Source organism: Lipophrys pholis (genome assembly GCF_963383615.2).
Source record: "Lipophrys pholis genome assembly, chromosome: 17".
Lineage (NCBI taxonomy): Eukaryota > Metazoa > Chordata > Actinopteri > Blenniiformes > Blenniidae > Lipophrys > Lipophrys pholis.
In genome coordinates this window covers 22,467,348-22,539,436 of record NC_137643.1, presented here as the reverse complement: position 1 = coordinate 22,539,436, position 72,089 = coordinate 22,467,348, and the positions used below count along the sequence as shown (strand labels likewise).

At 42.0% G+C, this 72,089-nt stretch overlaps 1 protein-coding gene across 2 annotated transcripts; it reads right to left on the bottom strand.

The window, feature by feature from the left end:
- Window positions 1-24,557: 24,557 nt before the first annotated feature.
- Window positions 24,558-38,787, bottom strand: oprd1a (opioid receptor, delta 1a; the record flags this gene model as incomplete). 2 transcript variants are annotated; one of them, XM_080485644.1, is made up of 3 exons in its annotated part: window positions 24,558-25,077; window positions 26,554-26,922; window positions 38,537-38,787. In XM_080485644.1, 3 exons carry the CDS (start codon window positions 38,785-38,787, stop codon window positions 24,558-24,560), a joined length of 1,140 nt encoding a protein of 379 aa, XP_080341770.1. The 2 variants fall into 2 exon arrangements, with proteins under 2 accessions (XP_080341770.1, XP_080341769.1); XM_080485643.1 differs by having other exon boundaries at window positions 24,558-25,087; window positions 26,564-26,922.
- Between the last annotated feature and the right edge of the window lie 33,302 nt (window positions 38,788-72,089).

The window sequence follows — 72,089 nt, the reverse complement described above, 5'->3', positions numbered from 1 at the left end:
TAATGATCAGGCCACTAATGAGTCGGAGTATCTCATGTTAATTATTCATATCACGGGTATAATCATTAGACTCCAAATGAAAAGAAACTACCGAGCAGAGAGAGTCTCTCATATCGATGTCGCTTCACGCTGATGGATGGTTGGAGGTGTTTTCTAAAAGGGGTTGAAAAGATACACGACTAAGGAAAGAATAGAGCTTCTATCAGTGACAATTAGAGTCTGTGTCCTGATTAATATCCTTCTGCTTCATTACAGCAGAAAGATATTAGCGCATTAAGATATTAAGGCAGTGCTTGGACAAGTAAGTAATAAAAGGACGCCACCAACACTGGGGATGTACGTTTAATACATGAAACAAATATCGGGCTTTTCTGCAGCCTTCAAAAAAAAAAAAAAAAGGAAACCTTGTTTTCCGTATTTTGCTAAACGCACCTTTTTCCATTTTGTTTATGTTCGCTTGTGATCTGTTTTCTACTTTATACCACTGCTACGGCTAAAAGTCAGCTCGCTAAATCAACCCTATCATTATATTTCTGTAAAATGGGCTTTTGGCTGTGCGGTGGAGCGGTGGATTGCACTCCCGCCTCATGGCCGGAAGGTTCCCTGAGTGTGCATGTTCTCATGTGGGTTTTTCATAGCGAGTGTGTGCACAGACTGAAGTTATACAAAGCCTCTTGTGGGATGGTTTTGGCCCATTGGCCTTATGATCGACACCCCTGGCCTCGAGATTGGATAAGCAGACTTGGATTCAGGTTCAAATCCCACTGTGAGTCTCTGAGCAAGGCTCTACTACAGCATGTATAGTTAAAGTTAAGAATGAAATGGTTTGGAATATATAAAGTACACAATACTGAAGTTAATAGTTTATTCCCATAGTGCGAAAAAAAGGCATTTTTGTCACTCTTTCGTGCCCGTTGGTGTAAATGTGTTTGTGTGTAATAAGTGGTTGGAGGTTGCGGTGAGGTGGCAGGTGATCGTAACTAACGCCAAGCAGAGCAATACCACCGAATGACCTGTGGGGGCAGTGCTGTGCGGTATGGCGCATGTGTGACCAGGAAAAGGAACAAAACAGACAGCATAACTTGGAAGTCAACCGAAATAACAATCCCTTTGAGGAAAGACGAATGTATGTGTGATACAAGCAAATCTACGACGTTACTTCACCTGGACATCAAGATGAAGCGTCAGATGACTCGTGTGAACAATTTAGAAAGGACTTGACTCGCAAAGGTGAAAACATAGGGCAAAGAATTATCTCTCTCGACCAAATCCAAATACTACGAGGAACATTAATACGTATTTGAACCCGTTTCATCCATGTGTGGATTAGAAAAGTTGTCCCACATAAAACCAACTATGTACACCGCCCTCTACTGGATGTATTGATTAACAGCAACACCAACATAACAGCATAGTGAGTAAACTGGGTAAAATCACAAAAAACACATAATAAATCAGGTTGAAGATGACTGAAATATGTATTTATTGTATGTTGATATTGTGATATCATAATCATCAACATTTATTATCTTGGCCATCCTCTGTGTGATCTTTCAGTGAATTTCTATGGAATGCCTTCGACATAACAGTTGCTGTTATTGTCCTCAACAGACTTTAGGTCTCTTCTACAGTAGAAATGTGTAATTCGGTAGCTTTAAATGTATAATTCTAGCCAGTTGTGTTGGACAATAAGCATATGGGCCTCCAATGAAATGTAATCTTGCAGTAATACATCGTACAGAAACAGAAAATGACTCAAATCTTAGAAAAAAAAGGGTTTTTAAATAAGCTCCCTGTTCCTGACAACATAATGGAAAATATAAGACCTGACACAGTTCTGCTTTGTTGGTGTGAATTTCCCACCAGATTGTGGCCAACAACTACTACTGCAGATTCGATTGTGTTGAACACCCGTTGTTCCTCCGCTCGCTCCCCATTGTGTGATTGCCTTCCTCTCTCAACCAGCAACTCGAGTCGTTCGGTTCGGCTCACGCCAGAAAATTACACTGGAAACTAATAATGTAGTGAATCGACATCACAGGCGTGTGGTTGGTACACATACAGCGTTACTGCTCCTGCTGCTACCAATTATGCGCGGGGGGTACCCTGGGAGTGGTCGTCTTCTAGTTCATGTGTCTCTCCATGAGACGCTCTGTTCCTGGCTGCGATCAGTTCTCACACGCTGATTCACCTCAAAGCATCACGCTTCACCTTGCCTCCTCTCCGAGACCCCCATCCGGCAAACTTTAAACACTCGACATATTAAACTATGTTTCTTAATCATTTTTTATAAGACATTCGTGAATAAGTGATTAACTTGACCTTAAGACCATGTGTCTGTTGTCAGTTTGAGTATTTTATCGTTTTAGTGCCCGTACTCGCGCCGCTTCACAGAATTATGACAAAGTCGTCTTTAAGTTAATCATGCTTTTTTTTAATTGAAAAGGACATTTTGCCTGTCATCACATCACTTTCAACTTTCATTTTGGAGTTTTTCTTTAATTCACTTTTTTGCATATTTGAAGAGGTTTTATTTTTTTTTGACATAACTTTCAGGAACATCCAGATACCGGATGGGACAATGCCGCCTAAAGACTTCAATCCATCCCTTTATTGCAAATGATTGACACTGGCAATATGGAAAAAAGGAAGAAAGAAATCGGCAGATAGTAAGTTTTATTTATTTTTTTACCATTTGATGGATTAAAGTAGTTTGTGATTCATCATATTGTGACATAAAGTCTGTACACTTAATGGACTGAAACAGCAAGGTTTTACAGCTTCAACCAGTCTGGTGGTTTTTCAAAAATGCTTCTTCTCAGTCTCCATGGAGTCTCGAAGGGGGGGGGGGGGTTGGAGGGGGTAAACTAGCGTAAACTAAGAAAATGGCCACTTTTCTAAAATGCTGCCTCTGCGCATGTGCTCAGGATGTAAAGGTGTGGAAAATTGCTTGAGAAGTTAGTTCAGCTGGGAAATATTTGTTAAGCTCGGTTATGCTTTGTCACTGCATCGCAGAAACGATCAAATTCAAGACCACTAACATTGAATGTGATGTTTGGTAGGTCAACATTAGTAATACAGCAAATCTGTTAAACATATTACCAAATAATATCAAAACTTATTTCACTTTTTGAAGTCCACAGGTTCAAATGTGTGTCTTCAATCATCGTGCAGGGGGGCGTGGCCTCGATGGCGCCGCAGTTAAAGCTGTGTGTGCTTGTGATTGAGGAATGGATTAGATATTTAACTGTACTTGCATTCAGTTTTCTATTAAGGGCCGAACGTCATTGCAGAAAACAACAGCGCCAACTTGTGGCCTGGCATTTTAACGACATTGTTTTCAGCATTTGTTTTGACCCATAGCCAGGGTGAAGTTGGGAATCGAACCGTCGACCTTGGCATCGAAAGCGACAACTCGCTCTTCCAATTGAGCTGCTTCTGTCCCAGAAAAGGGCCATTTCTCCGAAAGCCTGGAAAATGACACCAAATGTTTATTTGTCTAGTTTAAGTCATTTCAAAAGAATTGCTTCATTAGTGTTCCATCTGTGTGAGTCTGAATGCTCATGTGTGCCAAACAAACACATTCATTAGATAAGCTGCTGATGTGTTGTCAGCCGATTAAATATCCCCTCAGTTATGTAAAAATCTAAAATGCCTATTTTCTTGACTTTCTCTCTGACTTGTGTCCCTGCTTCTGTCAAAAGTGTAATGGAAGGTTTAATTCGATCCTTTGTCTTCTTTAATGCTGCTTCAATTGCAGACTGGAATAATACGCATCAGATTGATGTATTCTAAAATCTAATTGAAGCAAAGTTGCCAAATTGTACACGTTAAAAATGATGCTCATTAAGATATAAACTCACACTGTCGCAATGAACAGGCTTGATTTCTTGCAAATTAGTAACTTACTAATGACTTAGATAGAAACCATCTGGGAGACTAAAACCTTCCCCGAACGTGCTGATGAGCAGCTTTTATAGTGAAATGCATATATAGTCTGTGCTTGTTGCAACTGTTATTGATTTAGGTTAATTACAGTTATAATGTCACTTCCAAAGAAGGCATGGCGGGAGAGGCAGGAAGCACACACTGGGTTTGTTAGCCTGTGTGCAGACGTCTCTTCATAACTCTTCGGCATGACAAAGAAACATCACCTCCCAGATGGTTCACGCAATCCAACCCATCGGCAGGTGTTTTTCTGATAACTCGGTCATGAAAGGCAATTGCTCCGAGCCGTACTTTTTCAGCTTTGTGTTGAAGGGCAGATAACGGCGTTCCTGGGACTTCATACTGCTCCTCCGTGCACAGTGGGCGGGGGGGGGGGGGGGGGGGGGGGGGGGGCATGCGGTGCTGTGACTGCTGAGCCATATCAGGGTTTGATGCATCGTGCTGTGGGACACTGTCTGCCATGCTGATGAGGTCCTGTGGGCAGACACACACTGCAATCCGTCTGCTGTCAGTTTTATTAACTGTGGCACGTCCAAAAGTAGTTTATTATTTTGTGTTATGAGCCGTTCTCCGAGGCTCCATGTTTTCATACAATCAATTCAATATTACTGGATGAATCTCATAAAGCATTTAAACGGGGGGGGGGGATATATCAGGCAGATAGTAAATATCTCCTCCTCAAAGCTGACATGTGACAAACTTTTTGAGTTGCTACCCTCAAGATAGTTAAGGCCCTGTATATTTCTTATATCTTATATCCAGTGGTGTAGTCCACGCGATACGCAGGTATACGCCGTATACCCACTAGAAAAGGTCCAGAATTTCCGTATACCCACTGAAAAATACACAAAGATACGTATCAGTATGGTTTTGTGACATAACTTTCACTCTCCCGTTCATAAATTTGCCTTTTCTGTGTTACGAATCGGCACTTTTGGATCATAGGGGCTTCGACAAGCGTGACGTCATCCGACGTAAGCACTTTAAGTGGGCTGGTGTGAACCGGTACGCAGTATCGGCACTTTTAAATTTTACCCCTCAGCGTACCGGGACTTTTCGTAATGTCCGGACTGTTAGCTGCTACTTTTTTCCCACTTTGAACCCAGCGGCTTAAACAAATGAGGCTCATTTATGGATTTTTACTGGTAAACCAGCTTCATGCCGACGATACATGGGCGATGCGTTCAGGTGCATCACGTAACTCTGCCCTCTGTGGCTGACCAATCGTCCTCAGAGGAAAATCTCCTCTCCTCACAATCACAATCAGCAAATACTTTATCAACAGAGATAAACCCTCAGGGTTTGTGCATTTTTCCAGGTTCCTCTGTGTCAGGTTTCAAGTGGATTCACTGCAGCATTTTTTCACCGTCACACTAAAATCACACCTAATTGAAATATTGCTGTCAAGGCAGATTTTTAAAAAATATATTATTGTTTTCAGTAAACTGCACCACATTCTTGTTCTACACGACCCCAGGTTCCTCGGTGTCAATTTTCAAATGGATTCACTGCAGCTTTTTTATTCACAATGACACACATTTAAATTACACCTAATACATGTACTGCAGTACAGACTGATTAAAAAAATCCCCACAGGGACAATAAAAGTATATATGAACTTATTCAGGATGGTGTAGCGACATCCACTCATCTCTCTCTCTATCTCTCTCATATTTTTTCCTTTTATTTTTTGGGGGGAATTATTATTAAAGGTCTGCCAATAATTAAATAAAGATGCAATTACTTACAACATGTACTTTTATTTATTTATTTTTTAATCTCACACTATTATAATAAAGCAGCCGGTGGATCCACACGCTGCACAAGGTGCTTTATTTTACACTGACCACCTGCCCTACAAAATGTCTGCTCACGCCACTGAATATTGAGACTGACAGCAGGTCACCAAGAGGAGTACCACCACTGATTTTTTTCCACTTAAAGCACTGCCCGATGTTGACGACTACGGAAGCAGTGAAGTTTTGGCGTGAACGAGACGATAACTTACAGGGATAGTCGGTGAGGAAGGAAATTGGAGAAATAATGAAAAGAAAACCAAGCCAGGTGACACTATATCAGTGTTTCAGTCATCCTGCTGCTCGCCCCGGTACTACTGCCGCTCCCCCCGGTACTACTGCCGCTCCCCCCGGTACTACTGCCGCTTTGGGACACTACAGCTGCAGCTGACGCTAGTTTAGCCTGATGACTGCGAAGACTCCACAGCAGCTTTAACCCATGAAAGGGAAACGTATTTGTCTTGCCTTGTCACTGGCTGTTCAGTGGTTAATTAAAGTCCAGCTGTTAAAGACTGTTGTACATCTTGTATTGCTTACAATACATTTACATTTCGATAATACATAACCAGTCTGTCATGATCTCAGTTATGTGTGGATGCATACTTTATGCATTAATGAGCGTGGTGGTTCTTGTTTGGGGCAGTTGTAGAGCAGCTGCTGCTCTGGGAGGGGTGCTGCGGGACAGATGTTGCTCCAGGACGGGGGTGTACGAGGCTGGGATTGGAAAAATCCGAGTAGACCCACCAGAATAAACTAGACTACACCGCTGCTTACATCTTATTTTATCCTATATATTTCACGATCATCTTGTAATCTCCATGTCATTCAGGACCACCAGGTTGACAACGGCTGTGTTTGGAGAAATTTGGAGTTTTACGAAGGCCGCATTGGGATCCGACCAGTGATGAGAGCTTCTCCACCGCTGAAGTGGAGCAAAGAAGGCAAAGCCGAGAACCAGAGAGGGTGTCAACCAAGACGCTTCATATCGCTACTGCCACTAGAGGTGCTGCAGAAGGGAGACGGTGTTTCAGGTGGAGTTGTACAGCACATGGGGATTTGGAGTGTTTTGTGCATGTGGCAGGAAGAAGTGGCACCGACACAATGCTATGTGTCAGGTTCACTGGTAATACGATATGAAATATATAATAGTGGTCTAGTGAGAAAACTGTTTCCTTACATAAATTCCTCAGTATTTTAATAGGCAATAGTGTGGACTAAAACAAACAACTTAGAATTGCTTTTCTTATTTACCTTCAACTGAAACCCACACTCGCTGTATTTAATTGTTTACCCAGGGTCTTTATTTGAGGTGTCCATGCAGAAAATCATCATTTCCTTACTCCGCTGACACCAGTTGACCACATAATTAGGCCACCTGGGAAACACGCTCTGCTCCCGTTGCACTGCTGGCAGACAGAGTACAGGAAGCCAGCTGGCAGCAACGCCATCGGTGAGCTTCTCCTTTTGTAGAAGCACTCGGGGCAGTTTGGAGAGTCACACAGGCCAGAGGACAGAAAGTGAAACCTGCAAGGGTCCAATAAGGCGGGCAGGAAACACTGTAAGCTGCATTCTGAGGCTCGTCATCGTGGCCTTTTGTCGACGATAAGCCTATCTGCTGGTGGCTGGTTGAGCTTCTCTGTGACGGCCAAAACTTAATCGCATGCAGTGATTTCCAAGTCCTTGCTACGGTGTGCAGCAGCACTCGCCAGCATATTGCCGAATACTTTATATGCATGCACTGTCGGAGGGGCATCTTAGCATAATGTGTTCGAGGGCCAGCTCCAGTTGAATGAATTGAATGTTTTGTCAGCTGCAGCATATAAAACTGCTTTCTGGATGACATGCTTATACTTTCATGACGATCTGGCCAGTGTCTATCAGCCTATACAACAACGTGCCCCTCATATAAACCACCAATGGAATTTATTTCAATTTTCCTCAGAATACAACCACAACAGCTACTCATCATGGTCTGACAGCTGAAATCCAGTGCAAATCCAGGGAAAACAGAGAGTTAATGATGATTAAGGCAATAAATCCTTCCTCTCTGCTATACTTGATATGTTCCATTCAGTTAATTAAAGATATTGTCCAAATTTGTTTCTGTTGGAAAAGCACAAAATACCCAGAGACACAAGGTGGGCAATGTCGTACTATCATACTATAGACTCAAAAAGATAATGACTGACTGACAAACCCCACATCAACACCTCTGCTGCTCCCACTTTGCTGCTTGAATTATTAGTGTGGCTGCCATCTTGAATGAGGACCTCCTCAGCCACCAGTGCTTTCACTTCTCTTCACGTGTGAAGTGTGATCGACAGTCGATAGTGAGTCTGCTTAGTCAACGATCGGTCCTGACTGAACGTCTCGTGGGACGGATGCAGCGATTGACGCCTCCGGGGTTAATTAAAAACAGATTACATTCAAAACATTCAGGAAATGGACAAATTAGCATTTTGCAGTCAACCTTTTTTTAGAATATCGATTGTATTCCGTAAGGCGTGGCACATTATTGAAGAAATTCAATGATTATCGTGCTCCTGTCAATGCTGACCCTCGTTCTCAGTGCGGTCAAGGGTTGGCTCCAGCTTCCTTTGGCTCCGGTCGGGATCAAAGTGGGTCGAAGACGGATGAGGAAGAGGAGCACCAACAGCCCATCTCAGGATGGGGTCCATCATTGTCTGGATTAAAGCAATTTCTGATTGGTTGACGAATGCATTTACCAGACGTGTGCAAACGCTCTTCACTTTAAAGTTTAAAAAATGCACTCTAAGCGTGTGAGTGTGAAGTGTTCCTTTGAAGGACAAGACTTCAGAAAACTTCCAACGTTCCTCAAATAAGACGTAAAAATGTGTTTCTGCTCTCGGTTTTCTGCTTCAGCTTAGATTTTCTTGGGGGCGACTTGTTCTTCCTGTCTGAGCGATCAGGTTGAAGAGGTTTCTGTTCTCTGCTCCACGGTTCTCTTCGCACCTCCTTTATGTATTTTCATCCTGAACATGCCTGTCGTGTCTTTTCTGAATCAAGGTTTTCATCGTGTCTTGTGATTTTCCATAATTTATGTAAAATCACTAAAATGTGATTACGGGGGAAACAATTAATTGTGACTTCAGGCGTGAGCAGCTGCATCCTGCAGGGTTGCTTCTCCTTCTGCTCGCCTTCCCACCTGGACTCAGCATTTGCATGCATTTGTAGTTTTGAGCCCGGGAGTGTTAGTCCTGCTTTAGTGGCATCTGCTGTGTGATAACAACACTACAAAACGTGCCTGTTCCGTTTCCACGTAGCAGATCCAAGGTTTCCTGAAGGCGCAGTTGACTTGTAGTTGTGTTTGAGGCAACAGAGGAAAGGATTAACCACGTCTCCCGTAATAACAAGCCAAACTCGTTCGTCTGTCACTATGAATGTCTGTGTACTTGTCATTAATAATGTTTATACCTTAATGATCTCTGCGTGCATGTTTATGTCATTTCTTTGCAAAAAAAAACAACCAACAACGCCAACTTGTGCTCTGGCATGTTAAAGACATTGTTTTCAGTGTTTCTACCATTTCTGTGTAAACGGACACCGTTTTCAAAATGCTGGTGTGTAAACATAAAACAGCATAAAACTTTTCTAAAACGAGAATCCAAAACCGATGCATTATGTTGTTGAGTAAATATAGTATAATAATACTAGCAAATAATAATTCACTCGTCCACTTTGACTCAAATGGGTCATATGATGCAAAATTCGCTCTCTAAAGGTTTTCCGACAGTAATAATCGTCCCCGTGCCTGGAATGACGCCCCAGAAGTGAAGACAGTCTGTCCTCTCTCTCCCTGGCTTGTTTCAGTTTTTAAAAAGCGTGTTGCTCCAAGGAGCCAATCAGAATCAAACCCAAAAGAGTGTCATCGGGGGAAACTTTGAATACAACGAGACCAAGGAGACCATGTGGGAGTGGTTAATATGACTCCTTTAAGAGTCTGTGGGAGGAAGATGCTCTATAGCAGGGATGTCAAACTCATTTTACTTCCGAGCCACAAATGTCCTAATACTTTTGTATAATATGGCACAATAAATACTAAGTCTTGATATATTGTCTTATACAAAACATTCACATATATTGAACTATCCTTTACGACACATGACAAACCTGCAATTTGAATAAAAGAACTGCAATTTTTCAACAATATTCTGCCTCAGTTCAACTTGTGCTTTACAACTTACTGGTCACAGTGGATTTTTATTCACTATTTATATTTTCACAGCAAAAAACATTTGATCACATGTAACTGGAACTAAAAAATACAGTTAGTTCATATTATGACCAGAATAACTTGTCAAAATGTAGAAATTATCCTACGTGTGTGTGAGAAGATAAATTCTACCCCTTGGCACCCCTGGTGGTCAAATAAATATACAGCAGTTAATGTCATAATTTATCACATCTGTAAAACGGGATGTTTGACACCCCTGCACTAAATGGATAGCGTGTGCTTTATTATTTAATGTTTATGTGCACCTGTTATTGTACACTATAGATCAGGCCTGATGTGTGGCGGATTCAGCAAATTCACCTACTTCTATGAAAAGAACTCAGGAATACAACATAAATCAGGCACAGACATGACAGGAATGTCAGATATCAGATACACCCAACCTCACTGCAAATAACGGCACTGAGCAAATTCCAGGGTAAGTTATTCAGTCTATATTCTTTGCACGGATCTAATATTGACAAGCTGATAGCAGGGTGTGTGCCAGAGATCACCCACTGTGATTGCTGGTTTTTAATCATCTTATCAATAACGTACACAAAAGACATGCTGCTCTGTCCTCGGACATGTCCATGATCTGACTTCCGTTTCCCTGCAGGTCTCCTTATAGAGTATTTCATTTTCTGGAGTGAGTTTGTCTCTCAGAATTCAGGAGAAAAGTTCATACTGGGCTTTGAGACTTTGCTTGAACACATCCACAACACTTCTTGCTCTCAACGACGGCGGACATTTTTCTCTCCATCCCTCCCCCTTATCTGCCCTGCTTGCCGCTCCTTGTCTTGTATTGTCTTTTGTCAGAATCCAATAGGAGCCGCTCTCTACAGCTCTATCTAAAACCGAAGTTATGAAAATAATCAGCTGGTCTCTCAAAGCAATCGACCAAATTTTTTCGACAAAAAGAATGGAAAAAAGGAGACTCCACCTGTCCAGACGGAACGTTTGCTGCCGGATACACTTTGGACTCCTGGGGGAGTTGGAGGGTCGTCTGCCTGTCTATCCTTTCTGTTGAGGACGTTAAGACGTCTACATAATTGGAATTATGATAACAGGTATGCTGCTGATTGGAGCTGGCAGTTTTCTGATCTACAGTATCACAAAGTTCGGATTATGTTGGAAGCTGTTTTGGGAAGGCAGCCAGGCATCACTGAGGGATTGTGCAGAGCTCTTAACACTCAGACTCATTCGATAAACAAACTCAAAGTAAGCAGGATGCGACTTTCGAACGTCTACGTGGGATTGGAATCCAACTTGGAGAAGTTTAGCTCGACATGAAAGCAAAAGGGTCGTCATATTAGAAATTCTGTACGGAGAGACCGGGGACTTCAAGGCCGAGAGAAATTGTGCTTCAGCCTGACCGCAAACAATAGTTAATGACATTGACTCCCCCTCGACCGCCAGTCGTCCAGGGCTGGTTTATCTCTTTCTCCAGGATGTTTGTGCAGACTGACGCTCCGTCCCCCCTCCTTATCCTCTCACCCCCGCTCCACCGGGAACTTTCTGGATCAGAACTATCCAAGGTTGTCTCACGTCATCAGACAACGGACCGGACTGGGCAGAGATAAAGCGGCAAGGATCGACTCACAGGTCTCAGGTGGAGACTTCCTGCTGTCCGGTTGGGGTTAGAAGGAGAGAAAAGTATCAGGCAGACAAATTGTGGGATGGATTCAGACCGTGGTTTGGTTAAGGTGCGTTTACACATAATGATGACTAGTCAAGAATGTCACGAATCTCAATTCTTGACCGCGGATCACGATTCTGATCTGAATTATATGATTCATGGCGGAGGCGTCACCGACAGTCACAACCTTTTATCACGTGTTACAAGTAATCACAGAAAACGGTGGCGGATCATATATGGCATGCTCCAGATTGTCCCATATCCAGAGGAATGCCATAGAGCTGCTCAGAGAGGAGGACGCTGCAGCGGAGCGAATGCTGTTGTGCTCTGTTACGCAACACCACGTATCACAACTCGACACGCTCTGCTGAGCACTTCACGTATCGAGGCGAGTCTTGTTATTCTTGGAAGATTTTTTTGTCTGTCAAAAACTTGAATATCAGGAATGTCTTGCACCGGTACGGCCACTTCAACAACCTTATTCAGACGCATTACTTCACATAAAGAATGTCAGGAATGACAGGAAAATGATATTGGTTGCTCAGCGTGCTGACGTGTAAACTTACCTTTAGAGGGATTCTAAACACACCAAACTCAAAGAGAAAACTCGTCGTGGGCCTGATGCAGTTTCCTCCACAAGTTGAGATGAAACATCGAGCAGCATTAAACTGAAGACGTGTGGATCTTTTGTCTGTCGCTGTTTCATGTTGTTGACGAAGTACCAGTCCGGTCGTTGGGGTTCTCACGGCTGAGCGGCGCAAAAATTAGAAAGACTTCAATGAAACTCCAGCTCGGTTGGTCTCAGAGTCCAAGTCAGAGTTTAAGAAAACGTTCAGATGCAGGTGAACTTCCAATACCTTCAGTCACCTTGGGAGGAAAATGGAAAGTTACTGCTGGTGTCAGGTGTGAGGAAGAGGCCTTAAAAAGCCTTTATTATCTTCATTATATCCACCACCTCCTTTATGTTATTCATTAATTTCTACTAATTAAAAAGAAATGAAGATGGAGATGCACCAAAAAAACAAACAAAAGAAGAATGGAAAGAAGAAAAGACACTCCAGTGCTGCCCGAATCCCTCAATATTTCCTGGTTCTCCACACATATATCAGACATACATTATTCATTGCTTTTTGCCCCGCTATAATCCTCTTACACTCTTTTTCTGCTACTACTGCACACTTCTTCTCTCTGCTGCCATTCTTTCTAATCTCCGCACGGCGAAACGAGCATAATGCCGTCCGCACGGCTTGTTATCAATCGCCTGCTCATGAGCTGTGGTCTGCAGCATTTCCACTGAACATCATTAATGCATGCAACTAATGTATGCTTTTAGATAAAAATAAATGATCCTCCCTCGCTATCTTCCCATTTGTTCATATCTTATAGCCTCTTTTGCAGCTGAATGGCTCTGTTTAATCAATGCTGCCCCTGTGATGTCATGGCCATTTGGTTCAGTTCGAGCTGCTCCCCAAGAGGGGAAATCCTGTAATTCTTCATTTGCATTCAGAGAAGTTGCAATGGTGTTCAACCAGCCACTTAACGGGAGCAAATGCTTATGTGTGTCATGTACTTCAAATCCATGAGCAGGAGCAGAGTCATCAAACGCAACGGAAACTGAGGGCGCATTTATTTTTTTGTGGACAATTGCGCTTGGATAACTTGTTTTCAGTTGTTCCAACATACCGGTAATTGCGGCTCTTTTGGGGGCGGAAAGCGATCGGGACGGGCTCGGGTTCACCCCAGTTGTATTGAAGTGGTAACTGTTGCTGGACTTCCTGATATTTTTCCCTCATTGTTCATTTCAGTTGGGATCCATCAGAAATAAAAAGCCAAACCATTGGTGTGATAGCTACCCCCCCCCCCCCCCCCCCCCCCCGTTTACACGACAACATTAGAAAACTACCGTTGTGTTTTCGGTGTCTGTTTATACAACGTTGCTCTGAAAGCCACTGAAAATGCAACTTTTTGAAAACAGCTTGGAAAATTGCACGATCACTTTAATCATATTCTGCAAAAAGTTGCTTTTCTTTTTTTTTTTTTTGATTGGATCCGATAGCATGTTTTTTATCAGTGCAGACATCCAAGATCTTAGAGACGTGAACACCTTAATTGGACAGTTTGGACGGTTTCGCAGATTTTTTTTTATGTGTCCTGTTAGTAGGGGTGTGAGAAAATATAAATATGGCAATATATAGTGATACTGAGCCGACTGATATAAGATTGATTTATCAGCGCCTGATATCACTTTTTTTTAATGGAAATGGTTTATGATTTCGATTTTTAAATGAAAATGTCAGAGTTGTCCAAACTTTTTCATGCAGAATCAGCCAAACAAGGTTTTCTGAACCCCACAAAAGTATCTGTGGATTATTTTCGTCATGTTTTCGAATTGGCCAGCAGATAGTTTGGAAGTTCTGACTGCCGCTCGAGAGACTTTGGGATGATGAAGGAGTTTGTTTTGGATATGAAGACCAGGACGCTTCCTGCTGGGAAATGACCTTTGTCACAAAGTCAGCCTCCAACGTCTCTAATCTTTGCTTCTAACTTCACCTGCGTTTTTCAGTTCAGTCTGGCTTTATTGGTGAAAGGTAAGCTCCATAATCCTGGAGCGGCTCGATTCCTGCGAAAGCTTCAGGGTGGAGCAAGAAACAGATCCGGACAAGATATAAATCCATGAAACGCAGGTACGCTGGGAGGAAAAACAACTATATACAAGTCAACACAAGAAGTAAAGTTAGACCAGCAAGACGCTGTGAACGACGGGAGACTAATCAATTCTCAACAATAAAAACAACTGAAAATGGGAAAATGAACTGAATCATTGCAATAAATAATAAACACCACACAGCTCAGAAAGCCACTTGACTTGCTGTCTGGATCGAGCTTCAACATGGCGCTGCAATCGGTGGAGACATTCGTCCGACGTTATCTTTGTTCCTCCAGTAAAGGATGGCCCTGTGCATCATGTGCTGGAGGAGATTAGACAGCTTTGCTTTGCATTTAGAGAATTTGACCTGCTTCTTATCAGGAGTACCACCGCCATGCTCCTTTGTGTCAGTCAGAATGGACCACTGCTTGTTTTCCTGCTCCGTCCAGCTCGGCCTGCCATCAGCCACCCTCCTTTCTGCCGCATGGATTTACCTCCACAGATTCCTGTGTTGCTTGTCACCACTCAGCAGTTCCTTCCTTTCAATTCCGACACCTTTCTTTGAGCTTTTCTTTTCTTCTGACTGTGAAAAGGCAAACGATCAAGACCTGGCACTTTTCCAGGAGAGCCGTCTTTGACCCACTGATATATTTGTGTGTATTTCCGGCATGTGATTAGTGTCAATCTACAAACGGTTCAATCACATTTCTTTCTCCATGTCCAGATGGGACTTAAGTGCATTTGTTCCAGAACCTTCTATGAAATTGTTCCTCAGCTCTGGCCGTCGTGCTTTTTAATCATGATCTGCCTTTGTTGTTTTCTCCATGATTCGCTCAGCCGCTGAACTCTATCTGGTGTCGACTTTATCATTTTAGTGAAGCTTTTTCTCTTGGGAATATTTTGCGGTGAACAATAGTAATGAAGATGTTTTTTCTGTGGTGCTGTAGCAGTGTTGTGGTGTCAATACAGTGACATCTAGTGGCCCCAGACGGCACATGCCAGTGGATTTTGATATGCAGTTTAAAGCCTGACTCACACACTGCGATTTTCGGCCGTTGGAGATGAAAGATTGAATCGTGGGAGAATCTTTAGTAAAATCTGTGGTTGGGGCTCTAATTGGTGGGCGGAGTTGGTGCTCGTAAGCCTGTGATCAATACTAGACCGTGTCAGATATTTGGGCCTGAGACACTGTGACTACTAAGATTGTTAAGATCACACAGTGTGGGGAAGCTTTAAGGCTTGGTCTACACAACAACGTTTGTTTTAGCGGGGGGGGGGGGTTCTGAAAAGTTTCACGTTCACATGGCAACATTTTGTCTGTTGTCTGTGGAACCCACTTCCTCTGCACGTCCGTCACCAGACTCCTTCCACGACTCCTCCCTGACTCTGCATTGTGTTCAATTTGTCTTTGAGATGGGCGGAGTGTTGCAATGAGGGAGAAGCAGGAACCAGACGCACGTTTTGGGATTGTGCTTGAAACCATTGCTGCTTTATTTCAGCCGAACAGAATCAAAGACAAAACAATATATGTTAACATCTCACACACTGCATTGAACAGAGATACTGTGACCTGAACAATAATAAACGCTGAATATATATGACGTCACAAAACCACATAAACTCTGACACTCTGAAACCTTAAATCTAAAACAATAACATACACATTTCCTCAAGTCAATTCTTGCAATAAACTGTAGCCTGGTATAACAATACACAGTTACTGTACATAAATGAAGAAAATATTTTGTTTTCAACCACATATGTTGTGATGCTGCTTACCTTGCCGAGTAAGACAAAACAATACGAGGAAATAGCAGCTCATGGAAGGCGAAGTCTCAGCATTACAGTGTCCCGAGAGGGTCAAACTGAATAGAGTGCATTGTGTTCTTTTGAAACAACGACTGCAAGAGTGACACCTACTGGCAGAACTGCCTTACATCTGTTTAAATGGAAATGGCGGAAAAGCCCAAAACAATGTAGTTATTAATGTAGTTCGTACGTCAGGTCAGGAGTTGGCGCTGTTGGTTATTTTTGTAATGAAACCACACACACACACATGCACACAGAGAACAACACGCTAATGGCATTATCAGTGGTGAGTACATGGACAATCATATGGACAGACGGCCATGTTGGATTGTTATTCAGGGTGACTCTCAACTCAAAAAGCACCAAGTTGCAGTCGAAGACTTCTGTTTCCACTTGAAATCGTTGTTGTGTGAACAGGGCCTCAAACACCTCCAGTGAACAGGAGTTTGGAGTAAAAGTAACGAATGAGACGCCAGATTCTGCTCATGCTGAAGCCGAATAGAATCGCCTTGCTGTTGGCAGGGAGGGTAAAAAGTAACTGTGATTATAATATGACAGAAATCCAGAGGAGGCACCATGGTGGTGAAAAAGTTTGTGCTCCTTAACAGTAAAACGTTAGGACTATTTGGAGTTTGTCATCCTGTGGGTTTCCTCCAAGTACTCCCAAGTACTCCCAAGTACTCCCGGACCCATGAGCATGATTGGTAGAGTGTACGCTGCCATCGTGTTGCAGAACTCATCAGTCTTTTTGACACCAGATGACAACTTAACATATACCTGTCAGCCTCAGCTGCAAAGATAATTAGAAAGAATCTGCTTCCTGCAGCGTGTTCGCCTTGTCATGATGACGGCGTGAGCATGCTAAAATTGATGGCATTTATTTAGTGTTTATTGAAGATGCTGATTCATGTACGTCCTGATTTATCTGTCAACAAAGAGTCTCATCCTGAACAACTTTCTGCACGTGAAGCTCGAGATTTCTCCTCCTTCCAGTGTAAATGTGATGATTTGTACAAGGCGCTGATGTGATGCTGCGTATTCCAGGACATTTGTTGAACTTCTGATGAACACTCCATCAGAGATACGAGCCGCTCCCTCGGGCGTTAAGTTGCTGTCCCTCGACTGCTCGGGGGGAGGCGTTTGTGCCGTTGTGAATAAAGCAACCCAAGCTAAGTGGTAAGTGTCTCCGGCTGAAGGAAACCTCCTTAATTAAATGAAAACTCTTGAACTCTTTATGTGGAGGGTTCGCTGCGGCCGTCGGTCTCCATGGTGACCGCGAGATGCCGAAGACACAAATCTGGAGAGGAGACGTCGTGTAATTTTCTGATGGCGGCCGACGGCACGCTTCTGGGGCTCCCGGAGACGCCTCGGGCCATCTCTTGTGTGTTTATCTGAATGTCTGTGGAAATGCACTTGGCCATGACTGCATGTCTGCTCTGAAGCACTCTCAACTTTAAAATTGAATCATGGTCATGCAAGATGGATTATTGCATTATGAGCCCCAATCATTTTCACGACAATATGATGCCTGCCCACTTCCTCTTGTTTCCAGGAAAGTTTTCTCTCTCATCCCACACCACAAAAAACAAACACGCTTCCCTGCCCGCGTCATTAGATCCACTTTATTTTTGTCCACAGTTGAAGTTATGCGCAAAAAACACAGTAGCTGTATTAGAAATGTCCTGTACAACACCATTTGGACCAGGAGAAGCTGAGAGACGACAGAATATAAACTGCCTCACACACTGTTACTGCAGTCAGTGGATACACAGCAAATCAGCATTTTTACACAAATGTACAGTTATGAATTGTCAGGATTCGGTTGACAGTGTTCAACTCCTGAAAGTGGGAAATGGTAAAAACGGATGAGTATGGTAAATCACAAAAGAAACTCAAACTGTGTGAATTATCAAGTATTGTCAGTTCACTTCAGTTCCCTTCAGTGCTTGTTAAGCTCCACATCGTCATTCAGGCACTGGAAGCTACAGAAGAGTCATATAAAGGTTCATGAAACATCCGTTTCCGCGCTTTACGTTGCAGCACCGCAGCCTCCGGGTTCTTTCACACCATCTGGAGCAGCAACGTTACATCTTATGTAAAGTAAAAAGCCCCTTTTCCAACAGTTTTTGTCACATTTTACACAATTGTAAAGAAAGATTGATAAGTTTCACGAAATTGTTTCAGAGAATATCTTAGAAAAGATGTCGTATAAACCAGGAGGTTTCTTCATCATTGTAGAATTTTTTTGGGGGGGGTTTTCTTTATTTAATTTTAGGTCTTGGTACAGTCGAGTCTGCAATTCTTTGTTTTGTCCAATTACCATGATAAGATTTCGTCTCATCACTGCATTTCTTGGCATTTAAGTCACTTTAATCTTCATGAACAGAGAATCTTCTGGTAATTCCTTATCATCGTGTCCTAATTTCTTTTTGTGTTTTACCAGAGGAAGATGAATATTTGGACAAGAAACCTGTTTGCTGATTGGAAGTCTTCGATGAAGTGAATTTGTATAATACCGCCTGATATAATTGTCACTGTGATGTTGCACATACATGAGGGTATGAATTAAAGATTGAAGGTGTCCGCCTGCTGGGCGCCACCACAGCAGTTTACAGCATCTTGAGGATGGAGCATCACTTTCACCCCATCAGCCCGGTGGACCAGGGCGTTATAACGGAGGAGACCCAATCCCATCTGAACAAAACCGAAATACATCACAAAACAAAGGGGATTTCTCAGAAACAGTGGTTCGCTGCTCCTTCCAAGGGAAGAAATGGACTCAAGTCAAAGAAAAAACTAATTGTTAATGCCCGATATTTGAGCGTTTCCTTCGTATAATCAACTGTCTGTCAATGGCGCTCCGACTAGGAAGCTCAAGGTTCCCTGTCAACCGGATGTCAGAGTTATCGGAGCTGTTGCGGATGTTGGAGACTCAATAAGTTGTTTGAGTGAAAACACATTTTTGGTTTCGGAAAAGTTTCTTGGTGACACAGCAACCCTTTTAAAAAATGTGATGTCCTGTTTACGCGGAAATGGCAGAAAGGATGTCGTTTTTCAAGCAGAGCCACTCGCCTACGTGGACCACTAGAGGGTGCTGTTGTTTGTTTTTGTAAATGAAACCACGCACACGTGCGCGGAGAACACTCACAATGGCGAGTCCACGGACAATTGTACACACAAAAGTCAGACAGCTGACTGGTGACAGGTGACTGGATTGCTGCCCATCTACTCGCGCGTTTGCAGAAGAAGTTTTCCATTCCCGCGGAGATGGAGTCGAGGTGTTTTCAAAAAGATCTACACTGAAGACGGTGTTAAAATCGATGATAAAATTTAATTCCTTACGTCCTGAACAAAAATGTGATCCAGCTACTTTTCCCACTGTTTTTGTAACTTCCTCAACAACATGTCAACTTAGCACCATTGAGAAATGAGGCTTGAAGAAGTTTTTTTTTTTTTTTTTTAAAGGCTTTTTGAAGGTCTCTGTGAGGTAAAAAAGAAAAAAAGCTTTGAGTGAGAGTCTCTTTTGAAATCAAGGATGACAACAAAGGACTTTGAATCATTTCTAATGTGTTAGATTCAGCAAATCCAGAGGAGATACAGCTTCTCCGGAGAATGAACCAGGTAAAAACATATCTCTGCAGCCCAATAAGTTCTCCAAAACAACAATAAGTCTCTTTTGTGCTTGTTTCATCTTTCATCCTACCAACACAAAAGTGCTGCAAGGACAGCCTGTCTGAAGGTAAGAGAGTGGGAGCCTTTATCTTTGCTTCTACGCTTCTACGCTTAAAGAGCAGAATGAATTGGTCCATTCTGGGTTACTAACATGATACACAAAGTGCTTTTCCTTTGACTCGGACTGAACTTGTCATGTCAGGTGGGACTTTTGCGCACGGTGAAGTTGCCAGGTGGTGCCGTGGACATCACCCCTTTTCTGTGCAGAGTGAGCGTCTTCTTCCTGTGAGTTTTTCTCTGGTTCATGTGGCCACAGAGTGAAGGACTCTGACTGAGAACACGACATTCCGAGTGGAAACTCCTCGATTTTTGCGTGTTGGTTCAGAGATGCTTTATTTTGAAAACGACGTCCTTTTACATGAAAACGGCAGAAAACAATGTAGGTTCCACTGGTGGAGGATGTTGGTGGTTTTTTGCAATGAGAAATATGAAAACGTCGCCTCAGCATTGACCTGTGGATGAGCAAGGCGCACGTTTGCTGAAAACTATGAGGTCATCGCCCCAATAACCATGTGTTTAACAACAGCAATGGTGGACGACCTACTCCAGATGCAGAATCTACTGAAGCTCTTTGGTTTAATAAGGCGAGATGTCTGATTTTTCGATTACTCCATTTTGGCTGTATTTCTGTGGCAGCGTTACAGTGCCACCTATAGGCGGGGCATATGTACTACATCATTTTGAAGCGTTTCCATGGTGTCTTCTGGACGGGAAACTCTTTAAGAACGACGGGCGAGCATTTTCTAAAAATTCCATTTTGGAAGCTGTTTTCAAAGTTTTGCATTTTGAGTGGCTCCAAACACCGTTGTCGTGTAAACAGGCACCAAAGAAAGTTTTCCTTTCTCACTTGAAAACGTTGTTGTGTAACTGGGGCCTAATTGGTGACTCTGATTTGTGTGAGAGTCTCAGGGTTTTTTGCTCTGTGATGCAAACCAAGTTGGACTCTGCCTCCATCTGTAAACAGACTCTAAGTTTGATGAAGCAGTGAAATCGATGGACGAAACCAACAAGCATTAGGTCATTTTTGTTGATTATCAATGACTCGAACACAAGTTTAACTATAAGCGACGCTCACCTGTCTTGATTCTATCAAACTTTGGATTTGCAGCGACTGATTTAGAAGAATCTTGTTTCTTCAATCATCAGTGACAGTTGTTTTTTTGTTTTTTTGGATGATCCAAACATTTATTAAAAATCTTGCAGGAAGGAAAGGAAATGATAAGTTTCAGCAAATATGGCTGTTTTAGAGAACGTGAATGGCTGTTAAAACATAGTAAAAAAACGTTCAACTCCACCTTCTGCCTCATTTTAAAGTTTAAAATATGGTCATGATCAAACACAAGCTCAACTGATTTTTGAATTTTTCTTCAACACCAACAAAATATCCATATATTTTTGCAAGCATTTAATATATATATATATATAAAAAAGAATTCCCTTTTGCGCATTATGCCAGTGTCATGGTCACTTAGTTAAACAAGATGGTATTTATACATTGTGATGAAAAATGAAAAAAACAATCATAATCAGCCAAGTGATTTTCAAAGTTACGTAGGAATATCAAATCATGCACACAAGCTCACGTTTCATCAAAACTATTTTAGCCAGTTCTACATAATAGTAACTACCTTTCATTTCCCCTCATCTGTCACATTTGAAGATAAAGTCTGTACATTCTTCATTACATTGTGATTTATCAAAAATAGTGGCAGATGAAATATCCCACATATCCCGCAATTTATCAAAGCTGAGGCATGGTGATTGTTTACACTCAGGTATACTCCAAGTCCATCCATCCATCCATCTTCCATCCCGCTTATCCAGTCCAGAGGTGCTGGAGCCAATCCCAGCTTACCGTGGGCGAGGGCGGGGTACACCTGGACAGGTCACCAGTCTGTCACAGGGCACACTCCAAGTCCGAAAGATAAGATACACAAATGTCTCACCATCTGCTGCACAGAGAGTGGTCAATTCTTATTGTCTTGTTTGTCCAGGTTTATGTGATGAAGTCTGAAATCCTTTCAGGTAAATAAGCAGCAACTTATCAATGTGTGATCTTCACGTCCGTTTTTTCTCTTCTTAATCAACAGCAAGGCTGTAAAAAATCAGGTTGCAAAGTAGAAAGATAAAACCAAGGACACTCCTCATGTTACTCATGGCTTTAGACAAATTCAATCAAATGCAGAAGCTTCATGAAATCAACAAATTCACTAATGTCTCTTATATAAAGACCAAAATAGTCTTAATTGTTAGATCTGGAGCAGACGCTTAGAGAATAACAGAATCATTTGTAAATAGTCCATTTGAGTCACCCACCAGTTCATTTAGGTGCTAGTTTTCCTTTGTAAAAGTAAATCCAGGCCTTTAGTGACCTCCTAGTTACTGATGTTGGTTCTGTTTCTGGTGAAAGCAACAGTGCTGCAGACATGAAGACTTCACAATACATTTTAATGTCATCCACCACCTCAGTTGATGTGAAGCTGGAGCTGTTAAGTGACCTGGCTTGAGCTCACCGATCAAAATGTGTACTCACATTTTCTGCTCGTTAGCATTTCTAGTCTGACTTCATCCAAGAGATGGTTGGACTGAAATAATGACTTGTTACCAAGAAGCAATGGTGTGGTTGATCGATAAAAGAGAGCTTTTTACTGCCATATATTACTTTTCTTTGATGGCAATCCGACTCTTAAGGCCAACCGTTCTGAGAATCAAAGACATTGGGGTGGTAATTGACCTTTGGCTAAGCCCCGCACCCAAAGAACCAATACCAAAGCCAACTCAGACGTTCTCAGCAGAAAACCATTAGAGCTGGCAACACGTCATGCAAACATGCAGTCAGCTCTGACGGCTTGTCCGAGTTAGCAACAGTAACTAAGGGGGGGCGGGGCTTAGCCAAAGGTCATGGGATGGGTAATGAGCCCTCCACTACCCCAGTAGACTACCATTGGTCGACTGTCATGGTCAAGTTCAATGGACAAGGCAAAGTGATCACACTTTTGATCTGATGGTCAAAGTCACTCTCACATGTTGGTAGGAAATGAGCAGTGGTTGCCTTGAAAAGTGGACTTGGGATCGGGAGACTACAGGTTTGAATCCCACAGCTGACGGGTCACCACTGTGGGTCCCTGAGCAAGACCCTTGACCCCCATCAGCTCCCTGGAGCGCCGTAATGTGGCTGCACCACCCCACCCTAGAAATGGGATTGGTCAATGCTGAAAAATGGAATTTCCCCGAAGGGATTAATAAAGTATCATTAGTTCAATTAGTAAGTTATTTTACATGTCAACCTCCATCTGGCCAAGAGAACTCAACAGAATTTGATTTAAAAAGACATCATTAGAAGAATCATTATCCACATCTGCTATGCAAAGCTGGAATGGTTATTAACTTCACAGCGTCCCATTCATTGATGTCTTATTTTTGATGGTTGTCAAGATCCGTCGGGTTCCATGAATCACCCCCCTTGGGTGATACTGCCTTCACCTCCTCCAGATAGTCGATGTGACCGATGACAGGCATTTTTCTAATTTAAAATGCAGATCAATAATCCCCCGTGAGCAGCATATTTCCTGCCATAGAGACAGATATCTCCATCTCCAGTGCTGTCAGTCTGACTCACGGCTCGGTCCTTGACTTCACATCTGCTTCGAACAATGGGCTGACAACTCGAGTCAAGCATCAGGGACATCAACAGCCGTCCTACGCTGGCTGGTTTTTATGTACTTCAGTGATTCTCCTCGGAGGCTCAGTGACGCTTCACACCGCTTATGAAAGTCAAGCCAGTGAGTACAGGAGAAGTCCACAGACATCTGAGCATCACTGCCTGATGCCACTATGAATTTTCCAAATTGAGCAAACAAAAAAAAAACAGCAAACTAAGCTCAATTAAAATTTCATGTCTTCCATTACAAGCTTTTTTTTTATATTGGTGGAGCATCAAGTCTGAAATATCTCAGTACAGTTGACAGTAGCAGAATTGTATATCAGTCTTGGGGGAAATACAAACAAAATATCGCATCTGTCGCAGTTCTGAAAATAAAAGCTTGGCTGAATCATACCAATCAGTGCTTCAGTACTTCTCTATTGAGTGGTTCAACGTGTAAAACAAACTGTGCTGTAATTCATCATCTGGCTGTCGGTGGCTTGTGTGGTTTCTGCTCGGTAAGGCTAATTCGTTTAGGGAAAGTTTTCCCCTAAGAATTACTCTGTAAAGCACTGTCGATATACTGTCTCATGTTGACTCGATCAAATCACAAAGCTCAATTTTAAAAGGCATTTGTTTGAAATGCCTGTCTTCTTTGTGCACAATGTTTGCCCTCTTCAACAGTACAATGGTGGATGGTGTGTGAAAAACGTTTTGCTTAAGAAGCAAGCAAGCTGGAGGCAATGCTTTGTCCTTTATGCGCCATCGAAATGTCTTCCACTCGAATTTCAAATAGTTTTGTAATCTTGCTTAAAGATTTGCATATACTCCTGGGGCCATCCATATCGCTTCACGACCGTTACCTTTGTCAGAGAAACACTTTCATAGAAAAGCAAGATCAGAGTGAATCGTGCTTAACTTCTACAACTCCCTTGAATGTTGATCAGTTCAATCAAATTGGAGAGAATGAGCAATGCATCACTTTTTTTTGTTGTTGTTTGTTTTAGGATCTCTCAAAACTCTGTTGTTGAGATCTGTGTGACCTCCGATTGCAGATCTTGTTGGATCCTCCTGGAGCGAGAGCTGTGGGGGACCCAGTCCATGCCTAGTCATGCCGGCTTCTTCCCTGCCTCCGTGGGAGCGCACACAGACACCGGCTCCCTGGTGGTGTTCCGGCCTCTGGTCAGGCTGTTCTGCTCCACCTGGGTCCGACAAGGAAGGCAGAAATCCCTGAAGCATCGCTTGAAGTTTTCGTCCAAAAACGCGTAGAGCACAGGGTTGAGGCTGCTGTTGGTGTAGCCCAAGGCGATGCACAGGTGCCAGCTGGCATTCACAAAGGGATTCCTGCTGTCAACCTTCACCATGGTCCTCACGATGATGAATATGTGGATCGGGGTCCAGCAGATGATGAAGGCCGCCACCACCACCAGGACCATGCGGGTAATGCGACGCATGTTGCGATCTTTCTCCTTGGAGCCCGAGAGCAGGCGAACGCTCCTCAGACGCAGGATCATCAGGCCGTAACATATAGTGATGACCATCACGGGGACCACGAAAGCAAAGATGAAGACGCAGATCTTGGTCACAGTGTCCCAGTACCAGTCAGGGTTGGGAAACTTCAGCGTGCACCTGGTTACACCTGGGAGGAGCAAACGGGTAGAGTTCAATACGTCAAACAGACTCCCTACAGCATCGGAAAACACAAGCTTCAACCTCGAAACCAGAGGTCTCCAACCTCTATGACCAAACTATTTTCCTCCAAATAGAATTGACATCAAACCGCAAAACATGTTTAACACAGCTCATAAGGATATTTACATCATCTAACGAGGCACACGAAAGCTGCGCGCTAGTTTTGGTTATAACTACAATCTAGAATATTTCATTGAATCTTCATCTGTGATAGTTTTTGCAGCTGCTATTAAGGGTTTAGACAGACTTAAGCCTCATTTACACAACAATTCAAGTAAACACACATGATTTTTGTTTCACATATACAGGGCAACGTTTTGAAAATGAGGCCCTGTTTACACGACGATTCACGTGACAAGACCTAATCCACTAATAAGGAGTGCGTTTACACTGCAGCAGCGGACACAGAGACAACCATGTAGTTAGTATGCCAGGCCACTTGAGGGCGCTGTTGCTTGATTTTGTGATGAAACTACACAGACGTGTGCAGAGAACAAAACACTATAAACGTGAAGAAAATGGAGAGAACCCGACATCCACATGGACTGATGACACATCGGATGCTATCAGGGAGAGTCTCAACTATTAAACTACTGATCTGGATGATAAAACTAGAATATAGACCGCGGGTCGTACCACTACGCGGCCGCCAAGTTTGTTTACAACTTAATGAGCAGGAGGGAGGGGGGGAAATGTGAATGCTCAGTAACAGGCTCTGTAGCCTCCATCAGTCTCTGCAGAAGGGATTTGCCCCGTAAAAGAATCTTTCCACCTTGGGAGCCGGATTAAAAACTTTGTGGATACAGTGCATCCGCAATCTGGTGCCGTGTAAACGGACCCCCCAAAAGTGAAGAAAGTTTTGTGGATACACTTGAATTCGTTGTCGTGTAAACGGGGCCTGTTAAGGTTGGACCGAAACGGCAAAAACGCTAAAAAAAGATGGAGTTCCCATGTCTCCTCACTAGTGGGTGCTGTTTTGTTTTTTCATAATGAAACCACACACACATGCACGCAGAGAACAATGCACTATAAATATTAACAATGACGAGTACACAAACATCAGCATGGACAGACAACCAAGATGGATTCATATATTTATTACTGTGAAACTACTAAATCTTGGGAGAATATGGAGTGGGCTGCGCATGTGCTGAACAAACTATTCACTACTCCTGTGGTAACAGCGTTTCAGAAAAGTTGAGTTCTACTGAACACTGAAACTGAGCGTTTTCAAAATGTTCCACTTTGGACTCCGTTTCAAAAAGTTATCTTTTCAGTGGCTCCGAGCATCAAGCAAAAAAACCAAATGAAAGTTTTCTGTTTCCACATGAAAAAGTTGTGTAAATGGTACTAGTAGTAATACTGTGGTGATACTAGTTTGGTTGAATAACACCCGAAGATGTGAAACAGGACTGAAACTCACCCGTTTCAGCTGACGTATCCGTCACAGCCATGACCATGATGGGCATGCCAATCGCCGAGGACAACACCCAGACCAGCACGTTGATCAGCTTGGCCTTCGCCGGCGTCCGAAACTCCAGCGCCCTGACCGGGTGGCACACGGCTATGTAGCGATCCACGCTCATCATGGTCAGGGTGAAGATGCTGGTGAACATGTTGTAGTAGTCGATGGCGATGATGAGCTTGCAGAGGACCTCGCCAAACGGCCACGTGTTCATGAGGCACTTGGCGCTCTGGAAGGGCAGTGTGCTCGTGGCCAAGGCGTCGGCGAGGGCCAAGTTGAAGATGTAGATGTTCGTGGCGGTCTTCATCTTGGTGTATCTGGTCGTGATCACAAAAGCAGAGCGAGCGTACAGTTAAAGTTTAATGAACACGCGGTAACAATTAGAGCAGCTGGGTATGGAGGTCTCTGTAATGGGACGTTGGGATTTAAAAGCAATATTCACTGCACAGCATGTCTTTATAGCTGAGATTAGAAGCTCCATCTTCAATGCTCTATACGCTCTGTGCGAGGATGCGAACATCTGAGGCCAATTCCTCAGCCTGGATATTTCTTCAAATGAGTAAATTGAGTTAATAGTTGGAGCCGGATGATTGGAGGCTCTGATCAGGCAGCCTACTTCCAAGGAAATCAAGTGGGACTTGTGAAAAGGAAATACTACAGCTGTTGAATGGAGGCTCGTATTTAATGTATGAGGCTGGACTCTCGTTTTAGCATAAGTGATTAACTTTTTTTGCAGCTTTGATAAAAAATGGTTAACAGCGGTAAAGCATTTTATTATTATCATAGTATATATAGAAAATCCTCTGTGCGGCATGGCGCCGAGCACTGCTAATCACATTTTCTGTATGTAATGCCGGATTCCAAAGGGCTCCTGCTTTTAAATTGGGCAATCACAATGAGTTTACATCAATATTCATAAAATTATGGTTTAACTTGGTGGATGGGATAACTGATGGACGCTTTCAATCATTAGCAAGAGTTCATACTGGACAGGGATGACAGACGAGCCTAGGATTGTTGAGAGCTCAACACGTATGCATTCATTTGAATATCTGAACAAAAGAAAAAACAACAAGAATGTGGTGATGATGGTCAAAATGTACCAGGAGATTGATCTACACGACAGTAATACAAGGGAAAAGTGTTGCGTTTACGCAGCAACATTTCGACAGTGTGTGAAAGAAGGAGAAAGACGAAGCCGGAGTGTTGTCCCCCATTTCCATAGAGACGGAGCATTTTCAGAAAGTTGTATTTTCAGTGGCTCAGAGCATCATTGTCGTGTAAACAGACACCCAAAACGCAACAGATGTTTTCGGTTTTCACTGGAAAATGTTGTGTAAAAGCAAACCTGGTGTCTTCCTGGAGTAGAAAGCCGTGACTGCTCACAGAGTTGCCAGTCTGCTGTGGACTTGAACTTTGTGACATTTTATTTTTCTCTCTCCAGCTTTTTTCCCATTAATCTAATACTGAAAAAGATTCTTTCATTGATTACTTTTTAAAAACTAATTTCCTTAAGAGGGCTGCAGAAAAAAGCATCAGAATCCATTTGTATTATTTCCAATCGAACAAACAAACCACATATTTCATTTATCTGGCGGCAGTATCCATCACAGTGTGTGAAACAAATATTACGCAGTTCATTTGCAAAGTGACGATACAAGCAACAAATCAGATTCTTATTTTTTTCAATGTTCTGATGTTTATTGGGAGTTGGTCCAGTTGAAGTATATTATTACTCAACTGTGTGGCCTGAGGAAAACATTCTTTATCATGCGATTGAGGCTGAACCAGCCTCTGCTGTCAACAAGGTCAGCTGTTGCAGTTTCCACTCGCAACTGCATCTTGATGCTCTGGATGATGTTGACCCTGCAGGATGTCTCTTTGGATCAGCAGAAAGAGATACTGACATCTAATGAATTAGATTCAATTAAGAGGGGAATGGGCTCTTATTATGTCCGAGCAGGAAAAGCCTCACTGTGATTGATTATGTGATCAAGGATTCCAGTCCAGGTCTAGAGAGAAGCTATTGAGTGAGTCACATCCAAAATCATGGAATAATGGGACAAGTAAATGAAAGTAAACCACTGCCGAGTGTTGACAGGCTGTTTTTAACAGGATTGGTACCGATCAACCGGTCAAGCAGAAACATGCCTTCAACTTGGTGTTTCACACGTTTCAGACTTTACAACATTAACAATCACCCAAACAACCATCTATGCTTCATTAGATCATTTCAGAAGCCATTTAAATACAAATATCATGCACAAATATAACCACAAATAGACAGACTCAGAGTTCCATAAAAAACGGATTTCTTTTTAGAAAATGTTCAGGGAACACAAAAAACCACAGGGAATCAGGAACGACGGGCGACAAGAGGAGCAACATGTTGACAAGACAAGCCAACAGAGGGAGAGGGGTTTAAATACACAGAGAAAGGGTGGACAAAGGTGGAACTCATAATGATGGAAGCACACAGAGGGACATGATCATTGGTTAGTAGGAAACGTGAGGTGAGACACACAGAGACCTGACAAAGACATGGTTTTATATCTTCACAACACAGTCAACACACAATTAATCATACACTGATTACCTTATAAGGATTACACGGTAAACACCCAAGTGAGAGCTTTTAAATCTGTTCCTGTCACGAGACTAAAAATGTCTTCCAAGACATAAAACCATGTCCAGTTGACCAGCTTCAATTGCTTTGAGAGGCCTGTGAGCTGGACAAATGAGAATATGTCTCGACATAAACGAGCAGATTTCACGTAGAAACTTTGGGGATATTGTGCCCTCTAGTGGTCATAGTAATAATGACATCAGCCACAATGTAAATATCTTGTTTTTGGAAGGCGCAAGAAACTATAAAAATTGAGAAATACTGGTTTGGCCATGTAAATTAAGTAAAAACTACTGTTTCAGGGCCAGTCAGTAATACTTTTATACAACAGAGAACATGCCTTTATGCTGTTTGGGTTAGGAGTAGAGTTGCAATGTTTGGCCCCTTTCAACATTAAAGTGTCTTGATAAGTCACTTAAAATAAGAAAAGGGTGCAACAAATCTGTTTGTTTGTCCTCTATAATGTGACAGATTAACCACAACAACACTTGCGAAGAGCCAAACTCTGCTTGAGGAAATCACTGGATTCCCTGAATGAAGCAATCAATGTTTCAGATTCCTACTTTATTTCAACACTAATGTGAAGCCCTCATGTAGCAGTCACTGTATTGTACGTCACTACTTTGCCTACAAGCCTGTGACTTGTGGATTTATAAAGGTTTTTTTCTGACCATCATTGGAGATATGTATTTTCAGGTTGAATTTTCACTAATCTTCTGGAACCATTCCTGTTGAATAAGTTATGATGCTGTGATAGTAGAAATGTTGCTGTCCTTCTATGCAGCTATTCTCAACACACATTTAGCAAATCTGGATTCAGCAAACCGAGTTGGATCTCATGTTTCCTGGACAAACAGTGAGGCCGACAGCAGATGGCTGGTTTTACACTGTACGTTTCTTCATCCTAATCCCATGTCTGTGTTACTTTCCTCCTGCAGCGAAGACTCGCTGTGAAACCTCTGGGTTATGTAAGAGCTGCAGCTGAAGCCGGCTCAAAGTGAACATAATGCTTTGGAACCCAGGGGAGGCTGAGAGAAATAATGCCTCCTGCCTGGAAAGGACAATAGCTGTACAGTAGAAGGGGGAAGGAGCAGTTGGGAGTTGGGATCCCAGCACACCTTATGTAAGTAAACTCAAACCAGAATTGTGAAAGGATGTTTAATTTTAGATCTCAGTCTGTTTCAGTCAGCAATGAGAAGCCTGGCTTTTGACTCGGGGGAGAGGATTAGGTTTATCATCAAAATCACTTCCCTAATTGTGGAGTGGCTCAACAAGTGGAGGAAATCACATTCCCTTTCCTCTAATCCCAGCTGACAAGATGGATTCCAGTTTGTCACGTTCTGCCTCCATGCAGGGGGTAATCTGTAGTAATGGTGAAACATTATAACCATAATATTTAACCTGGTACTTCTAATCCTGGAAAGTTTTATCCTATGTGACACAGTGACATAATGTGCATGCTAACATCATATTTACCTTTTCAAAAAAACTGGAATCTCATTTGGAAGATGTTTGCTTATTTTATGACTGGCGCCAGCAGCACATTTCCAAAAGGCTAATAAAGGGGCAATTAAAACTACTGGACTACCCAGAAGTGTGTCCAAAGGGTTCAGGTTTTTTGGAAATAAACATAATTATATGGATTACTTCAGAGGACGACCCTCTTTGAAACACTATGATCTCGTCATCCATTCATGCATCCCGCCATAACTTTCCTTTTATATTTGTTTCATCTGCTTGGATGGTTGGAAAAATGTTTGGATGGATGAATTCAGGAGTTTAAATGAGTTAAGAGAAATCCCAATAAGGTAATGGAAGTGACTTCAAGGGAAGCCTTGTTTGTTTGTTTGTTTGTCTGTTTGTTTGTTTGTTTGTTTGTTTGTCTGGTTGGTTGGTTGACTAGCGACCTGGTCTGGTTCATTGATTTTTTGGTTTGTTTGTTGGATGGTTGGCCAGTCGTTCCGTGAGGTGTTTTTTTGGTTGGCTTGTTGATCGGTATGTTGGTTGGTTGGTTGGTTGATTGGTTAGTGAGGTAGTTGGTTGGCTTGTTGATCGGTATGTTGGTTGGTTGGTTGATTGGTTAGATAGTTAGTTAGTGAGGTAGTTGGTTGGTTGTTTGGTTGTTTGGTTGGTCAGTTAGTTAGTTGGTCAGTGAGGTAGTTGGCTATTTGGTTGGTTGTTTGGTTAATTATTTGGTCAATGAGGTAGTTGGTTGGCTGGTTGATTGGTTGGTTGGTTGTTTGGTTGGTTGATTGGTTAGTTAGTTAGTTAGTTAGTTAGTTAGTTAGTTAGTTAGTTAGTTAGTTAGTTAGTTAGTTAGTTAGTTAGTTAGTTAGTTAGTTAGTTAGTTAATTGGTCAGTGAGGTAGTTGGTTGGTTGATTGGTTGTTTGGTTAGTTGGTCAGTGAGGTAGTTGGTTGGTTGATTGGTTGTTTGGTTAGTTAGTTGGTCAGTGAGGTAGTTGATTGATTGGTTGGTTAGTTAGTTGGTCAGTGAGGTAGTTGGTTGGTTGATTGGTTGTTTGGTTAGTTAGTTGGTCAGTAAGGTAGTTGGTTGGTTGATTGGTTGTTTGGTTAGTTAGTTGGTCAGTGAGGTAGGTGATTGGTTGGTTGGTTGGTTGGTTGGTTGGTTGGTTGGTTAGTTAGTTGGTCAGTGAGGTAGTTGATTGATTGGTTGGTTTGTTAGTTGGTCAGTGAGGTAGTGGATTGGTTGGTTGGTCAGTTGGTGGAAGCTCTCTGCAGGTCATGAGCACAAGTCTAGACAACAGTTTAACATCAGGTCGTTATTCTCAAAATATCTTTTTTCAAGATGTAATCTTCACGGCATTGCTGCCACATAACATGCATCGAGTTAATGGGTTAAGGTTAATTTCTTGGCTTATATTTCATACGATGGCAAAAAACGTTTCAAAGACTAGGAAACACAAGAAAGTATCAGGAATTCAGATTTGCACGCTCTTTTCAAGCCTGCGGCTTAATTACACACTTTATTTTTGTCCCCTCTTCTGTGTTCTTCGGGTTTGAAAACCCGGTTCAGTGGCTGTCAAGGCTGTCCAGTCAATTTCTCCTCACATACATGATACAAAGAAGTTTAAAGAAAAATAAAAACCTTGAAACATTGAGTGACCTTGACCCTCTTTCAAAAGCAAACAGTGATGCTCACCCTCCAGGGTCACCAGTGAGCACTGACCACCCTGAGTCCTGGTGTCAGCACGGCCAAGTGAAGGAATTCTGCTTGTAATTGATCGCCGCTGGTCTTCACTAGTTTTTTCATTTTCCGAGCAATTAATCAAACACCAACAGGGAAGCACGATGTAATCCCGAAGAGGAAGCCATGATGTTGAAGTGCCTCGCTTCACAGGGTAAAGGCACTATAATGTAATAGACTGAAGGATTCAGAACAAAACTGTACATCTTTCTGGTTTCCTTTCCACAACTCATTACTGCATTAAACACTCAACTTGCCTGTTTGTGTAACACGTTTTGATAGAGAGGAAAAACTGTTGCAATGGTGACAATGTACTCCGTACAACTTGCGGCCGATCATCTCCACATGATACCATGAAGGACAATGTATGCAAGGTACAGGAGTCTTTAGATGAAGGTTTCGAACGCCTTATCGTCCCTGCTTACAGCGGTGTGATTTAGTGGAAATGGTATTGGCTCAGTGTTCATGTGTGACAATCTGTCACAAATTCAAAGCTATGGGGGCAAAACAAGAACAAAAGAAAAGATTCTGAAAAGATTACAAGACCTAAGAGGAGATACAAAACAGAAGATGACAAAAAGTCTTGGAAAGCCAGCAGAGACGCGTCTCACCACAATAACAGCAGCATCTTGGCTGAAGGCCGAGCAGATTTTCACCTCGTTGCTTATCTTGGTGGTCATGTGATCTGGAAATGCTGCTGAATTATGGCAGAACAATAACTTGATGAAACGTTAGGAAACAAGGACACTGGGTTAGATTTAGGAACCAGAACCTCCTGGATTAGCGTTAGGAACCAAAACTACTGCGCTCTCTTTCGGCACTAATGGTTTGGGGTTTGCTGAAGTCACTAAAGTTACTTTACAAGCCGTAGTTACCAAGTAGTTCTGCAGTACTCGAAAGCACTTTTTTCAAGGTCCTGGTCCTGAGTCAGTCTCAGGCCCCATAAAGTCTTGGTTTTGTCTTTGTCTTGGGACGCTCTGATCTTAGTCTTGACTCTTGCTGCTGTGATCGCTGTGTGGATGCAAAGCCTTGTATTAGGTTTGGAGAAGAAAAATATTCCTTCTCCTTTTTTGTGTTCTCCCTGCTGAACTGCTGAAGTGTTATAAGAAGCTATATGAAGCTTCCAGACCACTGAGATTACAGATTATTGTCACCCGTCTTCATTCAAACTAACAGTTTGTTTCACAATCAGACCTATCGGCCGCTCACAGTCGTTGGCTCTGCGGTTTGGTTCTTCAATTACTCCAGTAACCTTTAGAAGCTTCTCATCGCTCCATGGTCTCCATAGAGATTCAGTTTCAGACGAATCATATTTGCCTGTATTGCCATAGTGTTTGTTCAGTGCACATTAACCTTCTGTGTTAAAGGCTTAAAGGCCAAACACATGCAAAAATGTTGCTGACTGGGCTCACACACATTTTCCTGCTGGCAATAAGATTCCACACTTTCAGCAAAATTTCCTCTCTCAGATTCCAGAGCTGCAGCTTCGTCTATTGTCTTCACTGACAAAATACTAGAAATGTTGCCGTGGTAGAAAAGAAACATTTCCATGCAAAGTCATTTATTCCTCCACCTCCCGTCACACGAGACCGATTTGAGCTGCGGGCAACTTGATGATAGATTGTACGAGCACTGAGGCAGTTCTTATCTAACAGGTGTGGCAGCAGGGAGGAGAATATGACAGCTAGAAGATAAGAGCTGATCCATGCTCGAGAGTGGACCATCTCCAGAGGAATCAATGTCAGGCTCTCCATCAACAGTCAGGCCGAGGACTCTCCAAACAGGAGAGGCACACCAAAAGCCCCATTCACACTGGCGTGAGCAGCCATGCACACTCTGACTTCAATGGGGTTTGTGAATTGAGCCAGGAGTGTACATCGTAGGTCAAAATTCATGTTTTTTTTGGGGGGGGGGTTTATTCATAAGCTCGATGGAGGAAAAGAAATTACACACAGATGCTTTCAAGTGAGCCTTTGCTTTCGTTAGTGGAGGACATCATTCTTATAATTATATTTTAATTGAAGTCGCAGTGAATGGACTCTTACAGCCTGCCAAACCCTAAACATTGACAACACAACTTTGAATGTAGGAAAACAGTTTTTGACTGCAGTAGTGAGTATACGTCTGGATGTGTTTGAAATAAAAGCATGGGTGTATTGGATTTTATGAAGGTAAATAAATGAAAAGGGTGATTCAGTGGAAGAGTCGTATTCCTCCGACATGCCAGCAGGCAGCACATCAATAAGATCCTGGTGTAGCAACTCAAGGATTTAAAGCAGAGCAGACTGGCTTGTTAGACAATATAGGCAAATCCTACGGAGGATGTGGCCTCCAGGGGGCACCGCAACGTCGGGAAAAAAAATTCACTGTCAATATAGTAGTTACATTGAGATTAGTTGTTTTTATTTACTAGAAAAGCTCACATTGATTCAAATCTAAACTAAAGCCCAATTAATATTATAATACAATTGATAATACCAAATAAGTGGAGTGTATTTACTGTTATGAATCATTTGTAAAGTTTAAACCTTTAAATTGTATTATTATTTTTTATTTACATCAGCCCAGCGAACATGCATCCTGCTTTTAATGGTCAATCGGAATACTTTTCCCCTTTCGCCTCTTGGTCGATCATTTGTAACCTTAGTTCTTTGTTGTGTTACTGTTCACAATGTTAACTTTACATCAGTGTGAAGAAGAAGAAGAAGAAGAAGAAGAAGAAGAAGAAGAAGAAGAAGAAGAAGAAGAAGAAGAAGAAGAAGAAGAAGAAGAAGAAGAAGAAGAAGAAGAAGAAGACTCCATAACCTAGCATTCCCACCTATTAAACTATCTGTAAACCAAACTTTCACTGTAATGAAAATAAAGTTATATGTAATTTAATATGCATATCAGAAAATGTATTTTACATCATATATTATATATTATACATACTAGACAAGTAAACAAGTACTTTTTAGGTTTTGTGTTTTCTTTCGAGAAATCATTTTCATTTTCATTCTGACCAACGAAGGAAAGTTCCATCGTATATAGTCCACCGATGGATGGATCCATAGATGGATGGATGGATGGATGGATGGATGGATGGATGGATAGATAGATAGCGAGATGTTTCAAAACAATATTAGTTTCTTGTCCGTGTGTGCCTGACATAGAGAACATCATCACAATGTTAGATCTCATACTGCAGCATTACAACTTCAACGTAAAAGACACCAGGGTTGACCTGGGTTGACTGCAGTCCACACCTATTAAAAATATACATCATTTGGTGCATGTCCTGAATATCCATGTGAGTGCATCATGTGCCGTTGAGCAGCAAAGATCTCACATTAAACCAAAATGCAACACTCTTCCTCACAGGCTCAGCTGGTGGCCTCCTCATGTCCCGGACTGTCATTACAAGAAGAGTCGACGTCACACAACAGTAAACATGGTTTCCTCAAACATATGGGTGATGTATCAGCGCTTTCAAGGTAGAAAAAAAGAAAAGAAAAAGAAAAAGAAAAAGTTGTGTCTGGGCATCCTTATATTTACATTCTACATAACTAATGAACCATTTTGGGAGAGTCATTGAACTATCTTGACATTATGTGGGCGATCGGTTGGTATAATCATTCTATGGACACACAAATAGTTCCATTCCGCTCCTATTCACTCACGTAATCCAGCAGCTCCACTAATGACCCAACGGATTGATGAGGGAAATTCTACTGCTGTGCGTCTTGGGGGGATGCAACAGCCCGAGGACTCCTCGTGGGGGAATAGACATTCATGAAGAGAAGAAACCAAATACTGCTATGGCAGCTTATGACACAAGAAGACTTACTGTGATTGTGTTTTCATGTCATTCTAGTGGACACATTCTGAACACGGTTTGGACTTTAAGAGACAATCTTTGAGTTTGAAGGGGCAGATGAAGGAATTCCAATCTTGACTTTTTCTATTCAATAGTTTACTTCTCTGATGATGCATTAATAATGAGTCCTAGCATGTACAGAAGGATAATTGAGGGAGTCGCCTGTTGTTAAACTAAGAGGTCTGATTGAAGGGGAAACTAATACATGTTGTTACATTTGAATGACCCTCTTGTCCAATTGCAAGGCTTGTCAACCCTGTTCCTAAATGACATATTGAATTTCATAGATGCTTTTCTAACACGTTGGATTTAAACAGAGAGAAGATCCAGGTTCAAATACCAGCTGGGCCTTTCTGTGTGGAGTTTGCATGTTCTCCTCATGTGTGTGGGTGTGGGCTTCCTCCCACGGTCCAAAAACAGACATGTGAAGTTAGTTTGTGATTCTAAATCACCCGTGTGTGAGGTTGTCTGTCTCTCTGTGGATGGATGGATGGATGGATGGTATGGATGGATGGATGGATGGATGGATGGATGGTATGGATGGATGGATGGATGGATGGATGGATGGATGGATGGATGGATGGATGGATGGATGGGTGGATGGATGGATGGGTGGATGGATGGGTGTTATGGAAACACCCAAATTATTGGTCAAAAATATTATGTGTAATTGCCACTGTAAGGAAAACTACACAAACACATCTATCATTAGGTTTTATAGATTTAAATTAATCTTTTTTTCCTGCTACAGAAGATGAATGAAGTTTATTTGGTGTTTCTTTAATTCCCAAAGCACAATCCCCACAGAGTTTTGCAGATGCCCCAGTGGGGATCATACATTCTGGCTGTGGAGTGCTTTATGTGCCCAGCTTGCCATCTCACCCATCACAAACAAGTACATGGCAGCTTGATTCACTGCCTTTTCCTGAGCTCCAATCCACCTCCTCTGTGCCTCTCCTTCCTTTGTCTTCCTCAGTGTCCTATATATCTGGTGATCTTTCACTTTGGCCTTCTGAACGGACACACCAAGCACCTCTGTGATTATTGATTCATTTTGATCAGCAGATACAGAAACTCCATCTTTCACCTTCTTCTCAACGCAGTGTCAAACAAACGCCAGCAGCCAGTCACATCAACCCTCCATAGTTGCAGAAATTTCAAGCACCCCTGTCACATTTGTGAGGTGGGAAAAACAGGCACTTTACCACCTGCCTTGACTGACTTATCTGCTGAAACTAATACATTAATGTACCTGTTTCTTTGATTTACCAGCCAGCAGGTCTAATTAATGTTTAGGAGGACATGTGGTGGTGGTGGGGGGGGGGGGGGGGGGGGGGGGGGGGGGGGCAGAAGCAGAATGTTATAGATTAAAAGCTAATTAATATGATTAAAAGGGACACGCAGAGCTGCTGCAAAAAGATATAAGCTGGAGCCTGTCAAGCACATCATCCAGGGTATAGGCCTGGAAGAATTGTCGGGGTGACAGGGTGGGTGGATGTCAATCATATAATGCAAATATATTGCAATGAGGAGAAGTGGTGTGGATTTGGAAACAGCATTGTAGGGGTTTAAAGTACTATTTTATTGGCAGAGGTGTGTCATGCGGTGTGTCACCTCTCTCCCGAGGGACTTCTGAGTCAGAAGACGGAAGACAACCCGGCGCGCCTTCACAAACCTCACAACACTACACAGTGCGCAGCTTTTGCAATAAAACTTGCAGATCGAGCCACTCTGTACAAGAAATAATGAGACACAACCTCCTGGTTCATGCAGGACATCTTGGAGCGCTTGATTGCTCTGCACACATATTGATGCTCGGGAGGAAAATGAAGCAACATAAATGGCTCAACGGTCACTGGCAGGGGCTTTAAGATAGGTAGATTGAGCCATACAGAGTAAATATTATTTAGATTAGCTGGTAACTTTAATGTAATGGGAACATTTGATATATTTGTTTTTTTTGATTTATGCACAAACCGACTAACTTCTGCGTAAAAGTTTGGGGAAAATTACACGTTTCTTGACATTCTCTGCCTTGTAGTAGAATGAAATCAGTATTTTCTGGAAGCAGCTGTTTATATTGAAAAGGCAAAAGGCACAAGTACGCGCGCACTCCCAAATCAGGAGTCAGTTTGGCGCCTGTTAAATGATCGGAGTCACTTTCCTCACGGGGTGTGGAATGGAATCACGAATTTTTTTAAACGTCACGACACCTAAAAGAAACAAATGGCACAAGCGTTTACCTGACAACCCCGTACATGACGAGGATGTTGCCCAGAAGTCCCACCACACAGATGACGGAGTAAAGCGCCGTGATGGAGATGGCCACGATTATATCCCCGGCGCACTTGGCCGGGCTGCGCTGCTTGGTGAAATTCTGCAGCCTGTCGCCCATCAGGACGCCCTCGTCGTCCGGGAAGGTCACGTTGAAAGGTATGACCGAGTAGAGGTCGGACAGGGAGAGCTGCGCTCCGGGGACCGTGAACGTCTCCATGCTGCTGCCGCGGCGCTGTCCACTGCCCGTGGTGCTGAAAACGCGCTCAACGCGCAGTAATGTGGCACGACTTGGTTGTGTGGACGACAGGAAAAGGCAAACCGCGTCGACTGAGGGCAAAAAGTGCAACAATGATAACTTTCCAGGGAAAGCGGGGGAGCTGGGTATCTGCGTGAAAGAGTTTTCTATCCAGATGAAGAAGGAGGAAAAGGAGGAGGAGGAGGAGGAGAAGGACAACGCGATCTTCGTTTGCAGCCAGTCGTGTCTGTGCGCTCGAGCTAAGCGCGCACCTCTTATACTTTTCGAGACCCCCACCTCACAGCCCGACAGACCCCTTATGCCCGCGCGTCGACGTCAGGCCTGCATGCGCATCCATGCGCTCGCCGGAGTCAACTGGGAAAACCCAAAGGCAGACTCCTAATGGGATAGGCTTTCAGTTTCCAAAATAGAGAACAAAAATGCTTAAAATTGTTCATTTCGCGGAATGAATTATATTAGTTTGGCATAAATTTATCAGATTCTGGGATTGATAAATCATTCCATTCTATTCTTGTGGAGCTGCTGTATCAATCTATTGATTGTTATCAGAACCACCCAATGAGGAGCTCTGCTATCAAGGAGAAATCTAAAACATGCTGGAGTGAGGTCCTGTCCTGTCATCCCTGTCCTGCAGTATTCATGGCTACACTCATACCACCTGCTATACAAGTCATTAATGCAATTAATTTTTAATCAATCACCCGGGAGTAACTCAGTGCATTACAGCATATAGATAGACATGGCTCAGATGAGCTGCTGAATGACCAATCAAGCATTTCAACTTGTAGCTACCAGTATGTATTCTCTCTGTTGTGAATGTTAGGACTGCTTGTAGATGACAAACAACAGCAATTCATTGTCAGGAGCTTTTAAACTGAGGCGTTTTAGATGGCAGCTCTCAGTGCAGAGTATGTTTGACCGTGTAAACACGTGGGGTACAACAGCAGAAAACCAAACAAACAAGCAAACTCATCTCAACTGAAAACTGGAGGCTCAGCTTCAAGGAGACAGTGGAAGATGGCAGACAATTGCAACAGGTGCACAGTTTTGACACACAAAAAAACCCTCCCTCACTTCCCACCTAATAATGTACTGACTGTCATCCTGGAGCCTGATCCCAGCAGAGAAAATAGGGCATCCAAGATCGACCAGGAATTACAAGAAATGGATCCAGCACCATTGTGAGTGTGAGGAGAATTTAGGTTTTGTACTCTCTGGATGTTTGAAATGTGGCATGGTCATGGTCTGATAGTTTAAAGTTCTCCATCAGCTACAGCTACAATTTGTGCTTGAATTCATCCCAGCATTAATGCAGCCGTCATCCAGTTGCATTGGGCCATATATTTTGGTCGTGTAAGTCTCCAAGCAGCTTTTGGACACATGGTTTTGAGGCTATATCCCACATATGTCGCATCACTGTGGACCCCAAACCCTTTAATTGAGTAAAGACCCATATACTATCTCACAGTTAAACGTTGATGGGACACAGATTATATTATCCTCAATTCAACACAAGTTTAATGAGACACTTTGTGGTTCCTCTAGCAAAGCCAACGCTAAAACCAATTCATTCCAACCTGGACTTCCTTTATAGAATTGACTCCGAGTCTTGGACCCATAATAACGTCTCCTCATGTGGAATGAGGAGCGGTGTTTGGGTGATTGATTAACGGCGTTATGTCTTTCATATTGAAACCATTCTTCAAGACAGCCTGTATACTCCAAAATATTTATTTCTCAGAGTGTATTTGCTCACATCAACATAGTGGACATCTGCAGATGGTTCTGTTCTGTAAGAGCGATGTTCTCAAGTCAACGCACTTTGAATGCAATAGCAAGTGCATTTATTTCATGTGTATTATACGACTTGGCGGAGGGGCCTAGAACTGGTTTTGATCAGCATTAAAAGTAAAACAGGAGAGGTCCATCCATCCATCCATCCATCCATCCATCCATCCATCCATCCATCCATCCTGTGGACAGCTCATCACAGGTCAAACACAGAAAGACAGAAAATCACTACCAATTTCCTTTGAATCCCAGATTAACCAAACAAGCATGTCAGAGGGTTGTGGGAGGACGCCAGTGTAAATAGCAAAATCCAAACGTGGGGAAAATATATTTTTTGTTTTACATCAGATATCAAAAAATGTATTCCGGCTGTGGGAAAACAGTGCTAACTACTACAATCATTTTCTATTTTTCCGCAATAGAATCTTCTCAAATCAGAGTGTGTTAGTTTTATGGTCCAGTACACTGATACTCAAACTATGGGAAGTATAAGACCAGAGGTACACAAGCTCCATTTAGTGGGATGGGGAGAAAGTCAGAAATATTAAAGAAGTGAAACTTGGCATTTAAGCAGATAAATATATTATAATAATAATAATAATAATAATAATAATAATAATAATAATAATAATAATAATAATAATAATAATAATAATAATAAGTAAAATGCTCAGTGATTAATCCTTAAATTAGTGGTAAACATGTCTTATTTGTGACGGTACATAGCTGATCAGACAAATTTCCGAATTAGGTTGGTAATACTCGGAGACCTCAAAATGTTTTCAAGTGGTACACATTGCAAAACCTTTGAGAACCACAGCTATAGTACAATTCTTACTGTTAATGGTTAATGTTCAGCTATGAAACCTGACTCAAGCCATGCATTTTTGGTTTCTCACTTGAGAGCTGTACTTGCTTCCATTTATTGTGTTTCCATACTTTCATTGCATTTTGGGTCCTTTATTGGCTCAAAGCCACAAAAAAATGCTACTTTCTTGAAAAGGCCCAGACACCGTCTCCCTGGAAATGGTGCAGGTCACATTCCCTAAACTGAATACACCCACATTACTAAGCTTATATTTGTTTATATCTGTTGACAGTGAGAATTAACCTTATATACAAAGGCATAGTGTTTACATATTTACGTATTCTACAAATACAATACAGCTAATAGCCCAGACTTTGCCATAACCTAACTGGAACAGGGTCTGGGAGTTTTGATCTTCAGTTTTGTTTCATTATCTCTGTTTCCCTTCGGTAAGTGCTGCTATCGTGAAGTCATCACGAATCTCCACCATCAACAGCAGCAGCCCTCACAAGTGTTTCTTTTTGGAAATTGGAAAGCGCTATTCATGTGGCACATTTCTCCAGGGATCAGTTAGCCTTCAACGAAGGGTCTCAATGTGAATAGAAAATGTTGCAGAAGCGTTTATGCCCACCATGTGCATTCAAACTGTACTCTCTCTAGCGTCACATCCAGATGAAAAGAGTCTTTGTTGCACAGGCTGTGCATTGACGCATCATGCCAGGGCTGCACACTCCTTCCCCGGGATGGATCAAGACAACACAAAGCAGACAAACACAAACAGTGATTGCGGCGGGCTCTTCTGGGAGGACAACAGGCTTCATTGATCCTGGAGGATTCCAGTCAGTCATCAACACTTATTCCAATGACTCTTCGCCCTGCTTAACCTCTAAAAATGAAAGGCTTTAGCAGATATACTTGTGGTGGAATATAGATGGGTGATTAGGATGTCTACATCCATCACTCAGCTTAACCCTTCTGGAACGTCACCTCTTCCCGTGTCCTCTTCAGTCATCCTCCCATGGAAGCCCTCCTGTGACCATACAAGGGAATAGAAACTGGTACCAGCCACAGTGACCTCTGCTCTCCTGACTCTCTTCCTTCCGTTACAACATAAGTGGACCGGTCATTTTCCGACCGAAATCCTCTCTACCATTTAATTAGTGTTGCTCTCTGCTACGTGCGTGTCACTTGGTATTTGCTCTATAGAAATTACGGAGCGGAGTGCCTCCCGGGGGATGCAGCCACAAGTCCTGATTACATGTCTTCTGTATGTTGGGTGGAGAAACATTGAAAGGCTGAGGCCCCGTTTATGCTGAAAGCGAGAACGTATTGGGAACGGCTCCCAAAGTGGCACGTTCCTAAATTTTCTTGAAAATGGTCCAATGCTGCTATACTGCAATACTGCTGATGGACACTAACAACAATGGCGGCCTCCAGAGTGTCATGGCTCCAGATTCTCCTGGGCTAGTTTTATCGTTGAAAATAACTGCAATAACAATCCAACTTTATCGTCTGTACTCGCCATTGTTAACTTTAATAGCTTATTGTCCTCTGTGTGCATGTGTGTGTGCTTTGAGTCCAAAAACAAACAACAGCACCCTCTCGAGGAAGTACACGCAAACTACATCGATTTCAGCGTCAAGCCATTTAAAGGAAAACACAACAACACAAAAACACGTGTTTTCACTTGAAACGTTAGGTAAATGCCGCCTGAAACACAAGAAAGATCTGGATCGAAAGTTCTTACTCACAAATCACAGTAAAGAAGCAGCTACAAGCTTAAGTATTTCGATCGATTGAAACTAATCTGGACCTTATTCTGTAATTTGGAAACAGATTGGTGGCTCTTAGCAAATGAAAATGATCCCCTCCAAGGCAATGAGTTAATACAGATAATTAGTGCAATTTTAAGCCCTGTGTGTCTCCGTATTCTGCATGTCGGGCAGACCTATTAGAAAAACTACTTTACATTTATATCATCTGCACCTAAAGACGAAGGATGAGTCAGCACTTTACAAGCCCATTCCTAAACAGGCTGGGATGATGTTAGAAATTAGCACAAAACCGTAAAAACATTGATCTTCTGGAACGACTTGGTTCAAAATTATGTTGCGAGGAGCCTGTCAAAACAGCTATCGGCTGTTTTAAAGTCACTATATGAACGTCCTCGTTCACTTTGCATATCTGGCAGAGTGCATGTAGGGGAGACAATCAACATCGTGGGAAAGATAAATAGTGACAGGAATGTACCCTTAATAGGTGAAGGACTATAAATCACAGCCAGCATGGTATCAGCCAGCATTGGCGTCAATGTGTGTGTTTCGTTTGCAGTCTGGAGACGGTAGTGGTGAACTGTGAGGGATTGCTGCGTGAGGACTGGGATGCTCAAGCTTCAAATTCACTCTGATCTAATCTGGCATGTGCAGACAAAGTCTTCACTGTAATCCACATTTGAAAAGCGTTGCGTTTTAAAAGTTTCAATGGAATTTGGGGCTTATAAACATGTTGCATTTTGGAAGACCTGTGCTCAGAGACTCACAAAGTCACTGAAACAGCCGAAAACCACAAGAACGTCCTGGAAAATTCTTCAAACGTGGTCCTAGAAGAGGGAGAATGAGATCTGGAAAAACTTAATGTCTTTGTTTTCGTCTGAAGGGGGGCAGATGGATATTTATGTCACAATTAGTGATGTCGTGTTTTTTTTTTTAAGGATTCTGACTATTATGGCTTCATGCTTCTCGTTACACTGCCCCCTACAGGTTTAGCATGCTCATAGTAGCTCTGGAGAGCCCGCCTGTCTTGATGGAACGTTTGCTGCCAGATACACTTTGGACTCCTGGGGGAGTTGGAGGATCGTGTGTTTGTCTATCCTTTCTGTTGGGGACGTGGAAGACGTCTACATAATTGGAATTATGATAACAGGTATGCTGCTGATTGGAGCTGGCCGTTTTGTGATCTATCACAAAGTTCAGATTACGTTGGCTGCGGTTTTGGGCAGGCAGCCAGGCATCACTGAGGGATTGTGCAGTGCTCTTGACACTCAGACTCATGCCATAAACGAATTCAAAAGTAAGAAGGATGCGACTTTTGAATGTCTATGCGGGATGGAATCCAATTTTGGAGAAGTTCAGCTCGGCCTGACAGCTAAAGGGCCGCCATATTAGATATACTGTACGGAGAGGCCGAGAGAAATTGGGCTCAGCTTGACCGAAAACAATTGTTATTGACATTGACTCTCCCTAGACAGCCAGTCGTCCAAGGCTGGTTTATCTATTTCTATATTTCTTACTTGTTTGTGCAGATCCTCCACAACCCCCCCCCCCCCCCCCACACACCCCCCCCCACCCCCCCCCCACCCCCCCCCCACCCACCCGCCCCCCGCTCCACCTGAAACTTTGTGTTTGAATCACAACTATCCAAGGTCGTATCACGTCATCAGATGACGGACTGAACTGTGCAGAGATAAGCGAACAGGATCGACTGAACGCATTCTTTGGTACCCCTCCCCCCTCCCAGCAGGAGGGGCAAACGATGTAATTGCAGCTGCACACACGCATTCTAAATCCTCGTCTGGGTCAGTTCAGGTGAAGACAGATGGAGCGTTTAACTGCCGCAGTGTCACAGCTTTAAGATTTATCAGTGTGGGCAATAAAGGTAAGCGACAACGTGAGAGTGACAGTGTTCATAAAGCTCTCACCAAGTCCTTTAAAAGTTCTCGGGGGCAGGAACTGGCCCAAGGCTGAGTCGCCAAACTTCAGACAGTAGACGGTAAAAGTCGAGATTCTGAGCAAAAGAAAAACTCACACAAACACTGTGAGGGACAAAATTCACTTAAGATAAACACAAGCATCAAATATAAAAGGAACAAAGTCGAGTTGACTTTACACTCCTGCCTGATTCAAATACAGCTGTTTCCAAACCAACAGGTTTGAATTTATACATATACGTATGTGTGCAAATAATATGATAGTCATTGAAAGCATCCGTCTATGTGTGTATGTGTTTCTTAGAAACATTCATTTCATTCATTATTTTAAATTTTACTCAATGACATCAGTCTTAAATCTACACATTTTTGATAATTGGGTAAATGTAAATAAATGCCAAGTTGAAATGTCATTTTCAAATTGTCCTGCCTTCCCTTGTAATAATGACCAAAAACACAATAAGTGCCATTACTGTAATTATTTTGACCAATTTAAAAGTACTAAAATCAATCATGTAAATAAACAACCATAACTGAGAGAGCATAGCATATCATGTATCTGTAGTGAATTAATGTTACCAATTAAATGTATTGTTGATGAGCTAACTACACAGAAACTACATTAACATGGTTGATTTTTAAGGAATGCTGACTTATACCACAATAATACAACATTTCAAGTGAAAACGGAACATTATTGCATTTTTGTGTTTTCACAGCGACATTTTGAAAACAATGTCTGTTTACACGGAAACGACATGAACTTTGAAATCGATGTTGTTTTAATGTTGTTTGTCTTTGTGATGAGACCACACACACACACGTGCCCAGAGAATAACATGCTACGAACATTAACAATGGCCACTACAGAAACATTTGTATGGACAGACGACCAAGTGGGATTGTTATTCAGGGTGACTCAACTGAATAACTGACTAACTGACTTTTCTCAACTATAAAACTACCAAGTCCAAGAGGTATCTGGACGGGGAATCACGACACTCTGGAGGAAATATGGATGATGTCGTGGTTGTAAAATGAGCTGCCGGTGCAGAGAAAACGACTATAGCATGACTTTAAGGCTAATGCCAGTTGTGTTATGTCTACTGCTTTTAAGAATTCTGTTTAAAAAAAAAATAATCAATGTTTACTTTGAAATGTTCACAATTTGCTTGGCTGCAATGAATCTTCTCCACCTCGAAGGAGTCCTCCATCACCAAATACAAAAGTGCAAAGTGCCTGGATCCCTGGCTGGTTTCCCAAAACAATGCAGTTCCCTCGGTGTTACTGATGCCTTCTTCACTCTGCATCTCTGAACCCAACAGAAGATTATTTTTCTCCCAGCATGGAGCTGAAAAGTAGACAACCGCCAACCACATGTCAGCACGTCTGTTCTGAAAGCAGTGAAAGAGGCTTGTGGAGAGGTTGAGCCGAGGTCAACTGCAGGGCGGGGCTGGCAGACGGGGCAGGGGCTTCCAGAGATGTGGTTGGGGTCCTGCGGAGGGCAGGATTCATAACCACCCTCCTGTAAAACAAATGGAAACAAGGTGCTAGAGGTGTTTATTATTGGTCATTTTGATAGGAGAGACAAATAAATTTGATGTTTCTCCCAGTCAGAGGCAAAATCTGGGCTCGTCCTGTGATATTTAAAACGTTTTTCATGAAATGTTGCTTTGAATGAATTTATATGCCTGTTAAAAAGCCAACATTTGTCTTATTATGTTTATAAACCCTATAGAAGCAATGTGATGTACCAACGTTTTCCTTTATATAATGTACATTAATATATGTTTTCATGTTAAAACAGCTATAAGTACATATCAAGACACAGTTATTATCTGTGTTTGCTACTGTTGCACTCATATTGTATTGTACTGTGCTAAAAGTCATGTTTTCATTTTGTTAATGAAAAATAAACGACAGTGGCCTAATACAAAAAAATAATACTTTTCCAAGAAATCCCTTAAAACAGAATGTACTATTAAACTTTAGTTTTTGTGTTTAATAACTGTTTGTATAGTGTATTCAACCCTTTTAACTGTTTTTGTTATGATATATTTTTACATTCTTCCAGAAAAAAACTATGAAAAGAAGGATACTGCCATCTAATTACTGTGGAAGTACTTTGAAGCTTCATTAAGAACCGTTGAGCGAGTGCTGATGAAAGTTTTGCATCATCTTGCTTGTATGAACGCGTGTAAGAATCACTGTAAAATGCTGTTTGCAGTGTTTTGGGTGAAAAACATCAGCGCATCGACTTGTGTCTGTAGCTGTTTGTGCAGAAGAACTAGTTACTATGGATTTAGGATTTAATTTTGATCTATGACTTCTTTTGACTTGATTTTATCATTAAAGCAGCCCAATTTCTCCTAGTTTCTGGCAGAATTTGTTCGAACTTGTTGATTTAAACGGCCCTCGTCGGGGCGAAACCTGGATTCAATGCTGTTGAGACCCTATTTTTCATGCTGTTTCATTAGTTTTGTTGCAGTACAGCCAAGTTGTGCTTCTGTACCTGCTGATGTGTGTTCGCTGTTTAGATCTTGTTGACGTCGATATGGTAGAAACGCCAAACAGACCGACACCGGTAAGACCGATTGAGCCGAGTCAATTAACTTTTTATCTGAAGATCTGAATGTAGTCGTTCCTGTGGACCTATCAAGTCTCGACTGTAAATATTGGACTGTGCACATTAAAGTGCCAAGTCTCAGCAGTAATTTAAGTAAGCTCAGCACGGAGAGGAGTGTGTGGGAGATGGATCCTTTGAAGCTGGAAACAATTCAAAGGAGATGGACACAGGATTGCTCAGTGTTCCTCGGGTGCGGACAAAGAAGAGTTCATTTAGATTCACAGCGTGTTCGTGTGAAGAGTCACGACAGGGAGTGATGAGGCTTTATAGCCACAAAAAACACAAGCTATCAAAGGGCACCGAGTTGCCGAAATCATCATTTGGGTTTGGTTCAGGAAAAAGAGGTCGTTTTATCGTAATATCAGACAGAGGTTGAAAAGTCATGAGTACAAAACCAATGCAAGGTGTCCAAAAAAAGTAATGCAATATGTTATGGTCTGAATTAGAAACTGTGAAACTCCAGGCTGCAGCTTCCAAAGAAAAAAAAAAGACCAAAAATGAAGCTGGGAGAAGATTCTGTTGTGAAAATGAAAAGAAAGACAAAAGGTAAAAACCAAAGCGTCATCTGTGAATCATGGCGGTGCTCCTGATGTGGCCGGGGCTGCCAGTGGAACTGATGCTGCGGGCCAAAGGAACAGCAAGTACAACAGAGGTGTGCTAAAGCACTCTGTTTGCTCACACGCAGCCAAATGCATCAGAACTCGGCAAATCCTATCGTCCTCCGCCATGGCACCGGTCTCGAGCGCTGCTTTATTGGTTTCCAAAAGAGGAACTTCTCAGAAAGAGGTGGATTTAGAAGCAGTTGTCCTGCCTGGCATGTGATGATGGAGTAAAACAGTCACAGAGAAAGGTGTCACCACCTCAGGCCTGTTTAGACAACTCAAGTGAAAACTGAAAAGTTCTGTAGCATTTTGGGAGTCCGTTTATACAACAACTGGTGCCTGGAGCTATAGAAAACGCAACTTTTTGAAAAGAGCTCCCAAAGTGGCACCTTTTGAAAAGGACTTGTCTCCGTGGAAACGGGGGGAAAAATGCAGAAAACCTGGCTTGAAGTCAGTATGAGTTCAGGACGTTTGTACTCAAACAAGTAATGCTGTTAAAGTACTAGTCGTCAGTGTCTCCGATAGACTTGTCGACATAACGGATCACAACAAAGGATTCATGTCCCCAGTATTGTGTTTTTTAGAGATACGACGCTGCACATTTCCCTCTTGTGGCTCTGCAACACCTACATTTTCATCTCTGTCTAATGCACATTAACATTTCTACAATATGGAGCGTGAACTCTGATCCCATTTCAGATGTTGGACCCGAGATGCATTGGGTGACGTGTTGCTTTGTGTCTTTTCCAGAGCCGCCGACCAGAAAACCCGCAGAGCAGATGGTGAGACGAGAGGGGAAACGTTGAGCCACACCAGCCCCAGCCTTGTTTCCCTTCACACTTGCTCCAAACAGACGTAAGCAGCACTGGACTCGGTTCAGGATTGGGGTGTCTGCCATATGGTGAGTGCTGCCTCTCGGTGACTTTTCATGCCAAGGATTTCCACTTGAGCAGTTTCTTGTTGATCCTCCAGAAACCGCGCGGGTCATAACATATCAGTCCTTTGGCTCAGTTTCATGTGAAGACTCAATGCCTGATGAAGTTGATCCACTAACTGGATGCATTGAGGATTGTGTCTGATACTTGGCTGAAAACACGTTCTATCTTAATTACTGGGTTTGCCCAGACAAATATGCCGTTTACACGACAGCGTTTGCTCGGAGCCACTGAAAACGGAACTTTTTGAAAATGGCTCCCAAGGTGGAACTCTGTTTAAATTGCTCTGACCTTGTCTTCATGGAAATGGAGGAAAACACAACTTTCCTGAAACGCTGCTACTGCGCATGACCTGTGCACACCATGGCTGCAGTAAAAAGATGATGGCTTGGCGGTAGAGTCGGTCGTCCAATAACTGGAGGGTTAGCGGTTCGAATCCCACTCTATCAAAACAGTCATTGTCGTTGTGTCCTTGGGCAAGGCACTTTACCCACATTGCCTCGTATGAATGGTGCATGAATGTTTGTGGTGGTTGGAGGGCAGCCACGCCTCTGTCAGCATACCCCAGGGCAGCTGTGGCTACAACGTAGCTTACCATCACTGGTGGGACTGGTGTGAATGAATAATGGTCTCTGTACACGCTTTGAGTCAGTGTGAAAAAAGTGCTATATAAATCCAAGCCATTATTATTATTAAATTTATTCTACACATGCTCAAGTAGATGGACGACAACAACAATGGCGGCTTCCAGATATCATGACTCCCAGTCAGTATTCTCCTGGGGCCTGGTTGTTTTATAGTTGACAGCCTCATGAAATAGCAATTGAACTTCGTCTTCGTACCACTGTTAATGTTCATAGCGTATGGTCGTCTGTGTGCATTTGTGTGTGTGGTTTCATTACAAAAACAAACAAACAGCATGCGCTGGTGGCCCAACACGCTATTTACTTCACTTTGTAAACCGACCTGGTTTTCAAAATGTAAATGTGTAAAAGTGCAACATTTCTGAAACACAAATGCAAAAACGATGCGTTTTTTTACTTGAAATGTTGTTGTGTAAAAAGAGCCTGGAATCCTGGAATTACGCTGATAGAATAGTAACGTGATCTACAAGACCAAAAGGTGGTTGTTTCTCATTGACTCTGAAAATAAGGCATCATTTAGCGGTGATGGTTGTTGTCATTGTGCTGAAAGACACGATCTTCTGCTGACCTCCACCTCTTCTATTTGAGGTAGTTTTGTTACAGGACATAATCTTAAACGTCCTCTTTTCTCCTGGAAGGACATTGCAGGTTGAAGCCTCATTTCCTCTATTTTGGCAGGTATGTTTTGCTCCTGCAGAGTTCAAAAACTTCTTTGCTGCCTTTCATCTCCCTTCGGTGCCTCTGTGGTTCGTTCCAACGTGTCATCTCTGCCTGAGGAATTACATTTACTACTTGATTGAGGAGGCTCCTCAGAGCAACACAGTTGATGTTTTGAGCCACAAAAGAAATGACAATCGTCCCTTTGGTAGATCATTACAATCCATTTACAAAGCGGCTGCTGCCAAAGCACGGTGACATCTTGGTCACAGCTCTGGCAGCGCTGCTTCGTGGTCAGCGGCGGTGCCAGGCCCCACATCTCGCCGCCAAGTGATTTGGCACCGAAAACGACGCCGGACAGTCAAACGACGTCAGCTCAGATATGTTGTCAGCTTTCAGTCGACGCGCCGCAGGGACCAACAGCTTGGATTAACGGCCATGTGTTGGTGAGACGGACCATCTTGACCCGTCTGTTGGCAATCAGAGGGAAAAGGTCACAACTCTAGATCAAACGTATCATTACAAACAGGAATTACGGGTGGCCACAGAGGCACGACGGAGAAGCATAAATCCAGCCCAGCTCTCTACACGGGGGTTTAACTGTTATACCTTGGAGATGTTTGTAGGGGGAGTCAATTTAAAAAGAAGTCATTAAAAAACTGCACTTTACTCAAACATGCACAACCGAATGTTTATGTTAGAATCAGGAATAAAAACACGACACATAGAAAATCGCATATATATTTCAAAACCTTTTCGGGTAACAGGTTTACACAACCTTTTCGGGTTTTACAACAAGACTTATGAAGCCTTTCACCGTGGAAACCTCCGATTAGCACACACCAAGAAATTCCCTTTATTAGCTATGGATCCCAGGAATTGTTCACAAGAACATATTTTAATTTGAACCACTTGAGGAATGTGGCATTTTACCAAAAGTGTGGTGTGAGTTTAGCAAATTTTACAGCAACAAGTCTGAAAGGTGCAACTGCAGGTTTAAAAGCTCTTGAATGCATCGTAGTGTCAGAAACTAGAGGCAGACAGGACTTTCAGATCAGGGGTTTCTGAATTTTTTATCAGGATGGGAAAAGCTCCCAGTCTAAGTTACAGGTCAGAAAACCAGCTTCTTTTTGAGGAAAATGGGTTCTGCTCCTTTCACAATGCCTTGTTTCACAGGTTCAGCTTCTGTTTAAGGTTTAAGGTGGGCTTTGTTCAGCTTTCACCAGAGTCTGAAAAATATCCATAATAGTCTAGAAACTCTGTATGAGTAAAGTCTTTTGAAGTTTGGCTCTAACAAGGGCAACACTGACACATTCAGCAAACTGGATTCATGCTTGAAATATAATAATAATAATAATAATAATAATAATAATAATAATAATAATAATAATAATAATAATAATAAGTAATGACTCCATGTTCTTGGGGGGGGGGGGGTGTAAGGCGTTTTTGAGGTGAGGAGAAGAGCAACTGAAGGCTGGACCCCCATAGTGGAAAGACGGGTTAGGTTGGACAGAGTGGTGGGTGGTGAAGAGGACCTGTGGGGGGGACCAGAGAACCAGAATCTTGAAGTCCATGCGTTGATGAACCGAGAGCCAGTGGTGCTTCTGGAGCACTGGGTGGTGTGGAGGGTGGAGTAATGATCCGGGCGGCAGAGTTTTGAATGAGTTGGAGTTTATGGAGGATTTTTTGTGGAAGGTTATGGAAAAGGGACTTACAGTTGTCCAAACGTGAGGGGACCAGGGAGTGAACCAGGAGGAGGAGGAGGAGGAGGAGGAGGAGGAGGAGGCGGTGCTGTTGGCTGTGAGGGAGGGACAGAGGAGGAGGAGGAGGAAGAGGCGGTGCTGTTGGCTGTGAAGGAGGGACGGAGGAGAAGGAGGAGAAGGAGGAGGTGCTGTTGGTTGTGAGGGAGGGATGGAGGAGGACAAGGAGGAGAAGGAGGAGGTGCTGTTGGCTGTGAGGGAGGGACGGAGGAGGAGGAGGAGGAGGAGGCGGTGCTGTTGGCTGTGAAGGAGGGACGGAGGACAAGGAGGAGGAGGAGGAGGAGGTGCTGTTGGTTTTGCGGGAGGGATGGAGGAGGAGGAGGAGGAGGAGGAGGCGGTGCTGTTGGCTGTGAGGGAGGGACGGAGGACAAGGAGGAGGAGGAGGAGGTGCTGTTGGTTGTGAGGGAGGGATGGAGGAGGAGGAGGAGGCGGTGCTGTTGGCTGTGAGGGAGGGACGGAGGACAAGGAGGAGGAGGAGGAGGTGCTGTTGGTTGTGAGGGAGGGATGGAGGAGGAGGAGGAAGAGGTGCTGTTGGCTGTGAGGGAGGGACAGAGGAGGAGGAGGAGGAAGAGGCGGTGCTGTTGGCTGTGAAGGAGGGACGGAGGACAAGGAGGAGGAGGAGGAGGAGGTGCTGTTGGTTTTGAGGGAGGGATGGAGGAGGAGGAGGAGGAGGAGGAGGAGGAGGCGGTGCTGTTCAGGTGATATTGAAACAGAAATGATAAGGAGCTGTGCAGGAGACACTCAGACTTTTAAAATGGGGAAGAGTTGATGGAGTTTTAAATGTTTATGGATCTATTGTCAGAGTTAGAGAGAATAGATCTGGTGTTAGTGAAAAGGGCCTCAGTTTTGTTGCTGTTTAATTTGAGTGAATTGTGAAAGATCAATGTTTAAAGATCAATGCTATATTTTGTCTTGTCGTGTTCATTAATGAACTAATGACACATTAAGGAACTGCAGCGGTTTGGCCTTCCAGCAAAAATGTCGTATAGTCTTCTTTATCAACTTTTCTTCTATACTTTCTTGAGCCATGAGAATTCAATAACAGAGAATACAAAGTAGTGTATACAAAGAGGAGTGCATGATTGTTAACTTTGTTTCCGCTTTCTGTTGTGGCAGTCTCAATAGGCCTATATTGTAATTGAGGATTGGTCAGTTGAAGAAATGTCAGACGACTGTTCAACACGCATGCAAGTTACAGCTCAATGTGTTTGGGACTTTTGTTTACTCGGAAATAAAGCAACAAGTCACCGACAAACGATTCTGTCTACAACCTCCGGTCGAAGTGGAGATGTGGGAAAAACTCAGCCTTTACGTTTCTATCTAGCCGCACGCTCACAGTAGTAATCCGTGAAAATGTTGAGCAGGGGTAAAATATGCTGTATCGGTGTGATCCACTCACCTCATATGGGGGAAACTGCTGCAAGGAGAAGTCAGGTGAACTTTAATTCTTTTTATATCGACCGTATCTTATAAAGGGGCGACTTCACCACCAGTAGAAGCTCGACTGCGAAGAAGATAAGCGGGAAGACAAACTGCAACATAAGCTTTTGCGCACCGTTTATATTTTCTCCCTGTCGACCGGTGACCTGCAAAGGTGCTATGAATGAGGTTGTGGACTTTTATCGGATTGATTGTTCCAACCTGATGTCCCCAGTCAGCAGGTTGGATGTTTTCTAAGGGGGAAGGAAAGTTGGCAAACGGTGTTGTTAGATAGCTGAAAGTTCCACTCGCTCTCATATGGAGATGTTTTTTTTTTTTTTAGAAGAGACGAGTCTTCAGAAGCCCCTCGCTGTCCTCTGTCAGAGCAACACATCTGGGTGAAGAGCAGGGGAACAGTATTTCATTGGGCCTCTTTTACAGCTCCAGCAAACCAATTGGTCAGCAGCAGCGCTGAAGTGTTTGGGCTCCTGGGAGTGATGTAATTGCGAGTAACGGAGCACGGGGAGGTGTGTTTTGCGCCGTACAAGAGCAGATTTCTGTTGTTGAGCCACCCCGGAGGCAGAATAAAGCTTTGATTTATGTGAAGCAAAGTATTACCTACTTGGTAAAAGAGATGGAAGAGCAACAAAACAAGAGAAGAAAAAAAAAAAAAAAAAAAGAAAAACAGCCCAGAGGGAAAGGGATGGGATTTATTTAGGCTTAAAGAGCTTTTCTGAGAAGGTTTCTCGCTCATCGGCGCTGGAGCCAATCGGGTTGCTGACTGAGTTATGTTCCAGCTCTTTACATTCAAGCGTACTTTTTCCACTTTATTTGTCTGTTGATTGTTTGAAATCATTTCGAATATCATAGTGTCATTACAACTTCCTTTTGTGTTTTTGTGATCATTCTATATCTCTTTTTGGCTTTTTTGGTATTTCTATTGTACGAGTTCATTTTGTATTCTTTTGTAGTTGTTTTGTATTTCCTTATGATTGCTTTGTATCTTCATTTGATTCTTTTGTATCTCTTTGTATTTGCTGTCAGGTGGTGTGCAGATGGAGGGTTTTAAATACACAGGGAAAGGGTGGACACCGGTGGAACTCATAGCAAAGGGAGCACACAGAGGGAGAAGATCATTGGTTAATAGGAAATGTGAGGTGAGACACACAGGGGCAGACACAGAGTCCTGATATTTGCTTTGGATCACAGTTGGATTGGCTTGTATCGCCTTTTCGTGGCTTTATTTCTCTTAGTAGTTGTTTTTTATTTCCTTGTGGTTGTTTTGAATCTCTTTGTGGTTGTTTCCTATTTCTAAGTGATTGTTTAGTATCTCTTTCTGTTTGCTTGGTCTGCTTTGGGTTTTTCTATCTCTTCCATTTTATCTTTTGTTGTTTTGTGGTTACCTTTAATCCCTTTTTCTAATTTTATATCTCTTTTTGTTTAGTTTTTTTGTCATTTTTGACGTTTCTTTCACTCTGTCAGGTCTTTTTTTTTAATCTCTAGTCATTTCCTGATCAGTTCTGGCATTTTTGTATGTCTAGTCTGCTTGGGGTGGTTTGGCATACCTTTTCCTTATTTTTTTAACAATTGTTTTGTTGTTACTTTTGTTTCTGATGTAAGTATTTTTGTGGTTCTTTAATGCATCATTTTCATCTTTTGCATTGCAATGATGGTTGTTTGCTTTCTGTCTTGTCCCGGGTTGTAATCTGCCTCATGTTAGTTATTTGTCTTCAGTTTTGTTTTGAAAGTAAATCATGACCATGATGATTACTTTGATGATTTGTTCCCTGCAAAGTATTTGGGACGTGTCCTTCACTGCAGCACATCGGCGACACTCTCTATTTTTTCACTTTACATGGTTTTTCCAATGAAATGTGTATAAACCTGCAAACGCCAAATCACAATAGATGGTTTCTATGGCAACAGCTGGCCCAAGAATGGGAATATAGTGACCATGTATCTGTGGCTATTGGCACACGTTCTGCTTGCTCATCAGCAGCTGCCTCTGTTGTCGTTTTCTGTTATTTTCTGGTTGTTTTGCATCGATATGTTACATTTTTGGTTCCATGTTTGGGTCATTTTGCTTTATGGTTTGTTAGCTTTGCATCTCCTGAGGATTTCATCGTTTTGTGGTCATTTGGTATTTCCTTTGCCTCTATGTCGCCTTGTGGTTGTTTTAAGTTAATTTGAGCTTCAATGTAGAGGTTTTGTGATCATTTAATATTAATTTAGTACCGTTTGCATCTCTCTTCAGTTGTGTTTTCTCTCCCGTTTGTTTTGTGTGTCTTTTTTATTTGTTAATCTATGTGTGTTTTGCATCTGTTATTGGTCATATTGCAACTTTACCTAGTTGATTTTTTCTCTTTGCCTCTCTTGGTAATAATTTAGTGTCTTTCTATGGTGAGGTTACATTGACTCTAAGTTTTGTCTTTTTCTTTGCATGTGTTCTCAGTCATCTTTTGTTTGTTTGTGGTACTTTTGGCTCTTCTTTGTCATTGTTCACCTTGTTTTGGTGCCATTTTCTGTTATCTTATTCTAATTTTGCATCTTTTAGTGATTATTTTGCATCTGATTTTGGTTGTGTTCTTGTCTCCTTTTGGTTGTTATGTTTCATTTTTCTTTTTGTTTTATTTTACAGTACCTTTTACATCCTTTATGGTCATTACGCATCTTATAGTGCTTATTTTATGTCACTTTGCCATCTGTATTGAGTCTCTGTGTTGTCTATTACAACATATAATTGTCAACACAGAACTTGTTTGGCAGAAGGGATGAACAAAGAACAAAGCTAAGAGAGTAGAAGAAGGATGTGATTGAGCTAAATAAGCTTCATTGAACAGGTTGGTTGCTCTTGGTAGGTTTGGTCCATGAGCTTGAACATTATCAAACCTTAATAGTGTTTTTTTCCCTCAGTGCCCAGGACCAATTACACTCTTTAAAATTGTTTTGTCGCGCATCTGTATTTGAAATAACTGTGAGATGAATAGAGGGAAAAAAAACAGGGTGAATAGTTACGAAAGTGTATATGGGTAGTAATATTTTTTCCAAACACTCAGGGTTTCAAACATAAGGCCGGTGAGCTGAAACTGGCCCACAAGAGGGAAAACCACCAAGCAATTTGTAAAAATTTCCAAGAAAACAATTTTTTTAACCCCTTTTCTTCATAGTAGCAGACGCAACACAACACTGACACCTGGGCGGAGATATCGGTGATGCTGCCATGAAATATAGCAAAATAACTCTAGCTTCAAAGCCATGTTGTCAAGGTGAGCGTGTTTACATAATGCAACAGCTATAAGAGAAGCTTATTTTTCCAACCTTTCGCTGTGTTATTTCTTTAACTATTTTTATCTATTTGCTGTATTTTACACCCAGAACTTAGATTAAAATTGGCTTTATGTTGAGATTGTAGTCATTTTCAATCTTAATGGTTTGGATTTCTGAAAATATAGAGATTTTCATCACGTATACTGTGCAGCAGAACAAAAAAAGGTCGCATTTAAAGGTTCGTACGGCACGACTGAGCTCTACGTGGTCCCTGAAATAAAATGTGTATGACACCCCTGATGCTTACAACACAAATGTTTCACCAAAGATTCCCCTTTTTTATGTGAATCATCAACTGTTTGATGATTCAACCAGCCAGCTGGTACTCACAAAATCGAGCCCCTCTCCAACCCTTAGAGTGGTTAAAAACCAGCCGCCCTGCAGCTGCCAGGTTGTGATTTATAGTCCAGCGAGAGGATTTCGGCCGGTGGTACTTTCACTGCTCAGCCCAACTGAAGTAATGTATGTGATCAGGCTGAAGCATGCTTTAATTACAGGCTCCTCAGCAACTCTGATTTATGACGGACAGCGCTGGTGAGGCATGCATGTACTTATAACTAGCTTCAGAGGTACAGCCAATAACTGTTAATAACAGCAGGTAATGTCTCCTAATGGGTTACTGTGGTGCAATCAGCAGCCAATCAATGGGAGATAGAGAGCAGCCTTGTTGTCGCTGTCAACAACATAAATTTAACACATGGGGGGTAAAGGAGCCAATCAGAGTTCTTGTGGTGCCCATGAGGAGAAGGCATCAACTGAGGAGTTTTACAAGTAGAACGTACTGCAAATAAAAAGTAATAGGGTACTTTGAAATGTGTGTTTTTGGTTTGTCTTCCTAAATAAGACCAGTCCTGGTAATGTGCTTCTTCTTTCTTCTCTTGCCTTTAAATTCCTTTCCACTTGTTTCCACTTCCACTGAATTCTGAATGGTTGTCGGTCTTCCTCTCATTCACTCGCCTCATGGGTTTTTCCTCAGTATGTGTCATGTGTGTGGGAATGTCAGGGAACTTTTTTTCCACTTGGTACTATGCTGCTCTGTTGTCACAGTGCTGCACCCAGAGACGCTGCACATGCTGCTGCTCCGGTAAGGGAGTAACACCCCCCCCCCCAAAAAAAGGAAGCAAACAAAACTGCGTTAATTACGTTACATTTTTTAAATGAGTTAAACGTGTCGAATCAAATTAATTCAATTAACAGATCATTTTTGACAGTACAAAAAAACTAACATCTGTAATGTTAAATCTTAAAGTATTTATTTCATTTCCCAGAGAGAAGGCACCTTTTCCTTCGTGTTTCTCTGCTTGTTGTTTTGGCTTCAAAGTTGAATGAAGCGATTGAGCGTCATTGTACACGTTTGGCCTTTTGTGTTTAAACCAAAGGTATCAAGATTTAAAGCAACTTTCAATCAGACAAGCTGTCGTCAAACAAAATAGACGTCAAGCTGAAAATTCTGTTCGGAGGCTTTATTACAGAAAGCTCTTTTTATTGCCTGAGCACTGCTTCTAAACTGAGTTCTCAGTCGTTGATAGAGGGCGTCTGTGAGGCAGAAAGGCTTTAATTAGGTCTGTGATTTGTGGCATTTGGGTCATAATTGGGGATCAGTGGACCAATGAACGTTTGAAACACATCCAGTTTCTTTATAAACACCAGAGGCTGCAATGAAAAGCATAATTTTTCATGCATACAGTCAGACGAGCTCATGTTTGGAAGGTTTTATACTTACTCAGCAGAAGTGAGAAAACTTTTTTGCCGATTTTCAAACTTTTTTTTTTTTTCAAAGGGATGAAGAATTATTTGATTCGATCGGTATCAGTTTGTGTTGACGCTGCCTCCGGCTACAAAACTCTTGACGGCTTCTTTTTGTTTTTGCTTATCCCCTTCAGAGTGGCTCCGGATCGGGCAGCCAAAAGGAGATTAAGCGTCGGTTGAGAGAGCTGCCAGTGAGACTGACCAGTCGCTTGGGGTCATCCCTGCCATCTACCACACTTTAAGTCTGTTCCAATGCGCTCTCTGTGCCCAGAGATGGTTGGGGGCGGTGGGGGGGAGACAGACTGCATGCAGACCTGCCAAGTCATTGACCTGAGGGTCCGAGAGCTCCGCCAAGGCTTGGATGAACCCCGTCACAGTGGGAGGAAGTGGAGCCATCAAAACTCACACAGAGTGGGATCAGTGGGAAAAGCCTCACATTGGAAAGTGGACACATTTGCCTGAGACGACACTTCTACACCTTTTATTTTTTGAAAAGCCCTCATATGTTAAAGAACATAGTCAAGGTTTCTTTTTTTTTTTTTTTTTTGCACTTTTGTGGATAATATCAAATTAGATTTGTATCTTGTTCACTGGGTTGGAAAGCGCCCCGAAACAACCACTAATCTAACAAAGGCAAATAACATACGTCGTGTCAAAATACAGTTGTTGTCTGGGTGGGATGATGTCGCTTTTCCATAATTTTCCTCATTATTTCTCCAAAAGGTCATCATGGAGGAGAGTTGGCAAACAGATACTCAAGAGATATGCAGAACTAAAATAGTTTATTCTCACATCAATTCATATCATGATAAAGACTAACATGTGTTCTTTTCCTCTTTTATATGCATCTGACATTCTATACATGGTGAGACGGCGGTTGGCTCATCTCTAAAAGCAAAACATTTAGATTTTCTGTAAAGACCCACAACTTTTAAGACAAGATGGTAAGCACAAGACACAAGCAGTAAACGTGTATACAATAGATCGATTCTATATCCAACACAATACATGTGTTCTACTTTACTTATTGTGTATTTTTGTTAACTCGTCAAATACATACACCCATATAAACTTTACTCAACACATAATACCTGTCAATGATTTTAAATCCCCGTTTACACGACAACTGTGCCTGAAGATACCTACAACACAAATTTTGGAAAAGAGCTTGCAAGTTGGAACTTTTCAAAGACATTCCAACTCCGTCGCCATGGTAACATGCGACTTTTCTGAACCGTTGCTACTGCGCATGTGCACCAATGCTGTAGTAAATAGTTCTTCAACACATGCCTCCAGAGTGCCGTGACTCCCAGACCACATTCTCCTCGGTGTTGGTACTTTTGTTGAGTCACAATAATAGTACCCTAACACTCACTCCATCCATTGGAAGCAATATGGCGTCATTTCATGCAGATTTGTAATAAATGTAATGATTATGAAATTAGAGAGAAGGTCACTTCCTGCGAGACTTCAAAAACGTCAAGTAAAGAACTTTATTGTTGTATATACACAAACACGCAGTTCGGTACAGAAGCTAAAAGAGCTGGGGAGATGGAGATGGGGCAGGGGGTTGAGTGGGGGGTTGTTTTTATGCTTTTTGCTCATTGATCCTTCGCTGCGGGTTGAAAACAAAACTGGCAAAGAGTGCAGTGGTTGTTTGTCTCCTTGGCTTTGGACACAGAGTGGTAGAAATTGAAATTCTTCCAAGAAAGTGTTGGCATTTTCTTTTCTGTGACCGAGCCATGCCGTTTCTCATCTACTCCCCTTTGTCTCGCTGTTTATATCCTTAAATTATCCTCCAGTCGTCTTCTCTATTTTCTACACTCTTGGTTATGTAAGATATCAAATTGCACTTTCACAAAACCAGAGTGACATTTCAGCATGAGCTTCAGCTCAGGACTTCCTTTCAGAGGAAGAGATGTCAGCAGATTTTACCTGTCGACGCCCACACAGACGAGTCTGCTGCGATCTCACAAAACAAACACGTTGAACGTACAATGTACTGTAACTTTGTCTCTTCTGTTATGGCCGTGGGTCGCCATATTGTTGTTTTCATATAGCTGCATTTCTGCATGACATGTGTGCGTAGATGATTCTGTTGTTTTGTGATAATAATGTTCAGGTGCTTCGTGCTAATATGAACGTGAGTCTCAGCACACATCTCCAATATAAAAATGTGGTTGCCTGAATTGCGTAAATCTCTTAATTCTCACATAAAGACAGAAAACAGCAAATAGAGTTTCTGTTCTTTTCTGGACTCAGAATGTGAACTCGAGTCTCAAACCTCGTCAACATGTTTCAGTCCTTGACAACCTCAGAAAATGTTATCTTACATTGCAGATACACCCGGTGCGGAAAACGTCTAGAAGACACCATTAAGCATAGAAGAGGACAGACATGTCATCCATAAACTTGCTTTATCCAACTCAGCGATGTGGGTACCCACACAGGGCTGTATAAATAATATATCACATTTTTATTATTATATCAGCATGCACAGTACACATATCACAAAAGACTGACATTGTGCATTCTCCCTCTGCAAAATGGCAGAATTTTAAATATGAAAGAAAAGTTAAATTAATTGCAAATAATTCACATAAATATCATGAATTTAAATTGACAGAAGCAATAAGGCACAAATATCAAGTAGAAATGACCAAAAGCTCTAAAAGTCAACAAACCCCTCTTCTTAAAACTGCTGATGCAGAGGAAAACGGTGCTTTTATTTATCTCAAGTCATCCTGATCACACTCACGTTCTCACCAAGGGGCATTTAAACGCCTTCAACTGACTACGTCTGTTTAGAAACATTAGTTTTATTATTAAGCAATGTATGATAAAATTGCCCACTTCTCCTCTTTATATAAAGATGAATACAAACATATAGATATAAACAGAAATGATGTACAGTAATAAAAAGTGAGATGCATAAAATATAAATAGGTAGCGCATTGCTTGAGAGTTTGCTGTGCAAAGTAGCAGCTTCTCTGCCCAGCTCTGGCATAGAAGCTGTGTTTCAGACGGTTATTGTTCTGAAGCACTTCCCAGATTGGTAGCGGTTCAAAGGGGGAGCTGCATTTTGGGTAATAAGTACATACTTCTCTCTGAAACTCAACTTTTCTTTAAGCAATCCATTGGACACCCTGACTGGAGACGTGTTTTATACACGATTGCTGATGTGTGCACTCCTGAAAACAGGCCATTTGCGATTGGAGCCTTTTCTGTTAAAAAAAAAACACAGCCTTCATGACTTTCCCTGTTTCATTTCCACATTAGTTGTAACCCTAATCGGATTGCAATTACTTTTAAAAAAATTATTTTGCCTTTGAATATGAATATGCAGTTGGATCTGCAGACTGCAGCTGTAAAGTCATACGTCATCCCACGTGTCCCCCCCCCAAGGCAGCTTAATATTTCATATCTAGAACTCAATTGGCCTGGACTCCTTCACCCACTCACTGATTTGGAGGACTCATCCACGCGGGGAATTAAAGGAGCTTTGCCATGTGTGACCCTTCACTCTTTAACGAGACTGTGCACACCCATCTTTGATCCCGCTGCCTCATGGAGGAAGATTTCATATGATGGTGCCTCAACAACCCGTCTGCTAATGAGACGAGCCCCCTGGCTGCACATTTCCATGGGTTTACCTGCCATCGTCTCATGTTTGAAGAAAAACATGCCTGACAAGTTGGTCATTAGTTCTCCTCTAACCTGGTGATGGCAGGGAGAAGCCTACACATTCAGCTTGTGAGGTTTGTGCATGCTCTCTTTAGAAAATGAGAAGAAAAAAAAAAACCAACTTATTTTGATATAAGTGTGCATGAGTACAAATGTATGAGTACAAAGCTTTCCTCCGTGAACGTTTCTGTCATCTGATATCAGCCTGACGAGGGTGAGGTTACACAATAGTCTCAGTCAGTCTCCGGCTGCCACCTTGTTTGTAAACCAGTGCCCCCGCTGTCGATTTTAATGAGGTTGTTGTTCTGCGTCGTGTCAGGAAGCCCTTAAGTGCACGTGCCTGCGTGCGCACGTGTGTGTGTGTGTGTGTGTGTTTCATAATAATGACTGCAATTTTGGCTTATCAAGGCATGAGGCAGACAAGCAATAAAGGTCTCGTGAACTTGGTGACACGACTGCGTCTGTTTCACTTTTAAACCTGGAATTTCAGCAAAAAAGTCAGTGCCATGGAAAATCGGTTTCATTTTCCACAGCCATGAGATAAAACTACAGATATAGCTCTTCATTTGTTTAATTAGCTTACGTTGCTGGAGCGTATCAAGCATAAGGTGAACGGAGTTCTCCGCCTCCTCTGCCCTCCAGCACATTAGCTGTACCAAGCTGGCATCAAAACGATTTTTCCAGGACACTAAGATTAAAAAAAAAAAAAGAAAGAAAGAAAAAGCAGAGTCCTTAGATTCATTGAGGTCTTTGAGGAAATCATCTGCATTCAACCCGACCAGGTAGCAGTTGACCCTACTGACACGTAGGAGCAGTGGGTTATTGGCAGATGGATTCGATACCAGGAAACCATCGCCCCACTTGCCTTCATAGAAAATGCACCCTAACCCTAACCCCACTCCACACCTTAGCATCAGAACCTCCTGCTTTTTATTCAGCGCACATTTCTCCAGCTTCAAAGGACCGCACGTCCTTCGTGAGGATCCACCTCTGCAACCACTGAGCTCCACTGTCAACATGGAGTCTGGTTTTCGGTGTGTTGGTAACAACGTTGGAATCAAGATCATATCACTGACACATTTAATTCGTTTTACGGTCTGGTGATTCTGCGGTAACTGAGCAAGGCAGTTGTCCCATATGAAGGTGACGCGTGCAGGAAGGCTCCACGTCACATGCCAGGCAAATGTAAGGAGCTATAATAACACCTGCGCCGAATGAGTTCAAGCAGAGCTTACATGCTACTGAGCATGTGGTTAAGAAGATAGCGACTCCTATTTGTGTTTGAACCAGTGCACCAGAGGTCATGCTGTAAGCTGAGTGGTCTGTTAATTGATCTGGGACCACCGTTTGGTCAAATCAAACCTCCGTTGGGGCAGCAACAATGAAGAATTTGTCTCATCTTTGGTCTCCATTGGGTTTTTGCAGCTCTCTCATATTTTTTTTCCATTTAGTTCAGAATAGCCACTGAGAAAGTACGAGATCTCTTTGGCATGTTGAAGTGAAGATTACCAATAAACAGCACGAGAAACCCCTCGCACTCAAGACTCTTCAGGACCGTGATGGATGGTGTAAGGTCGGCTGTGCATGGAGTTCCATCAGTGAAAGTACCTTTTACCATAGTAATATGTTACAGTACAACCTCAGATGAATACAAAATGTGCTTGTCATTACTCAACAAAAATAAAAAACGAAATTCAAAAGGACGAAAAATCGTTTTTCCGCAAAAAATGCTGGGATTCCGTGGAAGACTTTGATGCGTTGCATGAGAGAATAAATGTGTCGGTGTAACGGAGTTAAAAATGCATTTATATTAATTATTATTTACAATTCATATTTGTTATTGTTATGTTGAGTATTAGCAAATTTTATTGCCAATGTTTTATTGATTTTCCTTTATTTTTTGAATCGCCTTTTTGCACTCTGCCTCAGTTGTCCCTCCCGGGTTTCCGTAATTCCTCCCTCTACTCCTAAGTATTGTTTTTTTATGGCCGAAGGTAAGTTGTGGGATAATTCATTGCTGCAATATTGTGCTGTTTTCTCTATAAATTTAGCAATTTATATCAGAGTTTTTGGTACATATTCTATATTGTTGTATGAGGTCATGTTACTGAGCTGTTTTGTTTTGACCTTTATTATAACTTTTAGAAAAGTATATAGTTTCATTCATTTTGGCTCGAGTTGCCAGTGAGGGTGCACCCTGTGACATCTGCACACGGCGCAGCTCGGGTCAACACTGTTCTGGTTTTATGTTTAGGACCAGAGTGCACAAAGGCAAATGAGGAGAAGATTCATTTATTTTAATCTCTTCTTGCAGCTAATGAAAAAAACAACCTGGAGAACACTGAATCAACTCGTCGTCGTCGAAGTCCTAAACCACAAGCATCGCTCCCGTTACATCAGCAAACGGAATACAACGTGGAAAGGTGTTGAGTTCATCGCAACTGTCAACATTGTCCAACACTTCTCAACGCTGCACTGCTGCTTCTGTCTCGTCTCTTAAAGTTCACAGCGTTGCTGGAACTGAAAACTTGATCTGCCCAAAAGAGTCAAAACTCAAGTGGAAAATTAATTTTATTGTGAAAAGTTAGAGAAGAATCTTAACCAGGACTATACTAAACCTAAACCAGAGTTAATGTAGAGGTGATGGTCCAGGTCTGAGACCAGTTTTATATATATGCAAGGGTACCTCAACATGTTCTTTCATGGAAAACAGGAATTTAAACGATGATCAAACTTTTATGGGAACTTTCTGTTGAATCCCGTTTCACTATTCCCTTTGTCTGTTTGTCACTCAAAAACAACAAATGACTGGCGGGCGTAGTGAAAAGCTGCTCCATAATAGTACATTACCCATTCAACAACCTCAGTAACTTATACCAGTGATTCCTGTCCCCCATGGTGGGGTGCCAAAGACTCAAGGGGCGTCGTGAAGCAGTTTGATAACTTTTGATCACCAAGCTGTACTAAATTACGATGAAAAAATGGTGCATTTTCACTTGAAACCTTGTCTGATTTCATTCCTCCAGGATTGAGCGGCTGCAGAGAGACGTCTTCATGGCATTGACCAGTGTCTTCACACAGTTTTTCATGCATTGGGAGTTGATGGACATCTTGACCTCGAGGAACTTCACTTGTTCAGATTCCATTAGGTGTTCATCCTTCTGTGACATTTCCTGATGTTTTCATAATGGATAAGACGTCCATCTGTTTGAAATAGGACAAATGCCGGACACAGATGTAGAGGCTGACCACCCAAATGTTAGTAAAATGTGATACAGTAGTTTTTTTTAAACCAGCCTGACGTGAATCAACATGCAGATTAATCATAACTAATTGATGATTTCCTTTAAACTGTGTGCTTCTAATATCTAGAGCTCTCCTGAAGGTAATTATGATAAAACTGAGAATGAATGTAATTGATCTCTGTGGTTTTGAGCAAAAACATTAAAAAACCATTGAAATCTTTGTTTCGGCAGAAGGAATGACACCGTCGCAAAGAATTGTAAAAGCGTTAGTCCTTTTCTCTACCTCTGTGTTTGCCGTCGTAGGAACAGTTTGTTCCAGAGATTGAATGAGAGTCTCGGTGTCCCAATACTTAAAAGTTGAAATGGAGCACCTAAAAATATCCATCAACAACTGAATGTGTGCGAAGCATCAATAACAACAGATGAGGTTGCCGGTCAACATAGCCGGCGTAATTCTTAAAAAAAAACAACTCTAAAATCTTCATAAATTGTGTGATTAGGTCTTGATCATATTACATATTGAAATATGTAGGGGGGGGGGGGGGGGTGTCCTCTCTGCATTCTCCGTCTGGTGCATTCTGGGCTGGGGCGTGGCTCTCTGGGGTGGTTCGCTGGGGTCTCCCTGGGTATGGGGGTCTGTCGGCCGCTAGGGTGGCGGCATCCGGGGTGTCGGTACAGGCCCCCCCACAACAGTTCTGACCACACGCAGTGGACAAACCACACACCCACACACACACACACACATTTCCACTCCTCATCAATGAGATATGTTACTGATGTTTCTTGTTTTCTGCCGTCATTCATTAGTTCAACTACCAAAATCATGTTTTTCTTTTGTTGTTGCTTCTTTTTTAATTCATGTTCCTGCTTGAAAATCATGTTACTGTCTAGACGGAGCTGCTCAGGCTGGTTTACTCTAATAATAGTTGGAAAGTATTTGGATCAGTGTGATAACTGTAAATAATATATGTAGCATTTACAAGGGTATTGTATGTTGTCCCCCGCCCATCCCCCCACCCCCCCTCTCTCTCCTACTCAATCTTCTCTCTTCTCTCTCTCTTTGAGCGTTCCCCCCCCGGTCGTGTACGGCAGCCATGCCAACGTTTAATAAAGGCAGCAACAGGAGGAGACTCCAGGTCTCTTCCTGTTGCAAGAGCAAAAACTGTTCTGACTCCAGAAGGCTCTCAATCACATCATATTGTTTGCCAAAACTGCCGAACAGGACAAGGGCAAAAAAAAAAAAGAGATGTATGAAACATTGCAACACAGCAAGTTTGATCATTCAAATACCTAATATAACATTCAATTAAAAAGTGCAAAAAGACTTTGTAACACAGTAAGTTTAACTATTTCAATACTTATCATTAAAACACTATGTTCATTTATGAAGTCCAAAAATTCATCGTAAGGCAGTTTGACACTTCATATGCCTGAAAGGAATTTTTGGACTTTATGATGGAATGTTAACACTGCGAGTTTAGCAGTTTAAATACTTACCAATAAAAATATATTAAATTATGAAGTCCAAAAATTCATTTCAACAAAGTAAGTTCAACAGTTTAAATACTTATAAGTGCAAAAAGACATTGGAAGATGGTCGTTTTGCAAATAGCAGCAGCATTAGCCACCAGTCTGGCTTAGCCATCTAATGGCTTCAAACGATCAAGACAGTGGTTCATGAAGCTTCATTTGGTCATCACTACTTCAAGCTGCCTTCGCAGCATCACCCTCCAGGTTGTCCTCTATCTTCCAGTCAGGACCATGTCTATATTCTCCTCCTCTTTTTGGGGGATTTCTCTCCAAACACATCAATGCCACAACGCTGAGGCTCCTGCTGGTGTTTCACTGAAGTGATACGGATGTCTCAACGACTCCCTGGTTCTGGCCTTTGCCGTATCATTACGGCCCAGTGAAGCATATTACTTGCCATTATTTCAAGACTTTGTTTTAAACGTTCAGGTTTAAACTTTTTTTCAAACTTTTTTTCAACTTTTTTCAACTTGGTTTTCAACTAGCAGGCTTTAACTTTTTTCAAAACTTTTTTTTAACTTTCTTCTCAACTTTTTTTTTTATCAACTTTGTATTAAACTGTCAAGTCTAAACTTTTTTTCAACTTTGTTTTAAACTTTCAGGTTTCAACATTTTTTCAAACTTTTTTCTACTTTGTTTAAACTTTCAGGTTTAAACTTTTTTCAAACTTTTTTTCAACTTTGTTTTCAACTTTTTTTTATCAACTTTGTATTAAACTGTCAAGTTGAAACTTTTTTCAACTTTGTTTAAAGCTTTCAGTTTAAAACTTTTTCAAACTTCCAGTCTCTAAACTTTTTTTAAACTATAAGCTTTTAAACTTCTTTTTCAACTTTTTCTTAAACTTTGTTTTAAACTTTCAGTTAATTTTTTTTGAACTACCCGTCTTCAAACCTTTTTCCTAAACCTTTTTTTTTTTACTTTGTTTTAAACTATTAGTTTTAAACTTTTTTAAACTATTAGTTTTAAACTTTTTTAAACTACCCGTCTTTAAACCTTTTTCAACATCCAGTCTTTAAACTTTTTAAAACTTTTTCTTAAACTTTGTTTTAAACTACCAGTTTTAAACTTTGTTTTAAACTACCAGTCTTTAAACTTCTTTTTAAAGTTTTTCCTAAACTTTGTTTTAAACTGTCAGTTAAATCTTTTTTAAACTACCAGTCTTAAAACTTGTTTTAAACTATTTCTTAAACATGTTTTTAAACTTCCAGTTTTAAACTTTTTTAAACTACCCATCTTTTAACTTTTTCAACATCCAGTCTTTAATCTCTTTTTAAACTTTTTTTAAACTTTGTTTTACACTACGTGGATGTGAACGTGGAATTAAAACGTCTTCAGGGAACCAGAATGAACGTTGTTTTGTATGTCTCTCCGGGACGTTGCATGGACGTCCTGTCTGGACATCATATGAACGTCCAAACAAGACTTCTGGATGAAATGGCGCGATGAAAAAAAAAAATCAAACTCCTATCCACTTGACCAATGACAATGATTCTTACAATAATTTTGTAATCATGTCACTTATACATGACGAGCTTTAAAGACGTGATTTGGACCACTGTTGCTCAGTGGGTTGTCTGTGACGCCACTGGCAGGCGCAAGCTCCGCCCCAGGCAGATCTGGTCAGGTCTTTTCTGAGGCCACGTTTACACGTTTAAAAAAAAAAAGATATTTCCCTCTCTACGTTTAAAAACAAATCTTCATTTACACTGACACACATATACAGCTGGTTCAGAGCTGCTATGAGCATGCCAACCCTGTAGGGGGCAGTGTAGCAAGAATCATGAAGCCATGATAATTGAAGGGATGGCAGGTAATTGGCTTAACTGGGCAAGAGCCTCTTGCAGGTGTTTCACTTAACTGATACGGATGTCTCGACGACTCCCTGGTTCAGGCGCTTGCGGTATCATTGCGGCCCAGTTAAGCACATTACTTGCCATTCCTTCAATTGCCAGAGAGGGGACGTCACAGGATTTTAATCATTTCATCAACCTGGGAACTGAACCAGTTTTATCATAAACTCACACGGGGGTCAGTCACTGACTTCTTTGGACAGAACAAAAGCAGTGTGGCCTGCACACAATTGGACTGATCTACTAAAGGTTTGTACGAGTAAAAACAGACAAATGTGGGAGCTGATCTCCTGACAGGACACACGGAGGACTGTTTCTATTTATTATCTTGCAGTCTTTACTGAATCATTTCTGTTACTCTTGTTTTTACCTTGGATTTTGTGACAGATCATCTTCCATACTGGATTTGTATTTTCAGATTTATCTTGTTGGAGCTGCGACTGCTGTCCTCTCCATCAGATTGTATCTAACGACAAAAGACTTGCTCATCGGTGACAGCCTTTGATTGAAGGACGCTGGATTATCACTGAACGAGCCTCTTTAGGTCGGGAGAGAGACTCGGTGAAAAACGTTCTTACACAACCTCCATCTCCGGGCTGCCGTTGCCATGGTGACGCTTCTTGCTGATTTGTCCTGGCTGGGAAAAGACCATCAGCATTATTGCTACCCCTGCACTCATGCTTGCCTCTAAGCATCATGTGGAGCGGCGGCACACACCGTCAGGGTCGGACAAAGCCGACGAATGGGATTGTCTTCAGAAAAACGTACTCTCATCACATGTTGCGGCGTTCCTCTGACCATGACTTGAAACAGAATGTGGGGTTGGTAGGAGATTTTCAATCATAGCACAGGGTGCAAGAAGTTTGGCATAGAAAACCCAGAGAAACCTATTCAAAGCGGTTTTTAATTGCTCTGTACTATGAAAAGAAATATCACTTTTCATGCCAAAAAATGCAGCACACAGTGCTTTACAAGGTGAAAACTAGATGAGAACAGTGGGTCACCCATCTACCCTTTTCCACACTCATTACAAACTAAAAGCTGAAAGAAAGTAATGATTAAAAAATTAGGCTGAATCTCAGATCAAAATGAAAATTCCAAAGTCCTGCAAGAAGTAAAAGGGCACAATAGTTAAAAGCCTTGTTATGTAACAACGACCCAAATAGTTAGAAAATATGCTTTTTAGGTGTCAATTCTTTTTTACAGTTTTCAAATGTTTCATGCAGAAGTGAAAATCCCTGTTTGTATGTCTGAAATTGTGGAAAGTAAAATAAAAATAAAAACAAAATAACTGGTTGATAATGTAACAAAAGTGCTGAGCCCGAACTGTAATACGTTTTTTGATCAAAACAAAACATTTCTTAACTGGTCAAAAATGTTTATCATTTTTGATCATCTCATTGTGATTACCATTTAAAAAAAGCAACATTTTGACCTGTAAAATTCAAGTTTTTCTGACAAAAGCACCGAGTTACATCTTATAAAATCCCACCACACTTGAGTAAATTCCTGCAAATTGATTTGTTAGTGTTTTGACTGTAAATGACAAGGTATTTTTTACAGTGTAGTCCTGGCCGTGCAGCAGGGAAGTGGGAGAAATTACATTTATAGGTAGCAAAAGTGCAAAAATACAGTATATCAGCTGGAAGGGGGACTAAACTCTTCAATAGTTCAGACACATGGAGCAAAATCCTTTTCTAAAATCCTACAAGGCTCCACAAACGAGACATTTGACATGATGAGCTCATAGCCCCGTGTCCTGACAATGATAGTAGGCTGGAACAAGACGCTGGGACAGGCGACACATGACGAGCCGAGATGAAATGGCAGCTGACGAGAGTGAAAGCAGCGGCTCCAGTCGGCGGACGCAGCTGGAAGCTGACAGGAAGCAGGAGTGTGCAGGCTGAATGAAGCCCTGAAACAAGAGGGAAGTGTGACTCCGGAGCACAGTCAGCAAGAACAATGAACATGGATCTCACATGGAGCAGAAAGGAAGATTACAACAAGACGGGATTAAGACACAGTAAGATATTACTGTATGTTAATCCCTGTATTAGCCTTAACAAAGCCAGAAGAACATTCACTTCCTGTAAGTGACTGTTAGTAAAGTTTAGGGACTTTTTTCTCCAGTGTAAATCCACTTTGTGGCTTGTCACCGTATGAACCCGTCCTCATTGTCTCCTAGCTCTAACAACAAAGTGGACAGCCCTTCGCATATTGCTTGCATATGGAGTGTAGGCTTAATGGCATTTGTTAAGTACTTGTATCAGTACTCGGGTATCGGCAAGCAGCTCAAGTTTAATACTCATACTTGTATTCATTCTTTAAAAAAAAGTGGTATTGGTGCATCCGTATTATATTCTTATTCAATTTTGTTTTATCTTTTATTAAATTCCAAGGGAAATTTACTTGTTTTTGGCTTGTTATAGAATCTGTTGTTGCTTGTTTCTTTTGTCTGGCAAAAGATCTGGCAACAGTGGTATAAACAGACCAAACAACAAACAACTTAAAAAAAAAAAAAAAAAAAAACCTTTACAGGACTAGATTATTTATGACCTGCGTTCCTGATTTAAGTTACGGTGTAGTAATGTTTGAAAGTTTCTCCGAAATGATTACTAACAAGTTCGAAGAAGATCTAGCAGTGGTGAGCCGATGCCACACCTCACTGTTGAGGTGATCTACTGTATATATTTCAACATTGGAGCAAAGCGTCCTCACAGGTGAATTAAAATTAGCTGCTGTTGGTTTTGTCTCCAAGAACTGCCTGCACTCTGCGAAGAGATTCATCACCGCCACACAGCAAGAGTAGGACTGTCTCTACTATTCCTGCACCTCCGTCGACAAACTATCAACCGACTCTCATCACTGAAAAATACAGTAATTGCAATCTCAAAACTCCTGGTAAACATGTCAATATATATTCAAAA